The following is a 72089-nucleotide window of genomic DNA, read 5'->3' as shown; positions in this document are numbered from 1 at the left end:
ACCATATTCGCTGTTCTGCTGGGATCAGCACTGCTAAAAGTTCGTGAAACATTTTTAACATACCCCATTATAGCTGTTAAAGCCAACTACAGGAATTGAAAACTTTTTCCAGGTATCTGCAATGCTGACAGATCTCTTCATAAGCCTAAAAAGTTTTATCACATTAATTGCTTTGCAAAAGGCTCACTTTGACATTCCCCATTGGCTCCAAGTTTGTAGCTCACTGTCACATTAGGAAGTATATCCACTTCAGTGGTACCAGATATTTGTGGAATAAAGAAAAATATTTTAGTATCAAAGAAGTATTTAAGCCTTTAACAGGACGGATTACCAGCTCTGTCTCCAAAGAGGTGTACAGACACATATAAATATTGTGGCTAAACTGACACTGAAGAATTACTCCCACAATAGGCATATCTCAGAGAACAGGAAATTAATTAATTTGCTCACAGTGCAAATAATTTTGCTTTCTACTACAGACCTAATTTAAGGAGCACAGTAAGTTCTGAAGCTAATTTTTTACAGAAGATCTGCACAGTATGATTTAGCTTAACAGTATCTAATTTGCCAGTAGTTTTTTTTTTCCTATCTTCTGCAGAGCATTCCAACTTTTAAACAAAATCCTCAGCCAAAATTTTGTTTAGAGTAGAAAAATCATGAAAGAAACTTGAGTGTCCACATGATGAAATTGATTTTATAATAGCAAATACATTCCTAGGAGAATGAAACATTCATTGTAGCCTCTTAAACTCTGCTTTCTGAACTTCTAAGTATGAATTACTTCTAAAGACTGAATATCTCCCTAGCAGGCATTTTCATATTATATACGGATGGCTTGGTCTGTTCTGCTACACACAGAACATACTCCAGAATATGTTCACTTGGCATAGGGATTATACGTCCTTCCCCATGGCTGGTCTCTGAGCATTGCCTATACCCCAACTCCACGTTCATATGTACCTACCAGAGCACAGTGTTACCACATAATAGATTTGGAGTCATCCAAGCACACAGTGAAAAATATGACACAGTATAAAAACCAAGCTGGGATCAAGCCAGGTTTTCACCTGGCTTTTGGCCTCCTTTGTATTTGTCACTTGCTCTCTGGATACTTAATAAACCTTTTCCATCCTGTTCTGCTACCTCTCAATAAGGCTGACATTCTTCTCGTAAAAAGCTCAAACACTCTTTCCTCCCACAGGAGAGCTACAACTACCCTGTAAGTATTTGTTCTAAACAGACTGACATATTAGGGGCAACTTGAAAACGTGACAACCAGGGCATGCATGTAGTTTTAGTCTAACCACTTTCTTCAAAATTTTGCTCCAGTGCATGGACCTGTTCCATCTGGAAACAGATGATTTGAGTTTGGGAGGAATGGGTTGCTTCTGAGGGGTCAGCAGGTTCCTGGGTGGAAATGGGGGCATTTGGTGATTTGACAGAAGGAACTACTTTTATCTTCAGAGCAAAATGAGTTTTCAGTGTAGAGATATGAGGAGTAAATGTATCATTCATATCTGAACAGGTGTTAAAAATCTTATCCCTCCAGCAATGCAGTAAAGTAGCTGTACTGTTATGTCACTGTGCTCCCACAGCAGAGTCACATCTATGGACAGTATGTCTGAAACGTTGCTATCTCTATTTTAAAATAATCTAGCATAGAATCAGAGCAGGAGCTCCAGACGCTGTCACCAACAGTTTGTGATGTCTAGGTGGGTGAGTCAAAGATAATCCATATGGTGGTGATAATACAATATGGAACTTAAGCTTAAATCCTAACAAAACCTACAGTTATCTACTATAAGAATATTTTTTAAATCTGATTTTAGGTTCTTCAAGGAAACATGTTTAAATTATGGCGCACACCATTTATAATTAAATCAATAGAGAATCATCCTTGTTCATAATGTTCAGATATTCTGAATATCTGAATAATCTGAATACTTTTTGTTGGAAATTTCAAGGTTACTTTTCTCATAAAGTTTACATTCAATCTGACTAGACAAAGGCATGTAAATAACCCCAAAGTCATAGCACAGTGGCTTTCCCTATATAAAATATGTAAGTTGATTAAGTAATAACAGAGCCTCCAGATGTATCAAGATAATTACATGATATACCAACACTTCTCTGGTTGTCTTAGCCACTGCTCAGTAATTTTTAATATCAGCTTATCTTGTGCTTTGACTAGCTGTGAGCTGCCTGGACTAACAATAGTAGAGAGGATATTAATTTAGCACTGGAGATGCATGCTGTAGTTTGACCCAAATACATCCTATTGTTGAGGACTGCTTGGTGCAATTTTATGGCTTCTGTTACTTAGGAATTAAATTCAATGGAAATGTTCTGATGAATATTTGTCAGAAAATGTCAATGTGTGGAACACAAAATTTTATTTAAAATGTCTTGGACTTGACAACCTTTTGCCAAATGCTTGAGTGTTCTAGGCCTGAGTGTTTTAGGTCTTAGAGCCTATAGCAGAATCAAAATCCCTCCATAGTGTGCCTCTCCTCAGGACCTTCCCAAAGACAGGAGCACAGCTCTTTCAAGGTCCACATTTTCAGGGTTATCTTTTTATAAATAACCCAAGATCTGGTTCTGCAGTGGAGCTGGGAATCAAAACCCCTCCCTCTATCCAACACAAGCCCTGCCATTTTAAACCACTCCTCAGTGAATTCAGCACCTGGCCAATATGAATTGGACAAGGGTTAGAGGTTCACAGAACATCTCCAAAGTGTAGTAAACATTTTTAATATTGAAAAAAACACAAATATTTTAAAACAATTTACTTGGTAACTTTTGAAAACAAGGTGGTTCCAGTCCAGTTCTTATCTAAAAAAAAAACAAAAAACATCATATACTTACAGTGGGTAAGGACCCAGCCTTGATCAGTGACCTTGCTTACTAACAACATATTAATGGCTGCACCTCTGTACATGAGCAGGACATCTTGAAAAAGCATACATTTATGCCTACTTATGTGATTCTAGACCTGAGAGCTTTAAAGACAGATGTTCCCCACTAAACAGAGAAAAAGACTCTCCCTTGCTTCTGAGAAATGTTAAGGAAGTTCTTGCAAGTAGATAGAATAGAAGATTCTTTAGACTTTACAGCATGGATGTGGAATGGAAACATTGATGGTTCCCTTATGATTTCATTGACCTTTGTGTCAGTAAGAGAACTCTTAAGATGGAGATACTCTTTAGTGAATAAAACCTGATTAAATTATTTTCAAGCCAGCTTGAAAAAATGAAAGCAGAAGGCATCTGCAGCAACTTTTCTACCTCAGATAAGCACAGGATAATAGAATAAGTATATTGATGCACTGAAAATATTACTTAATCTGATTCATGTGTGGAAGTCAAATTGCAATTACTATGGTGATCCATCTGAGCAGTGACCTGTTTAAAATGTGCATTTAAAATATAAGTTTTGGATTTGAAATCTGGTAGTACCTGTCTCTAACACAGACTTTCTCATCAGTTTAAGCAAACTAGTTGATACATCAATACAATCCTGTGCAAAATGAGGAGAGACTTACAAAAGTCACAGGAGCTCAGGAAAATATCCATTGAGAACTGCATAGTGCCCAGGAAACTTAATAAATCAGCTTCTGAGGGTTTTTTTTTGTAAATATGGTGGGGTTTTAATGAAAACTATCCTCACAAAGTATAATATGTAAGCAGACTTACTGATCGTTCTTGCAGTTTTCATGTTTTCTGTACCTAGAAATAATGCATCAAATTCAAAGATATTAAAATGGTAGGAAAAAAATTCAGGATTAGAAAAGAAACATAATGGAAGTAGCAATCAAAACACATCACTTATGATTTTTACTTTTTCCCCAGTCTAACTGAGAATCTCTGAAGAATTACTATGTCTTATTTGAGGAATAAAAATGAAGCCTCTCTTCTGTGATTTATTTCTGTTGGGAATAGCATTAGAACTGATGTAATAGTTTAAACACACAAACTGTGTGCATAACAAACTGTGTGCGTACCTCTGAAAAGGAATACTTATATTCCATCTCCTCTAGAAGATCACAGTAATCACATGAGTTTTGCTTCAGCAAGCTCAATCCAACAAAAGTCTTCAATTCACTCTTCATCAAGACTACATGTGCCCCCTCTTTAACACCTGGATGTTCCCAGGTTAGATCCTCAGGCTCCCCTCCATCTTTCATCCTTCAAGGTGCTTTTTTTGCCTCACATCCTTCCATAACTCCTCTCTGAGACCCTTTCCTTGGGAACTGCTCTGGTATCTTCCTGCAACTGCCTTTTGCTGAGACATTTTTAACCAGAGAAAGGAAAATTATCTCAACCTTACCAGATGGGAGATAGTGATGGGATCAGGACACGGCCTCTCTGCAGTTTCCTACACTGACTGTCACTGTGGGAAGGTGGCTGCTACATCCTGAGGCTCTGAAGGCAAAATACCTCCAGGAAATACTATTATAGATATGTCAGATTTAAATAAGCAACAGAATATATCATTGACTTTCAGTCACAACATAAGGGCTGTCTGTAAATAAGTTAAACGTTTCTGACTCTGGACTGAGGAGCTCTTCCTACTCCTGTGCATTCAACCATCTTTCTCCTGCTCCTCCTGGAGGAACCTCTTTCCTCCTCCATAACCTTCTCTAGCTTGACTTTGCTAGCTACTTTACTTCTTTTTCTCTCTTTTTGTGTCTTGCCTTCTCACTGACATCCAAGGAACTGGTACTATCTTATCCTCTCAAATAAAATCCTTTTAACTCCAGTTTCTCTCTTCAGCCTTTGTTCCTACTATTATCAATGAATGTGACCCCTCTGCAAAAAGAATCAAACATACATTTGTGATTCCCGTTCAATTAAAACTCCTTTAAAACGGAAGTAAACCTCTACTACTCTCTTTTTTGTTGTTTTGGAACTTTTCTGGAATACATCAACCAGATATACAAGTTTGGTTGTGAAGAGCCATTACAGTTTATACAAAATCGCAGACGTTCCATTTGATGAGCACTTAGTGAACATGTGTAAATACCTAGATGCCTGTACAGAAAAAAGTTGTGCAATGAAAATATCCTCTTCACCAGAATATTAAGTGCAAGCTTATGCTTGGCAGATCTCCTTATATTTTTATAGATATTTTAAAAGAACTTTCAGGAGATCCTGGATGAAAAAGCATTAAAAACTAATTCCAGTTCACAGAATCACAGAATCACAGAATTAAAAAACAGATAAGGTTGGAAGGGGCCACTGGAAGTTATCCAGTGCAACCTCCCTGCTCAACCAGGGTCATTCTAAATTACATTAGTCAGGACTGTGGGCAAAACCTATCTGGACAACCTGTGCCAGTGCTCAGTCACCTTTAAAGGTGACTTTAAAGAAGCTCTTCCTTATATTCATGTGGAACTTCCTGTGCATCAGTTTGTGCCCACTGTCTCTTGTCCTTTTGTTTGGCACCTCTAAGCCTGCCTCCATCCTCTTGACACCCTCTCTTCAGATACTTATGATACAGTGATGAAGTCTCCTCTCAGTCGTCTCTTCCCAATGCTAAACACAGCCAGCTGCCTCAGCCTGTTCCTTAATCATCTTCATAGCCCTTCACTGCCTCTTAGACTCGCTCCAGGAGATCCATGTCCCTCTTGTACTGAGACCAGAGCTGGATACAGCATACCACATGAGGACTCACCAGGGCAGAGGCATCAAGACCTTATCAAGAGGGAGGATAGTAGCAGGCACAAACACTTTTAAGAAAACCTGCCACAGTCAAGGACATCAAATTTGCCTTGCTGAATGCTTCTCTTTATACCTGCTACCACAGCTCTATCCCAGAACTCCACAGCTGACAGAAAACTCAGCTGTCACACCCAAGGGAAAGGCAGCAGCACACCCCTTTCACAGCACAGGGCACCATTGCTTCTGCTGCAATCACCTCACAGGCCTGGAGAGCTTTGTCCAAAATGTGATGCTATCTAGAGCTGGATGGAACTGCTGCTTCCACCCTCTCAAATGAGCAAATTTAACCGTTCCTCTAGAAAACTTTTTCTATAGAAGATAGGACAGCCTGTGATATGACACTTGTTAAATTACGACTAGAAATTAAAGGAAACTAAATTAAGAAAAGTGTCAGATGAGACAGTAATCTACAGTTTGTTGAAAAAATGCTGGAAAGGATCCTCATTATCCCTGTAAGAATATGAAATAATATAATCTACTTAAGCCCCTGACACAGAGTTCCAGAATGCACAGTTCAGAAAACAAACAAAAGCTTGCTCTTTTTATTTTCTTTAATTATTATTTTTTTATTTTATTTTTTGTTTATTTTGGATAATTTTGGTTTTTGTCACACAGTTTGGTGGAACTACTGAAGCTCATTTTCTGCTCAACATTTGCCATTTTGTTTTGTTCAGTCCTAAACATTACCAGCCTTCTTTGCAAGTACACAGGGTCCTTTGTGACCACCAGGACATCCAGGAGGGCAGTCACTCTGTGAAGGCAAGTGTCCAGTGTGATATCATTCATTCTGCTGTAGGGTGTTTGTTTCTGGAATGTTGCCCAGTTACTTCTGACAAGCTGGTTATGTTGCAAGCCCAATAACGTGTTATGACACAACTAAAAATGAGGGGATTTTGCACTAATTTCTATTAATTTAAAAAGACTGATCCCAGTTGCTTCTTCTGTCCCCAAGAAAAGTGCATAATGAAGTCTACAGATTGTGCTGCTCAAACAGTAGGTTTTTCCTTTCATTTGGGCAAATAGCCAGGCAATGAAGAATTTCTTATCCAGAAGAACTAATGGCTGCCTCTGTCACCTTTTCCCTTCAATTATTTAGACTTCCTCCACACTTATGCTGGCTTCCTGCTGGCAGCAGTGTGGACTGTGTCTATTAATCATTAACTGTCATTGTGCTTTAAAAGAAGGAAGGTGAAAAGATTTTTTAAGAGCAGAAATAGACCTTTCTTTTTTTCTCGTGAAAAATAAATGACAGCTGTGTGCTACCTGGATTTACAGTATCTTCAAATATAGATTTATTTTTTTTCTTAAGGAATAATTAACACCTTAGACAAATGAGAAAATTAGCTGATCCGAGTAAATACATATTCCAGGGCTTCCTTTTTCCTGTCACATCAAGGTTGGTAGCCTCTGATAAAGTTTAAAATCATCCTCTGCCACCGGCTCCAGGCAAATGTTAGAACAGGACTACTTTCTCTATGTAGCACTGAAGGCTTAGACCATTAAATCAGTGGGAAGCTGTCTCTTCCCAAGAACCCCCTTCACTGTTTCCCAGGAACCCTCCCAAGAGCATGTGCTCTTTGGCTCCTGTAACAGACTTAAAAATCATAAATCTTAAACACTGTTAAGATCACTAGAGGACTTTGTCCACTGTAGCAAAGAGTTCAAAGAAGGAACTGCTCATCTTCATCACCAAATCCCACCCTCCCTGGGGTGTATGTACCCAGGATGCCTCCTGGATTTTGGGAAATTCGACAGTGAGTTAATTCACCTGTAGGGAACTTGAGATAAAACAAAGGTGGTTCTGTAGTCCAATTATCTCAGGTCTAAAAAGACATAAGCAAGGCTGGGGGAAGCTATAGCCCACAGACTCCTTTGCTGAGTCTGGGTTTCCACACTCATCCCCATGAACTGAGAGGGAGTAGGTGAGTTTTTGGGGTGATGGCAAAACCTCTAGTCTGCACAAAACAGAGGAAGTGAACATCTACCACCAGAGATTACAAGCTGAGATTTGGGCCAGATAGGAAGCATACCCTGCAGATGGTGCTTTTTATTGTGCCAATTGTCTTCTCTTATATAAACTAGCTTGGTTATAAAACTCCCCATAGCCCCAAGGGAAAATGACATTCACATGGGGCATTCACATGAGAGGCATGTGCCGTGTCTCAGAAGGGTGCACAAACCATCCAAGACCCCTGAAGTGACCCTCAGACACTGTTCTGAGGCCTCCCACCAGAGGACTGCACAATGCACAAATGTTACAACAGATCCAGTGCTGTAAAAGACAATGTAAATCTACCCCAGGGAACGTGCTTGGGCATTGCCACCTGTACCTGAACATATCCTAACTCATTGAGCTCTGAGTTTTGCGGGACCCCCACCACTGAGAAGACCAGAAGATGACCAATGAGACACTACTGGATCTACAGAAGTGGTGACTATCTTTCTACTTAATTTGTCTTTCTGTCACTCTCTTTCTCTCCCCCACTCTCTCTGTTCCCTATTTCTTTCTATCTCTCTCTACCTCATATTTACTGTTAAATAATCCCTATTGGCTTTGGCATATGGCCTTGTTTGCACCTTAATTCTGCCAAAGGCATCTCGTTTCTTTCTATCTCTCTGTACCTCATATTTACTGTTAAATAAATAATCCCTACTATTGGCTTTGGCATATGGCCTTGTTTGCACCTTAATTCTGCCAAAGGCATCTCTAATATTGGGTCAGAATACCTCCTGAGCTATCCTTCCCTGTGCTATCCTTCCCTGTGCTATCCTTCCCTTAAATAAATAATCCCTACTATTGGCTTTGGCATATGGCCTTGTTTGCACCTTAATTCTGCTAAAGGCTGGGTCAGAATACCTCCTGAGCTATCCTTCCCTGTGCTATCCTTCCCATAGACAGGATCCTCCCCTGCACGTCCTCCCAAGTGACCTTCTCACTGAGGAGTCCACAAGAACACTCCAGGTCCAGATGATCTTTCCCTGAGCTTGGATTCCCCACAGCTTGTTTTCCTAGCAGTTCTTCCTTCCTCAGTTGTGTGCTACTCTGGAAGCCACAGGCAGAGCTGAATGCTGGCCTGCACCAGGCCAGAGAGAACAAGAGCATTCCCCAAGCCTTGAGCTTTAAGAACACATATAGCTCATGCCATGTCTGCAAACAGGAAAGCAGTCCAACATCCACTTCAATACATACTCTCAATTTTGGTTCTTAGAGACTGAAAAGCCACTATAAGCAGAAAATCACATCAAACTGCTGCTATCCACTGCACACTGTTTTTCACTGTTTTGAAATACACTACTGCCACATACCTGACACAGTCAGTCCAATAAATAATTCATTGTATCTCTCACTCCAGTGCTCTCCTACAGGGTCCAAGAAAACAGGATTTCAGAGAAAATAACATGTCCATTGAAGAAATGGCCATTTGAGTGTACATAATGAAAATCCCCCTTGACTTGTAGCACATCCTGACAGAGATGGAAGTCAGCCCCAGTTGGAGAGGCAGAAGTGAGGACTGAAGAGAGCTGAACCTATATGGCAAAAAAAAAATGTTATCATTGATCATCTTAGTGTGTCCTGAAAACACAGCAAGACTCTGAAATGTAACAGCTATAAGGTGCCATCTGTTTCTATACTGTTTAAAAATGTCCCCAAAGCCCTTGAGAGTACAAAAGTAAGCAGCTTTATACGTTTCACTGTCATACATAATTGTTTGTGAGTAATGAGTTTATTAAATTTTGTGAGACTTTACTATTGCCAGACATTTTCAGTGCTGTTTTCCCTGAACAATCATGATAATACTGCACTCTGAACTGAAAACAGTTATTTGCTTAACAAATGATTCAGAAGTGTGTTTTTATCTTCCGAACAGCTCAGCTGCCCATCTCCTTTGGAGAGCAGCAAGCAACCTCTATGACACCTTCTCTATAAAGAATGAAACTTTAATTCATTCCTAAATACAAGTCACACCTATGTCAAGAAACCTCTGTGCTGCTGATGTCCCAAAATACTGCCAAACTGTAGCCACATTACTTGCCAAGCAGTGCTGCAGAGGTGGACAGAAACAGCAATGCAAATAGCACCAGCACCTGCTCTGAGCTGCTAATGTTTCACACCTCAAGTTTGGGTCTTCAAAAAGAAACATTCAGTCTTAAAAACTCAGTTTTGGTGTTATACCTTGAAACAAAAATTGAAAAAGGGACACAATACAAACACACCATTTCAGGATGCAGTGTTTGTGAAAAATTCAAAAGACACTGCTGCTCAAGGGAACCATGAAGTGGAAATCACCAAGGAGGTGCCATGGTAACTTGTAACACCTATCTGCTCTCAGTGATTCAATGCTATAAGTTGAATTTAGCAGAGAATGTGGATCAAAATGCTATTTTCCAGGTGATGAGTTAAATGACATCTTATGCAGTTGTGTTATGACAGCACCAAAAGTAATCCTCTCAAGACTAGCAGACTCAAGTCCATTGTCCTGGCCAAATTCTGATTTGGCAAATTAGATTATTTCATTTTTTTTTTAAATTCAAATCCTTCATCTTAAGCATCACAACTACTGAAATTTGTAATGGACATCCGGTGCAATCTGGAGGGTCCTATGCTTATATTTTTCTCATGATTTCTAATGCTTCCATCATTCCTGTAAGGCAAGGAGATACTACAGCTTGTATCTCAGCTCCCTCACAGCTTACTAATGAGGAAATGATGCATATAAACTTACTGCTAAACCTATTCAGTCATCAGCTGCAGCTTTGACTCTCTAGTTTCTACATATCCCTGGAAATAATTATTTTCTAAGGAAGGAGGCTCTCAGAAACCATAAGGCTGAATGACCTAAATTAGCAATTATGGAACTAAGGATTCAGCAGCAGCCAAAGATGCATCATGATCACCTGGAATTATATCCTTACATTTCTCAGATGAGCTAGTCCTAATTAACGTGTTTAGTCATTGCAAATGTTGACAGGCCTTGGAGTTAAATCCTGACACCTTGACCATACCTAATTCAGTAGAAAATTCCATCAGCAAATTGAAGAGAACACATAACACATATTTGAGGCCAAAAAAACTTAAAGGAAAACCATTTTACCTAACAGCATATTAAAATACACCACAACACATTTTTCAACACCCAGTAACAAACTGAAGCCTGCATACTTTGTCATGCATACAGCACTACAAAGACAAAAAATTACTGTAGGCATGAGAATTAGTGGGGTAAATACATTCAATGCCCTACCTGGCCTGGAGGGAATCATCTTCCTGACTCAGATTTAATAATTTGTTTAACTGTATGTGCTTCATCCCAGTTCTAGCTCTGCTCTGTCTCCTACTGAAATCACCAGTTGTGAGTACTCACATCCTCAAAGGAAGACACTTCTCCTCATCTTTTACATTTTTATGTGCTTTCATGAACAAATGAAATTGGGGGGGGGGGGTGATAAAATGCTTTCAATTGCTTAGAATTTTATTTTTTTTTAGTAGAGAAAAAGTAAAACCAGCCACCTCAACTGAGACTCGAGGAGAATTTGGGGTTGGGCTCCCCAAACATGAACTGTCCCTTTGCATCTTCAGGCCTCACTTCTGTCAATAGAAGGCAGCTACAAAAAAGCCAATAAAGCAATTTCACACACTCCTACTGGGAGAACAAGCTCTAATTCTGAAGAAGAGGGAATTTATTATTTTTAGATTTTTTGTGGGTAGTTGGACACCTTAAAGCAAAGCTTTTACATACTTGTTTTATAAAAGATTTAAAGCCATCCAACTGGTTTCAGTTGGCATCCAGACAAACAAGAGAAAACTGTGTCTCTTGGAAGAGCATCTGCCAACACTCTTACACAGGAAAACTAAAAAAGGAGTGATTGCACCCTTCAGGCAGCTCAACTGATAGGAAATATCAAATGGCATGTAAAGCACACTTACCTGCTCACAGAGAACTTGGCAAAGATTGAGTCAGAGGTTGGTGCCTGGAGTTAAGCAGCCACTGAGTGTCCAGGCACTTGTCTCTGCCTGGTGCCTGCTGCTGCTCCCAACCAGCCCTAGGCTAACAGGCAGATTTTCTTCCAAAAAAACAATGCAGAAAAGGTGCTGGTACATCATCTCACTCTAACAGCAACCTCAATGACTGTAGAGCTGGGAGCCCTGAAACATTTTTGTTGTTCCTCACAGGACAAAACATGTCCTGTGAGGAACAGCTGAGGGAGCTGGGTTTGTTTAGCCTGGAAGAGGCTCAGGGTGGACAGACCTCTGCTCTCCACAAGCACCTGAGAGGAGATTGTAGGGAGGTGGGGGCTGGTCTCTTCCAACATACCTACAGTGAGAGGAGTAGAGGAAATGACCTTAAGGTGAGATAGGGGAGATTCAGATTAGATATTAAAACAAAGGTTTCACTGCTAGGGTGTTCAGGCATTTGAATGGGTTGCCCATGAATGTGGTGGAGTCACATCCCTGGAGGTGTTGAAGACACATCTGGATCTGGGACTGGGTGATGTGGTTTAGGGATTACAGGGGCAGTGTTGGGTGGATGGCTGGACTTGATGACCTTAAAGGTCTCTTCCAACCCTGATGATTCCATAATTCTATTTTTGCATCTGCTGGTTTATACACACCTACACTGATGAAAGAAGAGACTGATGTAATTCCCTACAATAAGCAATGCATAGCTCATGGAAGAGAGTTACTGAATTATTTAAGTAGTTCAACAAATATGATTAACTGCCAAGAACAGACTAAACTATTCTTGCTTCTGTAAAAAAAAAATTAAAATCATTTTACTGAAGCAATTAATCAAATGACCAATTCTTTTTGTGGATAAAGATTTTGAATTAAAATTCACCCTTGGCACCCTTGGATGATGATAGCTGTCTTCATGATTCTTCAGCAAATGTTTTTACATTTTTGAGGCTGCCTAAGGGCCTTCAGAACACTTCAGAGCACAGCACTGTACAACTGTGACATGGCAATGATTGCAAAACATGTCTGTGAAGACATTTGGTAATAAGGTACTCTGTGCTCCATCAACTTACAGAAATCACTATTAGCAACAGTAGACTAGACACAGAAATCCACTGCACTACTTCTGTGCCAGAATAATCAGATTCATGCAAAGACACTCCCTTTTGTTCTCACTGCTAGCCTCCAAGATTAGGTATATTGTTCTGGACTTGGAAAGGTGGAAGTTTCCTTTTCCTCCAGCACAGCTGTAGTATCAATTAAGGATCCAGATGAAAAATGATGGCATATACTAAATAAGACTTTAAAAAGTGACAGATGCTTTTCCAGAACCCCTGCGGGTTAAACAAAGCTTAGCAAGTTTTTTTTTTTCTCTTTTTTTTCCTTTATTTTGTTCTTAGCACTAAGAAGACAAATTAATGTTGTTGTTATAATCCTACTCCCCCAGGTCTTCATATGTCTAAAATAAACTTGCAATGTCAATAAATCCCATAAAATCACATTAACAATGGAGTGTAAATGGCATCATTTTCTATTAGCACAAACACATCAGAAAGCAGTGACTTTATTCTGCATGTAATGTGCACAAATAAATAAATACATACACAGAAACACAAATGCAAAATCAAAATCAGATTGTTACATTTTATTCACCAGCAATCTTGCAACATGAATATTTTGACTTCTGCATCTAAAATTGACTTGCCACTTGGGCAGTAGGTAAATTTTACGTTCACTTAGAAGAAGAAAACACTCATGAAACCTGCACAGCAGATGGGCCTCTCTTAACTCAGCTGCAGACAGGCACATTCTCCCTAGGCTCAGCCTCTCCTAATTTCTGTTTCGGATATGATTCCAAGATTCCTTGCCACAACAATTTATGCAAAAGCAGTGACACAGAAACTTGGACAGGCTCTCAGAGAAACATCTCAGCCTTCTGTCCCTCCTCTTCCTTTACTTTCTGGTTTGTATTTGGATTGCATTTCCTCGGAGACAGTGCAATGTGTGTCTTATTTGCTGCCATAAGTAACTTCTAGACCCAGAAGCCTTTAGGTCCATCTCAAATGTCGTAATCATATGGGAGTTTACCATGCTTGCCACCACTACCAGTATATATTCCAGAAGACTAAGGCTCCTTTTCACTGTCCTAGGAGAAGTGTCTGTCAGGGGGGAGCAGGGGCCACCCCACTGCCCTTGCCGAAAGGGAAGAATGAAGTAAAATAGGGAACTGGGGAGAAGAGAAGCTCAAAACAGCTAAGGGAAGTCACAAGCCCCAGAAAGCACAGGGAGAGATGAAATAAAAGTAAGTGGTTGGCCAAAAAAATTAGGACAAGGCGGGGAAAGGAGGGAGAGGAACAACAAAGGGACACTCACATTGCACAAAAAGCGGACCCGTAGCTAGAAGAAGGGAAAAACAGGTGTTGGGCAATGGAAAGGGACAAACATATTGGACAGAATCTGGGAGATGTATGAAAGAGCTGGTTAAGACAAGCAGAATGGGGTAACGAAATGGGGAGTAGAGTAGGATAAAGTCCCTAGGGAAGCAGACCAAATATGTGAGAAGACTCCAAGGATGGGCTAAGGAGGGAAAGTGTGGCTTAATGAGTAAGTTAAAAGCACTTGGGAGCATATTTTGCCTATTTTATTGTAACTACCTTTAAGGATGATGCGGGACCATAAAATAAAGCAGATTGCAAATTTATTTTTAGCTGAGGTTAGGAATGGGACAAGGAATTAAAGGAAAGAACCACTTTTTTTTTCACAGCTAAGAAAGTGAACATTGCAGAGGGGGAGGGAATGACATTTTGTCCTGGCTCCTACCCCAGATTTCCTATGATGCTAATTAAGTAATTTAAATTGTCGGGGTGGTCATTAACTCTAGGTTCTTCATTTTCTGGGAACCTGACTTGGAAGACCTAAGGCTGATACACAAAAACACTGAACACTCTCAGCTATAACCAAAGCTGATAAAAAATCATGCCTTTTACTGAGTATCTAATAGCAGTTACTCTGAAAAAATGCAGTCCTTGCTGTCTCAGAGAGGACATCCAAAATTAATTGATCCTTTAGGTGTTAGTTTTCCTGTGCTTCAGAGGAACAAGTTTGCTTCAATAAAGAAACATGAAACTTCCTCTGGCTTGGGTGTTACTCAGCTCTTGGAAATGCTTATATACTTACTAACTCAGGAAATTACATGGGACCCTTCACAAGTTAAAAATCTGCTTCTAACAGGGTCTTCACAGTGACCTGCAAGCATGTCTCCAAACACACCCTGACAAAGAGCTGAAAACTGTTCATTAAATTAACACCCCTCTTTTCTGCACTGAGTTATGAAAAGGGATTGTAAAAGAGAGTGATGGGTCAGTTAATTACAGGTTGCTAAAACACTTATGTGCAACAAGGTAAAATTTAAAGGCATATGGGCAAATTTGAATTTATTACTGCATACTCCATGTGAATTTAGTTATCCATACATCCTTGTGTGTCTTTTGTATGTACATGTGTGTATGCACCTATGCTTGGTTAGTGTACATCTACATATGTGTGCAAGAGAACTCTAACTCTGCATGAATTAAATGGCTTCTTTTATTCTTCCAGTAGAAACTAACACACACCAAAAAAAAAAAAATCATGTTATTTTAGGTCTGAAGAACCTTTTTAATTAAGTGTGAGATTAGACAAAACTATATATGTGCTGTAGCCACTTAGAACATTAGAGAAAAGGCTATGTTTGCCTTGCTCAGTACCAAAGAAAACAGAAAATTTCTAAAGGAGATTTTAAAAAAATATCCACACCAAAAAAAACATAAACAAACAAACAAAAAAACCCCAAGGTGCAGACCTCTTCAATTTCCAGTCCATTGTAAAGCCAGGGTTCAAGGCAGATTCCCAGGTGGCAGAATTTAGACTAAAATAACTAAAACTTGGAAGTGGATATGAAGTACAGGTGTGCTTACAAAGGTACAAACCAAATCATGTATTAACCTCTCTCTTTGCCTTGAAATACAAAATAATCTGTGTATTTTACAGATGCATAATCACATTGCTTGACTGCTCCTGAAAGCCAGGATTGCTCTTATTCCTCCACATTTGTAAATCATATTCTAGGCTGGAGTCCTCTTCTTAGCATTTGTGAAAGTGATTTGACAACCTAACACATATCCCATTACTACATATTCAAAAGCAAAATAACAAAAGGGAAAATCTAAAAGAAAAAACTTTAGGAAATTGTGCAAAGAACACTGAGAAGTTAGCACAATTTTATTACAAGTTCAGCCACAAGAAAAATGTATTCCTGGATTAAAAATATGGAATCTCAAACTTGTCCTTGTTTTATGAAACCCAAGTTTAGCATCCTCTTTTGGATGAAGTAATGTAGGTGTTACAAAGTGTAAGAACATTCCAGTGGGCCAATGTGGGATAATCTGGCTCCCCTAAATCTCCTTTGGATGACACAGTGATTGACTAAAATTGCAAAGTCTAATGAAATGTAGTATGTTTTCCAAATTCTTATTACTTCTGATGAGACTAGATTGTCTGTTTTTTTGTAATCCATACACATTTCCTTTCTTTCTATTACAGACCTTGATGTGTGGTGAAGGCTGACCTAGCAATGCTTTCAGGGCATGCCTTTGGATGGCACGACAAACCAACTGAGAACCTAAAGCAAACCAATACAGTGTCACCTCAGTCCCTGCAGTCAGCTCACAAATCTCTGCTGCTCCAAGCAGCTCCTCTAAAAAGCAGTAGGGCAAAATGACTGTCATTCCTGACAGGTTCTCTGTTACAGCTTGTTAACCATGTGGTCAGAGGTACTGGTCTCCACCGAGTCTATTAGCAAAGCCTGATACAGCAACCTATTCACAGCATGGAAGAGACCCATCCCAAAAGTCCAGAGGTGTCAGAGCACAATCAGTGGAGCAAAGGATTTTTAGCACCCAAAACTGGATGGAAAATGGAAGCCTATATCAAGTAGTGTTAACTGAACCCTGAGATGGCAGTAAAAGGTCCAAATAGCAATCCAGTACCCATGTAAGATTTACTAAGACATGTCTTATTTCTTGCAATCAGTTTCTTGACATAAATATAAACTCAGTAAGTCTCAGCAGCTTGTCATTCCTAATTTGCAAGGCTAATAATAACAAGGGGATTTTTAGTGAAGCATGAATTTTGTGAGCTCTCTAGTCTCAGCACATCTGTCCCTGCTCTCCTGCCAATCTAACCATTTTGGCAAAAGCAATACAGCACTGTCAAGAAAAAGGAACAGAGGAGGAGCATATAAAGTTTAGTTTCTCCACTTTGTTGCAGCAGCAGCAAGTTGAAGCAGAGACAAGCACAAAGAGATGGGATGCTCAGACAGCCATGGCTCCTGTAGTAGGAGCTTGCTCAGTCTCAGCACATCAGCACCTTGAGGCGAACGGTGCCTGGGGAATGCACTTGAGTCCTCATTAAGCCGCCAAAAACAGGCACAGAGTCACAGGGTCTCGTTCTTGCTTAGAATGTGATTTTATTGCCTCCTTCTGTCTGTCGCTCTAGGCAACTGCCTTCATTGCCTGCTCGTAAAACTGGGCCAGCTTGCTAGGGAGCAGCAAAGTAACACTCAGCTTTGAGTTACTACTTCACCAGATGATGTAACTCTACACGGGAATCTTTTAATTTCCACATGAAAGATGAGATGCTGGTCAATTTGCAGATGCTTAAACCTTGATTTTTGACCTGATTTTAAAACTTTGCCTTCCCAACTCCTGCAAATAGTTACTGGTTTGGAATGAAGACAATAGCAAGGTTGTACATGGAGCCCCTAGCAGAACCAGGCTCTAAATATCTGAGGAGAACTGATGGGTATTTTAGGTATATACCACAGTGCCTGTATTTTAGTGCATGGCAAAACACTTTACTTGAAAGATATAAATAAAACCCTTCAACTATTGTGACCCTGTCACATACTTGGCATAGGATTTCCAAAGTGCCAGCTACAGGTATGCCTTCAAAAGAAGTATTGAGCCTGTCTCCACTGACAGCACTGAGACTGAAATTGAACTACTCCAAGTGCTTTTGTACACCCCACAATATATACTGAAATATTAGAACACATATGAACAAGAACATAAATTTAGCTTGCAGACAGAATAAGTGTTTCTCATAGTTAAGTTTGCATCACAACACCACCTGTAGCATATCACTCAGGTTACTTCCAAAGTTCTTCAACATAGTAGAACTGATCTGTAATGCTCATTTTCAAACAACTTGACTCAGAAAGTTTGCTTTAACTTGCAAACCCATATCATGCTGGGTTTAAGCCAAACAACTTCATGGATTTCTTGCTGACCATGATGGATGTGAATCAGGAGTACTGAACTGTTCTTCCTACCTTCAGTATCTTACCATTTCCTGTGGGACTACTCAAGAAATAAAGCACCACTCTATTTGAATTACAGCAGGATCAAACCATGAGGAATAACTAGACTTCATGTGTTTTACCATTCTGTAGCTCCATTTAAATGTAATTCAACTCAGAGCAAATAAGCACAGAAGGATAACCAGAAGAACGTTGTTGAAAGGGAAAATACACCAAGTGCATGTGTGCAAAGATTCCCTGCTACTATGCAGATTTATTGTTCTTCAGGATCAAGCCATGTTTATATGAAGTGATTGCAGAATTATAGATCTGTTTTTACTCCTGTTTGACACAAGGAGACTTCCTGCACTAACTTTAATGACAGCCACTGTAGATCTGCTGCAAGTACAACAAAGTCAGGGTGAAAGTTTGGGGATCATGCCTTCAGGCAATGCTCTACCATCATCCACAGGACAAGAACCTCTGCCCAGGTGGCTTCCACATAACTAGTGTGGGGACTCAAATACAGACACTGATTTTAACATATCACTTCTAAAAGAACAATTTAAAAACATGTTATTCAATATGAAACAGGATCATTTTGATGTACGTTTATAATGAACACAGAAGAACCCTAGACATGATTTTTATTTCGGTTTACATAATGTTTTTTTGATATTGCTTTATTTTTTTGAATTAACAAAATAATTATTTTTAATTTGAGAAAAGCTACTAACTAATCTCCCAACTGAGTTCACCCAGAGTGCTTTCATGCTGATAAAGTCGCAGGTACAGCAATAAATTAGTTTCTCTGTAGTCATCTCTTTATCCTCTCCATTTCAGGCTCACTGTACTTCATTCCCAGCATTTTATATTCACAGGTGCTAAAGCTTAGGACATTGAGCCCCAAACACAAACAGATTGAAGCCAGGCAGCAGAAGAGATTACCACTCTGAGGCATCTGTCCATTTCAGCTTTCACAGAGGTGGCAGCTACCGTGACAGGAAGCTGAGTCATGCATAAAGGCAATCCAGTGCACAGATCAAAATAGTAATATAGATCAGCACAGGTTCTGAGCTGCACAGTGGCAGCCTGCAAGCTGCACGGACTACCTGCTTCATATGCAACACAGCTATGCCTGCCACCAGCACAGCATCAGCCAGGCAACAAACAGACAGGGTGAACAGCTGGAAGTGATACGCCTGGTCCCATTTCATTCAGCCTGGGTTCATGAAACAACATGTTCAGTTAAAAGCTGATGTTGTTGTCAATGCTGTCAAAGACAAAATTTCAAAAGAATTCAAATTATGCAAACTCAAGTTTTCAATTTAGTAAAGATGACTGCCAAAAAGAGTATTAAAAAACCACTGCATTATGGCTGGCATGGTGAAGGGGTAGATCAATGAGCCTCATCTTCCAAATAAGCTGTCTGAGAAAATGATGATAACACTAAGGCAGCAGCAATATGAAGTGATAGTCTCTGCATCCTTACCAGGAGCTGCTTCCACAAGTAAATTCCTACCTAAGAACTCTCTAGTAGTTTATGCAGGAGTAGCAATGGAGATGGCCCAGCTGAGAGTTAGTCTCAGCAAAGTACATAAGACGTAACTCAGCCCACACTATAAATCATTTCCTTTGTGCACTCATTAACTGTCGGCAGCCTCAAGGAGCTGCTTTTCATCTCTGTATTAGAGAAATTACCTGTTCATGACACCAGCCAGAAAAAGGCACGCCTAAGCGTATTGGCTACACAAAGGCTAAGGGAAGTGCAGATAAGACCAACAGTCTTGTAGGCAGTGACATATATGAAGCCTCATTTCCTAGGGAATTGCATCTCATGACTGTCAGATTTTTAAACCGAATTACAGCAAAGCTTCAGGCTTGTCTTAAACAGAGCATCAGAGAATCCAGAGAGAAGATAAATATGCATGTCTACCATGACAGGCTTCAAGTGAGATTAGCTCCTTATTGGACACTGCTGAATCCTACAGGAATACATTTGGATTAAAAGTGGGATTTTTCCAGTTCCTGGACATTCAGTTCCCAACGGTCCCACAACCCTTCTGCCCAATGCTGACGTTTCAATATTAATGGTTGAAATATATCCTGCATATTTTTTCTTTTTGTACATAAGCACATTCTCCCATGCCCAGCTATGTTCACAGAATTTAGAGAAATGTTCTTTCTTTGAGAACTGATACCTCAAAATATACCTCTCTATTTCATTTGTTTGCAATCAGCCCAAAATTTATGGGGTGCAGAACTAACAAAGCAACAGCAAGCAAACAGCACCAAATTTACTCCTTGATACTCACATGCAAATACACACGGGATACAATTCTACATAAGCCATATTTCTTTAAGAAATCAGGATTTTTTTAAAACAAATCTGCTCATCAGTACTTAAGGAACCCATCTGGCTGTCACCTTCGTTTCTGAAGCAGAGCTGAGCAGTTTGCTTTCGCCTACTTTAGTAGCATTGCCTCTGCGAAAGCCAGCTCAGGCTCCCCTACTGCTGCCACAGCGGGCAACTCGTCCGGCTGGGACCACGGCAGCGCCGGGGGTAACGCAACCGAGCACAGGTCTTAAATGCTGCGTTTAAAACACAGTAAGACTGTTTCGTGTACATTGTACATACTGTATTGTATATCTGGAAATAGACAAATCAGCTTTGTACCAGTTACAGCACATGAAATGTATAAACACCACCCGCGTTAAAGACTTTTGTCACCAGCCTTTCAAACACGGACAAACACCTGCAGAGTGTTTGACAAATCCCTGTGTCTAAGTCTCCATCCTCCCCGCTAGAAAGGACTCCCAACAGACCCGCCAGGCTGTCTGCAGCCCCGTGCNNGCCCCCGCGCTCGGCGGAGCCGCGGCCCGACCCCGCCGCCCTCCTGAATATTTCATCGGCGCTGCCCGACGGGATGCCCCGCCACTGACTGCTGCAAAGGGACCGCATCCCGCCGGCGGCGCGTCTCGCTGCTTCCTGTCTCTTTCATTCTTCAAACCGCAGCTTTTCATTTATTCCGATAAATAAATAACTGATTAAAAACAAAGGAAAGAAAAAAGCGGCAAGAGCATCTCTCCTTTGTATCTGAGCAGGTGGGACTCCTGTGCAGGAGATTACGGAACGCAACACAAGAAGGGCTCTGAACTCTTCCGAGTCCAAAGGATGAGCCGGCAGCAGTTTTCCTATAAAAATCCGATCCCGGGGCTGTGACACACTCGGAGGAGCGAAGGCGCCGTCAGCCTCACCGGAGGCGTCCCCGCTTTGGACGCCGCAAGCCCTCGCTGGCGGAGGGCGAACCGGAGCGACTCGCCGGCCGGACCGCGCTCCCGGCGCGCAGCCTCGCTCAAGGGCCGGGACCGGCTCCTGGCCCTCTCCGCAGCGGACGGCCGGGGCCCCTCCGTCCCGGCCGGGTCAAGCCGGGGCGCCGGGCCGCGCCCGGGCGTGTGGGGAGCGGTGCGAGGCGGCAGCGGGCTTTGCCGGGTGTGGGTGTACGAGCTCGGAGCGGGGTTCGGAGGCACTGGTGTACGTCGCTCCTTAAGTTTTATGTCTGTAAATGACACGCCTGAAAGGCACCGGGGCGCGGGGCATCCTCTCGTTTTTGCGCTGTCGGAGCTGCAGGGCACTCGGGCATCTGGAGTCACGGAAACGGGGTGCCTTCTAGCGAAGGGGAGGCTTTTCAGGGGGGATGTTTTGAAGAGCTCTCCTGGGGGGTTTGGTTAATAAGAGTTTCCGGTATATTTTATAGCACAATGAATGCAGGTCTTAGCCGACTGAGGCTACAGCTAAGGTGATCCTTTGATCCCGCCTATACTCTACTTCCAAGGAAGCACGCCTTGAAACCTGCAGTTTAAGCTTAATAAAGTCGGGGTCGTATACCCAGTACCTGAATTAATTAGGCATCCTGCTGTTTAAAGCCTATTTTTAAAATTACCCTTTGATTCGAGGAATTTGCATACATTCAGGAGGTGTCATTCCCACATGTAAGATGGGAGTTGCTGAAGCATATTCCCACTTGAAGCACGGAAATAATAAATTAAGCATTCACACTTGTGACGTTACTTGTCTGTAAAAAAAGGAGCCCACTGTATTCACAATTATCTTTCACACCACCACCCACCACCTTCCCCCCAACACTTCTAATTCAACAATACTGTCACCTTTTATGCAAACATCAGAGTTCTGAAAATCATGCCTGAAACGACAAAATAGTTTGAACTTTGAAGTGAAAATTGTCTTGGCACAAGTACTTACAGGAGTATGAGAAATAGTGCTCACAAGCAAAAAAACTAGGCATAGTGCTGCTTTGAAGAACTCCCACACCTCCAGCACTTCTTACTTGCTTTCAACACAAGGAAACACTCTGGTCTCATATTCAACATCCCTGTTTGTTTAAAAAGATGACCTTCTTCAAGCAGGGCATGGAAATGTTTGCAGTTTATTGCTGCAATCCAAGCAGAGAGATATAAAAATAGTGATAATTGAAAAAAAAATCTATTTGGCTCTGAAAGAAAATTACTGTGGATTTTAGAAAAACTGAAACTCTGAAAGAAAATTACTGTGGATCATTAGAAATGGATTTATGCCAGCATTGCCTTAACGGGGAAGCTGCTGATGCCTGTGCATTTGATGTGAATGGCATTTAGGGTAGCTTGATATGTTAGCTGGTTATTTGCTAAAATAGAAAACCCACTTAACTCATTCTGAAAGTTGAGATTTAAAGCCATATATATATCAATTTCCAGGATTTTATCCTGGAACTGTAATTTGAAAATACCACCTTTGAAAAAAATCCCAACACTGAAAGAAAACAATTCAAACATTTTAGGATTGTTTACATTCTCTTTCTTGTAGTCTCACATGGTCACAATGATTAACACTCCTCATGTCAAATATTTTATCTGTGACATTGCTCCTGCTTTTAAAAATTATTTTAAGATTTAAAATTTTAAAATTTCAGAGTGGCTACGGGTTTTGTTTATGTACATTTAAGGACTCTTAATGATAGGAGCAACCATTACTAGTTATTCTTGGTAACTGTTGTTGAAATATTACTGACTAAATGTGACTTTTGAAAAAGGAAACATGGATAAACAAGAAATTAGCCTATAATGTGGTTTAGACATCATCTAGTAAAGTACTTTGAGATAGAACTGTTGTTGGTAAAACACTTGAAAAAGTTCACCATGCAGAAATTCTCGATGAAAATGTTGAAGTATTCCTACTCAGTAAACCTTTTAACACATTCAGGTACAATTTATATTTGCGTGACTAGGGCCTCTCTCATTAATTTTCAGCCTATCACTACAGTTTATACCCATTCTTCTTGATTCAGAGCATTCCTGAAAAGGGCAGTGAGCCCCCAGACTCACAGAGGTAGACTTGAACTGTGGTGTCAGAGAAGCATGTGGATTAATCCTGCTAGCAGTCACAAGAAAAATTTATCTACCACTGAAAGTGTACAAACCTAAAAGAAGTTTTCTTGAATTATATTTAGTAACTGTGTAGGGGAGAACTCTGATAATCAGTGTTTGGTCTGTTCTTTATAAACATACTTCAGTGTGACTGAAATACATTGTTTTTATTATGCAACTAGAAAATGGTTATTTGAAAAATTACTTAACTAGAAGTCCTTAAAAAGAACAACTGGAGACAGTGAGCATGAGTAGTAGGAGCGAGATTGCTTCATTTTGCAGTTTTGTTTTCTAGAGGAAATCTTGTAGATAAATGAAACTGTATTTACCCCTAGTAGTTAGCAACATTGTCTTGCTCAAGTTGTTGATATCAATTAATCCATCTTCACATGACTGAAAATGACCGGATCTTTAGAAACATGGAAGTTGTTCTATAAGTTGTTCTATTTGAATACAGATAAATCTGTTTTCACATTTCAGTAGATATTAGCAATCAGCAATATTTGAATATGCATTTAAATAGGCATTTTGGCTAAGAGGGGCTGAAGATTTTTATTGGTTTTGGTTTTCTCAAGATATTTTCATTATTTCAAAGTGATAAGTAAGTAATTTTTGCCTGATTGTAATGAGTGCTTTACTGTTCCATGTAGCAATCTATGCACTGTTAAGAGCAAGTCAGTTAATGACAGATTCTCTGCTACCCAGTAGTGCCAGTGTAGATGCCTGCCATGAACATACAGTTCATGTGAAAAACAGCAGGTATAAACTCCTATATGGTTCCATTACATGGAACTGTGTTGTCAGCCCTATATGGGTTCAGAACAGTCCAATGATTCTTGTCACTACTTCAAACATAAAACCATTTGATTTGCAAAGTTGGCTGTTTGGAGAAGTTACGTGGTGGTATAAGGAAATATTATGAGCTCTCATTGAAACTTGTTCCTAAAATTGAGTTAGGAATTTGTCTTGAGAATGAAATTCACTGAATTGAAACAAGCAGTCAAAACTCTGAACATTTTAAAATCCTATTGGCTCTTCTGAAAGTGAGGAAATCAGTCCTTTGCTAGTTTGACTTAAAGTCATGTTATTGTTTCAATTAGTTAAGACATGGACTTTTTTTTTACTCTGAGCACTTGGAGTTTAAGTTGTGAAGATGCCTCAGTAATCAGTAGAAACAAATGAATGCACTGACAAAGCATGTGTATAAAGCCAAATCCTAGACACAGGTGGTTCCACTGCAGACAGGATGATAATACCTTTATACAGAACCTGAGTGTGTCCTGACACAGGTGGTGTTAGCCAGCCTGATCTGGAAGTGTAAACAGGGTTGCATCTAGCACTTCACACACAAGGATGATCCTTTCCCAGCCACTCTTTCAGCTACATACTGCGCTCTCCTTTGAGCAGCATCCTTGCATACTTCCTGAGTTCCAGCACTAGATTGCTGGACAGTTAATAGTTTTTAGCCATTTTTAGCCTATTAATGCCCTCTGTTTTACAAACAAATAACTTTGATGAGATCATGAACAAGCTTTGTTTTGACAGCCCTTTTTAATCCTCATGGTTTCTGTGTCTCTAGTACCCATTTTTTAAAACCATTAAACCAACTACTAATTTGGACATGATTAACAATCTTAAGTATGAAGTCCTATGTATACATGCAGAAATATAAAATTAAGATCTTATTCTATTAGAAGATACTACTGATATTACCATCACTTTAATGATTCCACTGTACAAGCACAGTATAAAACCAACCTGTACAAATGGAACATCACCAGCTTCCCCATGATTTGACAGCATGATGTTTCCTTGTATTATGCTATTGAATGACTTTGAGTTTTCTTGATTTACTATTCAGTTTTTCACCTTAGTTCATTTCCATTGACATGCATCATCCAGAACATTGTATTAATTTGAAAAACGCTTCATTTTAGTGAAGTGTTCAATGCAAAATTTACTTTTATTCTCATGATATGTAAAGCAAAATTGCCACCAGCAGTTAGTTTTGTTAACTAGAGAAGAATTAAATAATGACTGGAGAAACAGGTGTTACCAGTGTTTTCATTTGGACCTGCTGTTATAGGCTGCTTTGCAGGAATTACATGTGTTTTTATCTGTTTATGTACATGTGAAAGGAAAAAAGATCATGTGAATTTATAGTTTAGAACTTGATGGTAGATAAAGCAGATGAAGAATTATGATTGCTTTATTTACAAAGTTATTGCAATATGATAAGAGAAAGGCATAATCTGACATTCTTAGCATGCTCCAGGTCTGTTATATTATTTTTACCTGAAATATTGTTTTCCTTAAGGAAAATATAATTGAGGAAATGTTAAAGTGGAAAGATATTGAAAAGCCAGAATAATGCTTGGTTAATGATGGTCCGTTGTGACCGGTCCCAAAATACCATATGGTGTCCCTACTTGGATACGTTACATGAAGATCTTTTTATAAAGACAATTTTATGTAATCTGAGTGGAATTTATTCCTTAGCGAAAGAAAACCACAGATGTTCAAGTGTATGAAATTGCAAAGGAGGTGTTGCGGAGATGTGGAGACAAATAACTCCAGGACTTTTTTTGTGCTAAGTGTTAGTTCTGGTTACCTAATTTTGTACCTATTTATGGTCTTGTGTGACGCACATCACTGTAGTGTTTAAGAGTCAAAAACCAAGCTACCTCTTCGGGGGGAAGGGGAAAGGAGTTCAGTAGTTTTAAAGTATCTCAGAGTCTGGGGAGAAAAATCATTAAAGTACCCAGGCTTGGTGAAAACCTTGACTTGAAATATGTCTTATTTCAGGAGGTCCAGAGGTTAGAGATACCAACAGTTTATTAAGTTGGAAAGCAACCTGCCATTTCCAGTACTTCTGCTCCTATGCATAATTTTCTCTTTTGTCTTGTGCTGTGAAACACCTCCATTGTTGGGGTGATTGAGCAAAAAGCAAGATCTGACTTTCCTTGAGACTGTATGACCAAGTTTTATGTAGACTTAAACTTTTTTTGCAAGGCAGCACGAGCCAGTACAAGATGGCTTTTTGCTAAGTAGATCCTCAAGCCTTTGTTGCTGTTATTCTGTCACACAGATAAACCTGAAAAACTGTAATAAGCTGACAATCTGTATGAAAAGAACTGCTCTTCATGTCCTCCTGTTCTTCGTGTGGGTTTTCTTCTTATGTAGCCTGTGGACTGGGCTAAGGATTTCCTCTAAATCTACTAAATATGCAAATGGAAACACTGAGAACTTTTGTTTAATTTTCCACAAAATTTTCATTCATGACTCACAAGGTAGGATGTGCATTTGGCAACAGTACTATAACCATGAGGTGTTGGGTGGGGGTATTTTAGTAAAAGAGCAAGCTATGTAACTTGTTGGGTTTGTGGCTTCTTCTTGCTATTTAGAAATAAGCAGTTACCTGAAACTCCTGGTCACTATCTACTTAAATTTTTTGACCACATGTCCATTATTTTTAATATTAAAAATATTAAAATTGTAATTTTATGTATCTAGAGTTGTCTGTACTCACATATGCACACGTACCTAAATTATGTAAAATACTCTAAACTGCATAGGATGGTATAAACGGATGTGTGACACTCAAATCACACTGTCATGGACTATATTCAAACTTGCTGCTAGTGCTCAGTTCTCTTGTGAGAACTGAGTATGTTCAAAGGGTATCACTCATGGTTGTATTTCTAGCAATACTGAAGAGCTGTCTAGATTCTGTTGAATGCTGTTGTAAAAGTGAAGGCTTTACAGAGGAGTATCACTGCTTTTCATAGCGTTGAAGAAATATTAAAACAAAGCAGAACCTACCTACAATTTTTTTTTTCTTTCCAACTTGGCAGATATTGCTTTATTTCTTCAGATGTATTTGCATGCTAGACTGTGCGTCATTCTTAGGGGCAGTGGCTTTCTTTCAGTGATGGAGGTGAGCTTCTGGACCCTTGACACAGTTTCTAAGTACAGTGAGGGAGAATTTAATGTGATATTAATTTCTCAAACAGTGTATTAGATGATGAGTAGCAGTGGTGTTGAATCAGGTCCTTATTGGGAATTGCTCCCTCAGCAAGGTATGAGACCTTTAAATGAGAGGCGGCACCAAGCAGGCTGCATCCCAGAGCTTTCCCCAGTCAAGAGAAGTGAGCTTCTTTTCTGCCTGCTCAAGGGCAGTGGGATGACCTCTCTGCCGGGCAAGTCTGCTGGGCAGCAAGCTGAAGAGGATTTCCAGGGCTGTGTTTCAAGGAGGCCACGTGTATTCTGTAGTGGGATTTGTGTAATCACATAAGAGCAGTGTAGTACAAGAGGTATATAACTGCATAACTTGGCATCCTATCTCTGAGCTTATGCACCAAAATAATTCCTCTTAGGAAACTTGCATACAATGACTGTGTGGGCATGTGTCCACAGATTTGTGAACACGCGAGAGAAAAACCTACATTAGACATCAAGTTTTGTTTGGACAATTTTAAAATATATGTCACAAAAAGAAAACTTAAAGGAATTACTAAACTTCTAACTCAAGACATGGGGGCAGTGCCGAAGTGGTAATTTTTTAATCTAAAACGAAATTTCTTTGAAGTTAGCAGCTGAAGTGGTGTTTTGCGGTGCGATATCCTTTCAGGCTGCAGTAATAATACATGAGTAGTATCTACCTACAGTAATTTCAGGTTTTAATATATTGAAGGTGGTAGATATAAATAGAATATCATAAATAGTCATGTGCATGGATTACAAAGAAATATAGGCAGCACTGTTCAAGAAAACTGCTTTAGCCCCTTAGTGGAATTTTAATTAAAGAAGGATAATAATAGATAGAATTAGAGAACACAATTTAATAATGGTTGTGTCAGTGCTCCTCTAAAATAAGGCCTGACACTAGTCTTATTAATATAGGGTTTGTATCAGAGAGAAGTTTTTACTTAGAAAATCTGTAGTCAGAAGGAGAGTAGGGCTAAATCACAGGTAGCTGAAAAACAAGCAGTGTAGCAGAGGTAATAGTATGAAGGCCCAATCAGTGCAGCATGCCATGTGCATGGTGCTGTCCTGGGTAAGGAGGACATGTGCCAAGTGTAACTTTTGTAAGCCACCTCACCATAATTAAATGGCTCCATCTGTCTTTAGCTCCCTCTATCACCACCTGTTACTGCCCTCTTGGAGATGGGACACTGGGCTGGACAGACCTTAGGCCTGAGCAGCTACTGTCATTCTTGTGCAGAATATGCATCTAGAGAAAAAAGTTGCCTTTAGAGACTAGATTTATCAGAGTGTTCAAAATACACTTCCTGGCAGAAACCGGAAAGACTAGAAAATGGCAGGACTTCCACACTGAATTTAATCCAGGGTCATGCTGTTGTATGTATCAATCATTGGGACTGATCAAATAGCTAAACAGTCAGAGCCCGTCAAATACTCTTGTTCAGCCTGCTCCTAACATTTCCTGGGGTGGCAGAGCTGCATTCTTCAGTACAGTAACTCTCCTCTGTGGTATGATTAAACCCTTGAAAATATTTATTAATAGAGCCCATTTCACCCTCCTAGAAATTGAGTACCTTCACAGTCTCATCTGGGCTTTATGAATCTCCAAACTGAAACAGGTGTTGAGATAGTCATTATAGTATATGCATGATACATAGCAATGTTATTTGTGAAATTCTTATTTAGTCTCTAACTAGTAAAGTTTTACAAAACATTAAGATGAAAAGAGAATTAATGACTAAGAGACCTATCTGGACAGCTTTAGTTTGAGAGTTTAAGTTAAGTTTAAAATACTAGATTAAGATTACCTCTAAATTATTGAGAACCAATGAGTAACCATGTGGGTTAAATATTTTTAGATGAGAGGAGTTATCCATAGTTAAAGAGTTATGCAAATCAGCTGTTACACACAAGATAAATGAGAAGCAAATGCAGTAAGGTCAGGCTTAGTGATTTAGACCAGGGGAACCCAATACTCATCTCTGACCCTGGAAATTTCAGATGCATGATGAAAGAATAGTAAATCATGACAGGGACAAAATTATGGTGATGTCTTTGTGCTTAATAACCTGTGAGATCCTTTGCTTCCATGAATTTGTCTAGTTGCTTCACTAATTAGTCAATAGTCTTGGTACTTGTAACAACCTTCCCAAATCTTGAGACGGATTATTGCCCAGTAAAATGCCTAGTCCTGCTAAGTTTAGTAGGAATTTTTTTATGAACAAGACTGGGTGCATTCACCCAAGGAAGAGATCTCAAACAGCAAACAGAGAGTATCTGTGGAGAAAGGGTACCTAGAAGCAGATCTTCCTAAAAGAGTAACTTTATCCAAAACCATGATTGTAGTGATCCATTTTTGTCTATCTATATATAGAAAGAGAGGTTAGCTGTGAAGGCCTAGGTATCCAAATGTCCTTATTCCTACAGAGTTATTAAAATGGAACTATAATAAGAGATAAATAAGGAAATGACAGCATTCAGCAATCTAAGGAGCATAAGGTATGAAGTCTGATCCAAAGAAGTGTTATGCAGGTCTCTAATCTAAGCGTTACTTTATTATCAAGAATTTTCCACACCTAATTATGCCAGCATGATACATCTAGAGGATCTCGCTTTACTGTCATAATTAAACATAAATCTTGTATGACCACCGTATAAGTGGTTTTTTGAAATTCAGGAGTTAATATTTTTATTTTTACATACCTACTGCTGTGTAATAAAAGCCCCACAAATTCTAGAAAAGGAGATCAAAAGAAAAATGTTTTCATCCTTGATAACAGTCCTGGTGGCTAGATTCACAGCCTGTACTCTTCTGGCAAGACAAAGTAGTAAGTTCTGAAGAAAATTTGTATTTTTCACTCTATAATATTTTTGATAGCTCAGATATCAGTGAACAGTAAGTGTTGATCTTTCTAGGAGTGGTTGCTAGAAAATACTAGGAAAATTATAGAATCATATTATCTGATAATGGTCTTGTTTTATCTATATATGTATTGTATTACATTTAAAAGTGATGAAGAATTATACAGTGCTCTTGAAACACATTACTGAAGCATTTCTGTTTGTGTGATCCCTAATTTGGTACATCACAACGCTAGCAAAATTTGGATCATGATTTACTTTGAAATGCAAGTAATTTTTGACATGGGGTTATAAAGAACTGAGCCATCTGTGATGAGCAGAGTTAGTGCCATTGAGTTCCGTGATGTGCCACCTAAAGCAGGGGTGTGTGGCTGTAACAGAGGTCCCAGGGACCTTACTCAGATATTTCATTAGTCATTTCTTGTTGTGCAAATCACAGACTACAGGGGCTACAAGGGACCTCTTGAGGCTTTCAGATCTGTCCTCGTGTCTGAAGCAGGAGCGAACGGACCTGTGCCATTCCTGGCAGATCACCTCACTCTTCATGAACTGTCTCCAATTAAGAAATCACCCAGGAAGGCAGACTTCAGAGCATGCTGCATTGGTGTGTCTTCGATAGCACTGTGGTTGTGCTTACGAGCAACATACAGGCACAAAGTAAGCTCATTAGTCACTAAAATTACCAAAAGTTAAAAAAAATTACTGAAAACTTCCTTATTTAGAATGAGTTTCAATAACTTTCAGTAACTGGTGTATGTAGTTATTCACAAATTTCTCAAATCCAGATTTTCTCTCCTCATCCTTTTACCATGTCTGAGCATCTGTACAAAAGACAAATACAAATCAATAAACTCCTGCAGTGGTCTGCTTGTTTCAGGTAAAGCTTTTTTGAAAATGAGGTATTTATGAAGTGTCTGTAATGTTACAGCTCATGTTACAGCTTTTGCTTTGGTGGTTTATTTATGACTGGGAGACTCATTTACAGGATTTCTCTTATTTACATGGAGATTTGTTGGTCTGATTTGTTTAATGTCAGTTAATGTGTTAAGGATACTTTTCAAAAGAGAACAGAAGACATGTAGAAAATACAGTTCATCATTTATTCCTACTTTTTTTTTTTAGAAAACGGAGATTAAAATGCAAATAATCTCTTTACACTCTACCTGTTTTAATTAAAAATGTTCTATTTTACACTTTCTATAATCAGCCATGTATAATATTATATAATTCTATTAAGCAATTCCACTGCTGGTTTATTGTTCCAATGTTAATGCCACAGTCAGCTCCTCACAGTCATTATGTAAATTCAAAATAGTTTCAAACAAAATCTCCAGTTATAGATTCAGTTGCCTTTAAGTGTGTGTAGGTGTGGCAGATAAAAGATTAATTTTTCTCTATTCTGTGGCCAAGGGACAATACCTTTGCAAGCACTGAGAAAGACTGATACTGTCTGGCAGTGCAAGAAATAGAAATAAAGTCAAGTCCACCCTTTCAGCCGGGTTCTACACTGCCACTAGACCACAGCAGCACAGGTCTTTATCCTCCTTTAAAGGTAATTATAACTCATTGGGTATTACAATCAGGGGAGGTAAGGATGGTTAAAGTAATTCTAAAGTGCTAATCTGGGAAACATTCTGTAGTTCAGTCACTGATTAAGCAAATTGGTACACCATTTGGAAGTTTTCTTAAATATTATTTTCTGTATCATACTTGTATAATGTATTTGTGAGAAATTAAACTTACTTGTTTCAGCTGCATCTGCTTCTCAAAGTGACTAAATCGTGTTGTCCTTTTTCAATTGCTAACTTCTCAAGATTGTTAAACTGCAAATTTACGGTTACTTTTACATATAATCATCAAAATGTGGTTGGCAAGCAAAAGAAACTAATAAAACCTAGAGCAAGAAAGCAATAGCTAGGAAAATCAAGGCATCAGAAGAATGATTGACTGATAAAAACAGGTACATTTTGGAATTTATTAAAAATGGCCTTTTCGACTGGATTATGTAATCTTCACTAAAAATAATGCTTAGATGAATCATTAGAATTGGAAGGGTAAGGAGAGCAAGGTCTGATAAATCACTCTTCCTTTACATGTCAGTCACTGTTTGCCTCTCAGACATTACATAATCCATCAAAACGAGCCAGCTTTGTAAATTATTTGGCCATGTTCAATAAGTTTCAGTGCAGGCCCTACTTGGAATTCTCAATTTAAAAATGGTTGTACTGCAGGGCCTGTAAGTGGGTGTTAATAGCTAGGTTGAAATTGTCTGCCACTAAGTGAAGTAGTCCTTTAAAATCACTTGAGATCCTCTTCTTCAGGCAAGCCATAGTGGAGTATCTGGCATCCCTCCCTCATGTAGTCCCGTTGTCCTGGGCTTAATGCCCTCTTGCAGCTGCTCTCCTTTGCTGGGGTTGTCATTTCATTTATTCATCTTTGATAACAGTTTCTACAACAGCCACGAGCTGTTCTGACTGTTCAGTGATGTTATTTAATCCTCTCCATTTAGCATCAAGGAAAAAAATCCATTGCAAAGAAAACTCCTACTGTATTGATGCAAACTTACTGCACTGATAGCAAGCAGCAACTCTTATTCTTATGTGGGTGCTTCTGCACACCCAAAAGTGTCAGGTTTGAGACTTTTTCATCTGCTGGCATAAAAGCCTTCACATCTTTCACTTGAAGCCCACACATTTCTCAGTCGTGCTTTTCCAGTTGGCCCAACAGACCTCTCCAGTTTTGTAGTCACCCAAATTGTGGCTGTATTGTACCAAATTTAAGGAAGAATGCAAGTTGGATTGGAACTCCATGACTTGTGCACTTAAAGCAGAAAACTTAGATAAAGGAAGGGCAACTTTACTGAGGAGCTAGCAGTGCTTGCAAAGCTCTTCCATTGTTTTGCAGTGCTGCCAGATGCAAAGTCACATAGGAGTGTTTATTGGAATTTCTTCAGAATGAGGTGTGTGTAATGGTCCTGTACCAGGCTGTACTGTGAAATAAGTGTGTGCTTTTATGAGACTGGCTTTCTTGTGGTTTTCGGTTTTCTTAGGGCTCTGCTGTGCTTTATGCTTTCTCAAAGCCTACAACGTACTACTTCATTCTCTTCCAGCACTTGAATCTGCAGTGAGGATGAAGAATGTCTGTGACATCCTTTTGCTTTATTGACTGCCACAGCCTCATTACCTTAGGTGCCATAGTAACACACCGTGATGTTTTTCTCTTTGGTTTAGTGAGGAGAGAAAAAAAGTAGCAAAGCTATTGCAGTGCACTTAATTGTTAAATACATTTTTCCAGCGTTGTAAGCCTTTTTTTCTGCTTTCTGGGAAATTCCATAATTTTTTTGAAGTGTGAGTTGACACCTCTCAATGAATCAATGGGATTTTTGCACATAACTTTTGTAGTGCGCTGTTCCTTATTTCTGTCATCTGTTATTCATTTTTCCACAACTCATTCAGAACTCCTCCTTTAGATTTCACAAGAATTTTTTCTTTCACATTAATTTTGATCATAGTAGCAAATTCTTGTCCTAACAGGCCTTGTTGTTTTCCAGTGCTTATTTTTCATAACCTTTGGTGTTCTGCAGAGATAATTATCAGACTTAATTTTGGTGTTTCTAATTGTGCTGTGTCTTCAGTTTCTCCTGTCACATCATTTAATTGTACCACAATAATGGTTTGCAAATTGTCATGTTTTCAGGAGCTTTTCCTGACTTGCTTTATTAAATGAAGGAATTAGACATTTTTGAATTCTTCCTCGTGCGCAGTTTGCAGAGTGCAAAAAGCTCTCCCCCTGCAGAGGTTCTGCCTGCAGCCTGGGGTGTCGCTGAGGCTCCTGCTGTTTGTGGCATTTGTGTGCAGACGCGTTTGCATCCCTGTGTGTGCCACGAATCACAGTCAGGGGACACCAGGACACCCTTGCACCCGAGCAGCGGTCTGGGGGAACGTGCAGGCTTGGGGAAGGATTCCAGGTCAACCTAACTCTTCTTGTATTATTTAAGAACATCTATCTATAAGGGTGCTCTGTTCCCAAGGGGTGATGTGAGGTTAGTTAATTAGGACACATTGTGAGATAAAATTCTGCTTCGGAGTTTTCATCCATGTCATCACCACTAGAGCAACACAAGAGTATGTACTGTTTATTTGCTGGTTGATTGATTTATTTATGGATTGAGAGATTTCATGCAGACTCTGGAAGTCAGTAAGGTATCAAAAGATACAGGCTTTCAATACTTGCCAAATGTAGAACTTCATTTAAAATCTGCTGGGATTGGCAGATCTTTCCACTAACTTCACCAACTTTTGCATCCAATTCCAAATTTGTTTTATTTAAGCATGCTGCACACAAAATAGAACTGTTAGAAACCAACATTTGTTTCAAATTGGGAAGACAATCATGTGAATAATGAAAATTTGAGTTTTGATATTTGGATATAGGAACCACTTTTTCCCTTCTATCAGTTTAATACTGATATTTCCCCTAAATTATGTATTTTCACATGGGTCTGGACCCCTCTGATTTTACTATCCAGCCTTTTTATTTTTATTTGTTTGGGTGTTATTGTTAAACCAATAGGTGGCACTGGTTAAGCATATTACCAGTCAAGATGCAGGGTATTTTATAAAATGACACTGTGAAATCTGGCCATTATAATTTTTAAAATGTAATTTAAAAAAATACATGCTTCATATGTTCAATTAATGTATATTTGGTTCTTATATTTGTCATCTTACTGAACTGACAACATGGAACATTTCAGACAAAACCATGTCTCATTTCAAATCAGGTATTGTTTGAATTGGGGCTAAAAAAGAAGAGGTTATTGCTACAACTAGAAGTTTTAGGCTTATAATTACACTCTACATTTTGAATCCTGCCTAGTTAGGTCTTTTGTTTTGAAAGTGTGTTTGTTTGAGTGTTCTGGTGTAGATCACAAATTTGTAATCACATCCTGTCATTTCTTCCCACTTGAGAGACACATTTCAGAATTACTTACCATCTTAATGCTATTTTTCATTATTTCTTCTGACTTTCATGACAAGCAGACATTCCTTTGGGCTGAAATGCTTAGTCCAGTCTTGTATTTATGTTTTTTTAAGAACTGAGAAGGTTGAGTCACACAGATTGTGCGCATCTCCTGAGAGCTGTGGCCATCAGGTGGAGTGAGGACACGCAGCTGTGTTACATCACATAATGTTGCAGTGTTTTGCTAATCAGGATTTATTTGGGTGGTTAGTTATTTTGGGGGGTTTAGTTGAATTAATGAGTGATCTTCAGTCTGTCCAGTTTCTTATTTGCCTTCCAGAGAGCTAGTAGAGACTTCAAGGTTGGCATTGTTGTATGGGGAAGGGACACTGGGAGAATTGACTCAGATCAACCTGTTCCCATTCCTGGTCTACCTAATCTTGGGAAGCTCTGGATGCCTATTCTAATACTCTCTCCTCACAGAAACTCCAAGGGAAAAAAATTACATCAGTGTCTATGGAGTTCATTTTCTAGGAAGACAAGGGTAGTAAGGAGCTCAAGTCTTTTTTCCTCTCTCTTGCCTGCTACATGATTCAAACTCACTGCAAAATGCTCTGAGATAAAAGGCACTATAGAAATGAAAATTATTTATTATTATGGTATTATTTTCAGAGACAAGTTTTCCATAATATTTAGGGACATGTTACCTCCTAGTATTCGAAGTTTGTAGTAGCATGGGTAATACCCAGTGCTGTTGTGCATTATCAGTGAAAAGGGCAGTTTGAAAGGAATAATTCATTTGAGCACTCATATGAGTCAAGAACGTACTAGCATTAAGAGGCTTGGCAGCCACTTCTTACTTGGCACTGCTGCTAAGTAATTTTTAACCTTAGATAATTAAATTGCAGAAATTCTCAACTGCAGTTAACAGACAATGGTTATAAAGTACCAACATTTTTTTAATATTGCAATGCATTGAAAAACATCCTATGGTAGGAATCTGTTCTACCCTTCTATCTAATCTAAGCATTTAGAAAACTTAGAGAAAGCATATAGCTGGGTGTCAGTGGACATGCATTCAGGACTAGATCAGAAGTTCACTCACTGCTCATCCAGGGTTCCATAGTTGCACAAGAGACTCCAGCATTATGTGGTAATAAATGTAATGGTGTGAACTATGGCAGCAGAGCAGTGGGCTGAAAGACATGAGGTGAAAACCTCCAGCAAGTGTCTGTCCTGACCCACGGCAAAGCACAAGAGACCAAGAATGGAGGAGGTGATACAGAAATTGTTTCTTCTGCGTGTACTGGGAGGAGCTGTTCTTTCTTGGATGACTGCCTGGAGATGACACCTGTAGACAGCTCTGTGACCCCATATGACATTCCTTTCTGTGGTGCCTTGAACAGCTGCAGGAGCAGCTTTTTTCCTTTTTTTCCCCCTTTTTTTTTTTCTGCCTGGGTTCTTCCAGGTTCAGCTGCCTGCCTCAGCTTATGTCAGTCAGCAGTTTTCCTGCTGGCTCTCTCAAGCTGGATATTGCCATGTTCCTCTGTCAGTCAGAGTGCCAGGGCAAACACCCTCCCTGCTTAGGATTTTCCTTTGCTTGAGGACCTTGCACCATGCATGAGTACTCACAGGTTACTTTTCCATGAACAGATTGTCCACTGGAATGTGCTGCTCCTTTGAGCATGGTGAGTGGGGTTCACTGTCCCCATGGTGGCACCTCCTTTGCAACACATGATAGGAGAATGGGGCTGAGCAATCTCCTTGTTCTGCTGCATCAAGCCTTGACTGAGTAGAATCATCTGTGACTGCAACCCACATACATCAAAACAGCCATACATATCCCTGTGGCTGAACTCAGACCAGTACAGCACGAGCAAGAAGATAAACTATTTGGTCTTAGGATGGAATATCTGGTGCTTGAAAATAGGCAATTTCCATCAGGCCCATGTTAACTCTTCACTTGCATATACATTTTGAAATTTTCTTCAACAGGGCTGTGTTCCATGACTTATTTTATCCCAGAGATGAATGTTTGGCAACTGTTTGTAAATACACATCATCTGTTTACTAATACAAAAGTGAAAAAAATGTACTTGCTCTATTAAAAAAAGTGACTTTAATAGCAGAACAGCTTGTGTTTGAAGGTCAGACTTTGGCATGGGAATAGTTCACGCTGAGAAGCAGCACCTTGGCGTACTCTAATGAAAACTGGCAGTGATTTGACTGAGCTACAAGCCTTCAGAAATCACACTGCACACAAACAGTTGTGTTTATTGGACAGGAGAAAGGATGTAGATGGATATGTGACTCATTCACTTCAGTCCTCAGGATTACCCCGGGAGCACGAGGAGAAGGAGGGTGGACTGACATTCTTTGTCAGTTCCAAGTGCAGGGGTGTGCAGGACAGTTGGGTATGGAATGGCTTAGGAGGCAGCCATCTGCAAGAGATGGCTCTTGTATAGAAGATGTGTGCTCAGAAAGTCACTGTCTCGTGGGTTTGGGTTTGTTTAAATACTGGAGACAAGTTTAGGGTTGGGGGGGGTTTAAGTTTTCTCTTATGTTTTTTCAGATGTAGGTTCATTCCCACAGTTTATTGTGAACTATTATTTGTATTTCTGAGTATCAGAATAACATTAAGAGGTGTAGCAAGCTCATCTCACAACTACTGTCTCATTTTCACTGCTAGAAGAATGTAATTTAGTTAATCTGTTCATCTCAGCAGCAGCCTGGAAGGTGGAATTTGCCTGTGTGACGTTGTTAGGAGCTGCCAGCTTCACAGATTTGCCGTCACTTTAAATCAAGTTTAGATTATATTTAATTAAACCAGCTTATCTGCCATCCATACTAATTACCAGAGTTCATCTTAACTATATACACTTCTGTTTCCTTAAAGTTTCAAAGCTGATTTCAAATACAGGAATTCTTTAAATTAATTAATATAAGCACCAGACTCAAATTCCAATTAGATAAGCACACTCCATTAGATATGAAAGTAGGAATAAAAATACAGAATGGGTGTGCCAAGTGTCTTACCCAGACCACAGTTCTAGTTGAAGGAATGTTTTATCTATTTCATTTCTAAGATATTACAAAGTAGCACTACTCCTGCAGTGTATTGCTTCATTTTCTGATCAAGACTCTGCATGTGTAAGCTGCAGGGAACAGCACCATGTTCTAAAACCAGAGCCAGTGGGGTTCTGCGGTATAACTCCTATGGGCATAAACAAAAAGTAGAAGAACATAGTTTTATCTGCTGTAAACCTCAGGCAAAATATTTCCTATTTATCATTTAAAATTCTGCTTTTTTTCGGTACTTCCTTTTTGTTGTTGTTGTTGTTCCTGCAACTTCACCTATTTTATATCCCGAGTAAGACCATTCTGTCTGCTGTCACATTTAAGTAATGGCAAACAATAACTGTGGATTGTTGCTTCCGTAATAACCAAGCTGTAGTCATGATTGATTTTCATTTAAAAATGCAAGAATCATTTTGGTTTATCCCAGTAACTGAGTAATAACTCGGTTTTCAGCAGAGTTTATTCTACTTGATCATGAAGATATGATGCTCTGTGTTTTCATAAACTTGCATGCCAAAATTAACCTGTGTTAAGGCAAAAAAAAAATAGAATACAAATTCTTCTATCACTGACTGATCTAAGTGTCTCAGTTACTGTGAAGGTAAAAAAATGAAGTATTTAAAATAAAGAACACTACACATTTAGCTTTTATCACAAGGTACAGCAACACCATTGCTTTGCAGCCAAAATAATATTGCTGTGTTGGCATCATGCAACCCTCTGACTAATTAGCCTTGTTAGCTGTGTACTACATTCTGCAAGGAAAGGATGACTTAGACACTGAAGTATGAGACAAAATTAATGACGGTGGATCCTAAGGAGGGAGCAACTCATCCATCCCTTTTATGTACTGACACAGGCAGCTCTAAGCTGAGAGTGCTGTTTTTTTCACTCCATTCCTAAATATTTGTAGGATGTGTCTGTATTCAGCCAGATCTGCAAGTGAAGTGAATCTCTTGATCATCACTATCTAATACACTTTGATTCACATCATAGAGGGGTCTTGGTGTGCATGGATTCCTTTTTGATAAAAAACAGGAAGATAACTCCGGGTTCTCACCAAATACATTCCAAATGTTTGTGAGGGTTGAGCTCAATGTAAAGTAAAATGCCCTGAAAAATATGTGGCATTGACATTGAGTCCTTGGGACCAGCTGCTTTACAGCTTTGCTCCCACTAGCCCAGACAGGAGCTGAAGTCTTCCCAGGCAGTGTCCAAGCAGCCTGGATAACTAAGCCAAACCTGCCAGTTCTCCTGAGGACTGCCACAGGTTGCTGCAAGGGGTGCTCAGGTCAGGTCACTAGGGCTAACCTCCCTCCTGAGGGGCTGTCAGCAGAAACTTGGTCAGCCATGAACTTGCCTAGTTGAGTCTTAAAGAGCTCCAAGGATGGAGGAGCTTATCCTGGTGCCCAACCTGAACTTCCAAGCTGTAGTATGTTATCATTGTCTTTGTTGTACTCTCTAGCATGAAGAGCTTGGCTCCATCAACTTTGTAAATGCCTTGGAAGTAATTGTAGGCTGCATTGCCTCCCTCTTACACTCTTCACTGGACTAAACATGCCCGGATCCCTCTATATCTCTGTGCAGGCCATGTGCTTTTGGCCTCTGTCTCAGAAGCCTCTCCAGTTTCCTCCCCATCCTCCTGATTTGGGGCGCCCAGAGCTGGGCACAGCACTCCTGGTGCAGCCAGGGAGTGTCAGGGAGAGGAGCGCAGTGACTACCCCAAAGAAACTAAGGCTACACCCATCCAAATGTAGCCCAGAGCAGGGTCTCTTATTAACAGTGGATTCAGATTGGATATGTAAGAGATCTACACTTCATTGAGAGTGAGATTTAGAATCTCACTTTGCATGGCATGTGGACAGTCAAATGGACAGTAGCAAAGACTTTAATGCTTCTTGGACCATTGTTAGAACACATAAGATAGTATATTTTAAAACATTAAAGCATAAATGCATTGTATTACATTATTCCACTTAGAGGGGATGTTTTCTGAAAGCATCTCTGACTTTTTTCCACATCAGAAGTTTGTGAAGGAAGAGCTGTGGTAATTCAGACAAATTGAATTAAACCTGACTGTACTTTTGAACCTTTTGTTATAGACTTTTTTACCTTGATGAAGATTTCAGGAGAAATAATTATCTGGATGTTTCTGGATTGCTTTCTGTTCATGAAAAAAGTGGTAATGACACCACACATTTGTGTAATATTTCAAAGATACGCTTAAACATTGAGAAGGATGTTACTCATTTGGTGTAATAAATTAAATTACAGATTTCACACTTTCCTAGATTTTTTAAATGAAAACTTTATAAGTCTGTGACCATGATTTTATGAACAGACATCTGACTTGCCCAGAGCAACTGTGGCTCTAAAGCCTTGTTAGATTTTCATATATGTCTCTTCTTTGCAACAATATGGGAAGCGTCAAATCAGTTGTAATCTGTTGTTTTGTTTCAGGGCAGTTACACAAATAATGCAATACCTGCAGTAGACGTTCCCTATCATTTATAAGTTAACACTTCATTTTTCATCACATGGCACTCAGAGCTAGTGGTTTACAACAGCTTTTTTCTGTTTTTGAAAATAACTTAGCAACAGTGTGTGGTCTCAACTTGGTTGCAAAATGTAGCAAAATCCATCACATATCATAGTCTTGTGAAAGAGAATAAAATTTATTATCTGTACAAAATTTCACTACTAACCGAGTTTATTTCATATTTGATCAGATGTGCAAGTGGCATGTTTTATAGAAATGTGTTAATATTTACTTGGACATACTGAACTTAATAATAATTTTGGTGTCATTGCCGTATTGTACTTCATAATCAAAACATGTCATTTTGCATGGTAAGAATTACATGCTATCAGAACTGGGTATTTGGTATTATAGGAGGGATCACCTGGGCAAAAGATAAATAATGCTAATAATGATGAATAATGGTTTTAAGATACTATTAGATTAAAGATGATGAAGAAAGTGATACATTTGAGACAATCTTGGTAGTTTATGTTATTGATTTGTTTCTAAGTGTTGAGATCTCTTTCATCTTAGGTGTATCTCTTTTTTCCATGGTGTTTCTTATTTGTAAAATTCAGCTTTCTGGAAACGAAATAGAAGACAAAACATTAAAGAAATTGTGACTGCTGAATTGCAAAATGAATTCAGCTCTACTGAATTGTAATATGCTGCAACATTAAAATGTGTATGAAGCATATTTTTGACACATACAAACACATTTATGTGATTTTACATATATTTACATGTGCTAGCACTTCCCTGTGTTTGTACAACATACAATTTGGGGATTAGATCCCAGCACTTGATTTTCATTAGCTCTCTGTGTGTGTTAAGGGTTCATTTTTAAGTGAAAAATCTGTATCCCTGACTAAAAGAAGAGTTTATATAAATATTGTTAATAGCATATTTTTCCACAACACAGATACAATAGCAGAAAGGAGAGCCTTAAGAGAACATGTGTATCCTAAGCTGAGAGAATTCTGCAGAGAAAACTATGGTCTGGAATTTCAGGTAGGTTTTGTTGTGTTGAATCTTGTATTAATTTGTATTGAAATTAACTCTATTTAGAACAGATAACATTTTAAATATAACTGGTAAAATAGAAAATTACAAAAACTTTATTTTGCACAATCACACGCAATATTGTTGGGGTTGGAAGGGACACTGGAGGTCGTCTAGTCCATTCCCCCTGCTAAAACAGGTTCACCTGGAGCAAGTTGCATAGGATTGCCTCCAAATAGGTTTTGAGTACCTCCAGAGAAGAGACTCCACACCCTCTCTGGCGGGTCTCTTCCAGCGCATTGTAAAGAAGTTACAGTTACTCCTCACAGTAAAGAAGTTCTTCCTCATATTTAGGTTGAGCTTGCTGTGCACCAGTTTCTGCCCACTGCCTCTTGTCCTATTACTTGGTGCTACCAAGAAGAGCCTGGCTACTTCCTCTTGACACCCACCTTTAGGTTATTTGTATTCTTGGATAACCCCCTCTCATTTGTATCTTCTCCAGGCTAAACAGGCCTAGCTCTCTCAGCCTTTGATGTACTTAAATTATTTTACAAGCAGATTTGAGGTAAATTCTGAATAGATGAAAAAGCACCACCTTTCTTTCAGGTATTCAGAGTATATAAGAAGAAATAATGTTACATCTGAATTACTGTGTTGTGTTTCTAGAAACCATATTTAAGTTCCACTGTAATGTGGAAAATAATTTAACCAGGTGAATGCCAAAACTGATTACCAAAATGAATTGAACTAGGTGCATTTTTATTGTGATTATATACTATGGAACTTGCTTTCTTTAATTTCAACTGTAGCATTCCCATTGCTTCAGTCAGTTTATGTTTTCGTCTCTTCCTATGAGAGACATAGACCCATACACGTCTTTGGCAAGAGCCAGCTGGTAATCCAAAGAGTCGTATTTGATTTAAAACAGGTGTGTTTGGCATCACTGTTAAAGTCACTGCTACTTTAAATCAGATTTGTCCTAATTCACAGTCCTTTATATGTCAGCAGGCCTGGAACCATTTCTCTGCTAAGAGAAACAAATTCAGCTTGTGATGTTGCAAAAATGTTGTTCAGTCTTCCAAAAATTCTGGCTCTCCATTCACAAGTTTTCCTTGCATACTTAGTGACCCCAAAAATTCATCTCTCCAGAGTGTAGCTTGGAAACAGCTAATGCCTTTTATGCAACATCCTGTTCCTCCCAGCGTATTATTCTTGATGCACATGCAGCTGGTTTTTAATCAAAATAACAAGTTCTTAAATTAGGATATTTGGTTTTAATTCCCTGAGTCACAGTGGAGTTGCTGAATCTGCATGATGGTAAATTCCAATGATTTTTGATTATGGCTATAAAAGAATTTCATCTGAAGGTCCTAGCTCATCAGCTGATTGGGAAGTCCCAGCTGCAGTGGTACATGAAAAGAATAGCAAAAGATATTTAAATAATGTTTTTGTTGTATTACTACCATGTGATATTCATCAAAAATATCAACCCCTTATTTCTGTTATTTTTGAGGAGACTTCTTGGTGAAGGAAATGTTTCTTCCAAGTAGATTCACTGAATTCTTTGTGAGAGGACACATGTCTTTCTTCAAACAGATTGTAATGTAGTCTTTAGGGGAGGAACAGTTCACTTTACTCTAGTTGATATTTATGGTAGCAAATTATTTTATCATATAGTTTCAACACCAGCATCTTTATGTGATATGATGTCTGAAAGACAGCTCTATTGACACAGTTCAGAAAACTGCTAGAAAGCTATCACATTTCTGGGGAAGCATAGTAGGAAGATGTACAAAAATAACCAAGGAAAAGTAGCAAAGCCTTTCGAAAGAGACTCTGAGGTAGACTTTAGTAAGACCTTTTTTTTTCTTATTCCAATCCTAATACACTACATTTCTTAGGTTAGCATGAAAAATCAAGACTACATTATTTCATGCAGTGTTAAAATATTATGTAATTTTCAGATACAGGGGTAAATTTATATTTCTCTGTACTGAGTAGAGCACATAACTTTTCATCCTGGTATGTAATCTTCTACTGACCAAACAAGAGCTACCTCGCATGTGACTACCACAAATGCACTACTCAGGACACCCTCTACTTAATAAATCATGACCCAAATGAAAAGCATTTGAGTCCATAGATTAATCCCAGGTTTCACTGAGTCACCTGGCTGCACTCAAAACTGTTTCAGTTGTTGCAAAAGCATGAGATCTGTGAGGCGTCATCGATCTGGTGGGAGCTCTTACTGAACATAATCACCATTTGAAGTGGAAGCAGAACTGATTATCTTCAATCACACTATGAATTTGTTGGTTTGATGCCCTTTTTTTCATTGCAACAGAAAATATTTCAGAAGAAGACACACTTATTGGCTAAGAAGGCATATAAGCTGAGAAAAAACTGCCAGAGCTCATGGTGGTTTTGACCTGAAATACAGTACTTTTACAAGAGATGATGGAGAGGTTAAAGAAAGTAGTTGTAACTGAAAATTTTGGGAGGCTAACCAAACATAGTTAATTAGCAACATACACTTCTTCAAAACAATGAACTGTTTCAAATAATTTTCAACAGGATATATATGCTAGAAGGAAAGTAGAATTTTACATTAATGGAATTTTTTGTTCCTTTTTAAGCTCATGAAAGTGATTTTTAAAAAAATTTGTCTCCAAAGCAAAGTCTGTGAAACTGTAAGATTGGTAGGACAAAAGCTAAAGTAAGCAAAAGGAAACACTGAGTAATGAAAGGAAAATCTCTTGTTAGGTGATTAGTGTGGAATTGAACTAGAGCAGTGTCAATCCACTGTGGGTAAGTAACTCTTGCAGAGGGCACTACTTGTTATATGACCTTGGCAGCCTTGCTGAAAGTTTGAGTGTTTGTCACACAGTTTTCCAAGTATAAGTAAACACATGCTTCAAAATCAGATATAATTGTCTCTTTGTTCTATTTCTTTAATTTTGTAAACCCTGTTTATTTTAGTTGGCCTAATCATCAACTGATGAGACCTTTTCTTTGAAATTTAGGAGTCTTTAGGGGTTTGTTCGGTAAAATATTTACTCTTGCAGGACCAAATTGTATCATGTTAAGATACTATGCACCAAAACTGTTACCCTATAAAATAACAAGCAGCCACTGAGCCCCTGCAATTATCTGGTACTCCAGGGAGTTTCTTCTTCACATTTTCAGAATTAATGTGATTTTTGAACAGTTAATTAAAATAGAAATTACTTTCACATTTCAGAGGAACCTCAGCAGCACAATAAATTCATTCAACAAGTAATTAAAACATTTTTTTACTGTATGCTAAGATTGGTATCTAAAGGATTTTATAATGAGAATATTTAAGTCTTATCATACATCATGCAAGTAATCACAGATTAATACAATATGAAGTTCGATAATAAAGTTGTATTAATAAATAACTGAAAGTAGAGAGGAAGAGGGCAACACTTTTTTTCTTAATGAGACTAAAAACAAAGAAAAGAAATCTGTGCAAGTGAGAGAAATAGGAAGGTTATTTGAAATGCAGTTTTGTAGAGCAGAAAATGCATGTTCCTGCAAAATTTTTCAACAGAGTTTCTGTAAAAAGTAAAGATATTGAGTGTATTTTCTTGGCAGTGTAAGCTACATTTACACTGCCAAGAAAATACTCTCAATATCTTTTTTTTACACTTAATGCGTTCCATACCTGGTTTTTTTCACTCATCATGAGTCACAGAGGACACTACCTGCCATGTTTAGTAACAATGTGCCTGCTGCAGCAGACACTGATGTGAGTCACAAACTTTTAAGGCAGAAATTATCAATGATACTATTGGTAGTGCAATTACACATGGGCATAAATAGCTCTAGGATTTGTTCATAAACTTTGGTATTGGTAAGAGAAATTTCCCAAGAGTAACCCAGATGTAATCTGCTGAAATTTAGTTTCAAATCAACTCATTATTAGTTCTTATATTTTGGACAACAGCTAATTTTATGATTCTATTTCTTGCAGAGTGCTTCCACAGAAAAAAAAATTAAAATAAACTGTAATTTTGTAATATATTCATGTGTTAACACACTTTTGATTGGTTTTTTAAACTATCCTTTTAGACTTTTTTTTTGGTTAAAGTTACATACCAGATGTTAAGAATCAGTAGTAAATGAGAGAGTAGTAGCCTGTACCATGAGTTTTGTTCCAAAAGTAATTCACACATATGATCACTATCCTTCTAAATTTGATTTCCCACTGTAAGAATTCAGCCTTTTAGTTAAAATGTGTAGTGAAATCACAGGTCATCATTTAATTTGTTCAAATAAGTATAACATGAATAGTTTCTTCCAGGAGCTTGTTTGCAACTAATTAACATCATGAAACTGAGTCTGTAGCTAAATATGAAAGTCTGGACAGCAAGCTGTCTGCCACTGCACATCTCTACAATCTCTGCTTCCAAAGTACAAGGATCAGCTAACAAAGGAAGTGTGATAAAGTAAAACCATTGCTATTCTTTCTTTTGAGCCATGTGCACAGGATGAGTTTGTATCCTGTGGATGCAAGTGACGCTGGGTGTGAAGTCATGGTCTTGACTGTGATCCACAGTGAGATTCCCATTAATTTTCATGGAGCCAGGATCTTTTTTCTATTCTTTTGTCATTATTCTTACCTACCCATTATATGCAATCTAGTAGAAAATAAAAGACTGCATCAAATCAAGGTCTTGTCATGCTAATCCCTATATGACTATGAAATGAGAGAATGTCCCAGGAGGGACTATCTGGGAGGGAAGGTAAGAGGTTGGAATTCTCATTTGTATGAGGAAACCCTGCCAGTCTGTGCAAGGACCAGATGTAGAACTCATTGTGTTTTACCGCACTGAAGAGCAAAGCTTAGTGCAGAGGATGTTGGCAAAGCTAATTTTCAATTTGATTGGTAGAAAGGGCATATGATAAGTAACTGTTGCTTACTGTTTTCTAGGTTATAGATCTATACTGGGGAGTTGAAGCAGATGAATGGGACAGTCCTGAGCTGCAGAAGACTCGCATGAAGCTGCTTGAAGATTGCTTGAAAAGTTCTGCAGGTCCATGCTTTGTTGTGGGTATAAAAATAATGTTTTATTTTACAAGAAAAAAATGTAATGTTATCTATCCTAACATGCATGATTCAGTAACAAATGCGGGATTTTCTTCTTTCTAAAATACTTCATGCTCATTGCTGTGCATTTGCTATGCAAATATTTCCCTATGCAGCTCTGTAGATTAACAGTGATTACTCAGTATTAGTGGAGAGGAAAGAAGGATCTTTAATGATCAGTCCTCATAGCAAGATGGGTATGACTGTACCACTATCACAACAGAATTATTGACAACTTGTTTAAGGAGGCCACAGTTAATTAACTCTTGGTACTTCTCACACATGCATTGTCAGCTGGCCCGGAAAGACTTACAAAAAAGCAGCAGCAGCAGCAAAGAACTACCTGGTCTGATCAGCATTTGCTGTTTCGTGTCACAAACCCAGGACAGTTTAGTATGGCAGGTATTAGAGATTGAAGACTGGAGGTCAGTGACAGCCTTAGGAGGCTCTGATTCTGTGATATCACAGAATCACTAGGTTGGAAGAGACATTCAAGGTCATTGAGTCCAACCCATCCCCTAACAGCTGAACTAAACCATGGCACCGAGTGCTCCATCCATTCTCTGTTTAAACACATCCATGGATGGTGACTCCCCTACCTCCCCAGGCAGACCATTCCAGAACACTATCACTCTTCCCATAAAAACATTTTTCCTAACGTCCAACCTATATTTCCCTTGGTGAAGCTTAGGACACAGCAGAATATGGCTGTGTCCTCTGGTTCTGTCACTTGTTGCCTGGAGAAAGAGACCAACCCCCACCTGAATACAACCACCTTTCAGGAAGTTGTAGAGAGTGATAAGGTCACCTCTGATATACTGATAAGCAACTGATTGTTCTCTCCATGGGCACTTGCTAGACTTCAATACAAAATAGTCTTAAGACCATGCTTTCACTATCCCAAATTTTCTTTTCTGTACTATATTTGCCAAAAAAATACTTTACAAAAGGCACACATTTTTTTCTCATTTGTGTCCAAACGTAGCTAAGTCAACTCTAAATCTCAGTCTTGTCATAATAAGGCAGAGAAAAGACTGCAAGTCCTTGATTATTTTTTAAGAGAAGAATGTTAAAGATTTTGTGAAGTGAATCCAGTGAGAAGGAAAGGATACAAAACACTGCCTGCTGTGAAGGCTGGAGATCACGTCTCTCCATGCCAAAGATCAGACAAGGAACAGACTGTAGCATGTGTCATTCTGTACTTCTATCACACCCTTACAACCATCTCTCTGGCTCTTATTCATTCACCTGTTTGCCCCACTTCCTTCTTTAGCTTCAGAACCCTGGAGAACAAAGGCTTCCATAAGAACCCAGCATTTGGAGTACAGAGTCTGGGCTGGGTTTGGTGCTGTCATGTTTTTCACAAGCACACACTGGCCCAGATCTCTAGAGAATTTGGGTAGCTTTCATCTTGTGTGACTATATTTAGTTTTCAGGGTTTATTTTTCTACTTTCTATCTTCCCTTTGATGTAAAAACTGGATTTGGAACAGAAAGGCATGGAGGTTTTCATGTAGCAACACCCAGTGTCCTTAGACATGATTTGTAAAATCTCTGATAGTGAAGGAAACCTTGTCACATACTATTGCTGCATATTTTAGCAGCTCAGAGTCTTGAAGCTTTTAAAAACTGCCTGCCTGATATTGTTACTAAAGAAATCAAGCTGAATCAGAATTTTTAAACAGAATGAAACAGTTAGCAAAGAGGTTGCAGTGAGCCAGTGACTTCAATGTTTTATTTCAGGTTTTCCAAGTATGGGCCAAAGTAGTTGCTCTCCCAGTGACTAGACTGGCAAAACCACAGAAATCTGTTTGTGCACGTTTGTTTTTCTCTCTGTTGTACCATAGTGAGATGAAGTTTATTTCATTTACAACAAAAATTGAAGATGATTCTACTCCAACAAGCATAATTATTTTTAATTTATAGTAATATTATGAAAAATTGACTTTGGCACTGCAGGCTTTGGGCAACTTGCCATTTCTTGAGAAAGTTCTATGAAATGTGCCACTTCTTTTCAGCTGGTGGTGGTTTTTTGGGGTTTTTTTGTTGGTTTGGTTTTCAATTGGTTTTCAATTGGTTTTTATACCTTGATTTTTGAATTGAGACCTGGGATTAAATGGAACTATTCAGAATTAGCTACTTGATATATACTGATTTTAGAAAGTGTTTTTAATGGCATGTTTGCCTGCATTGTAATATTGGATTGAGAGAAAATGAAATTCAGTCCTTAAATTAGTGCAGTGAATAAGTTGGAAGTCCCAAGCTTTTCTCCAAATACGAAACAATATAATCAAAATTAACACGTACTCATAAGGACAAGGAGGAGCACAGTTCTGAAAAAAATGCAAAACTCATTTCCTGTGAACACTGACTTTGGAAATGTACAGTTCTTCTCTTAACTGCTGCCTGACCTCTACTAATACGGGAGAGGGAAGTTGTTTGGATTTTGGTTAGGCTGGGGTTGTTTGTTAGGTTATGGCTTTTGTTTGGGGATTTTTCTGCTGTATAAAATCAGTGCCTATTATATTATGGTTTAAATAATTTAAATACTCATAGCTTTTACTGTAGGTAAAATACATACCATGCTATTTTTGATCTATAGAATAATTTATGAAGACTCATTTATGAGGGAAAAATACTTTTCATACAAATTTTATGCTGATATCTGGACTTTGGAATCTACATGGGAAGATTGAAATGCAGTATATTGTGAACTGCTTAAACTCTACATTGCACAACAATGCCAAAGAAAAAATGGATTTGGTGCATCACTGGCACCTTTGTATTTACGTACATCCTGCAAATTATAACACATAGGTGCTTTTCCATCTGCATAGCACCACACAGTCTCTGCCTGAACTGCTGTCCTTGCATGACTATGTCCTGAAAGATTGTAAAATGAAAAAGAGAAATGGAAATTAAATGTCAGTCTGTTACCTGTAAAGGTTTGCTCAGTTAATGCTTGGGACTGTGCAAACCTTAAAGGTTATCTCTACCTATAATTTAAAACATCTGGGCCAAAGAATATTAAAAACATTCTCAAAATACTCTGAAAAACAACTGGAATTTACATTAGCCCTCTCAAATTACCAGCAGCTTGTTCATAATCTGAACCTGTTAACATCATCCATAACCAGTTCTCTTCCTTATTTGCTGATGGAGAGCAGATGACCACTCAGAGATATGGGATTCACCTAACATTTTGAACTGGGTCTCACCACGTCCTCAAGAGTTGCCACATCTAAACAAATGTAACCTGAGATCTTGCATCAGGTTTTGTGTTTTCACTGGTCTGCTGAGGTACCCATAAAGTATTTCTGAAGCTCCTCTTTCCACAGACCTATTTGGGATGTGTAAAAGCTCTTTTCTTCACTTTCAGTCCAAGGAGGAAGCAACTGACAGGTCTGAATCCAGGAGCAACACGTGAATCCCTTCCTGAACAATTTCTAGGGAAGCATAACACTCTTTCAACTTCCATAGACGTAAAGGACCTAGCATTATAAATTTGGAATTCCAAAATCCAAAGTAGGATTTTAAAAGAATATTAGCAATTTACAATATTTGGCGTGTCCTTAAATCACACAGAAATTGCAGAGGAAGTATGGTAAAATATGGAATGGAATGTTTCTACTGTTTGTGTCTTTGTGTTCTTCAGTATAAAGCATGCTTTAATTGTTCCATGAAACATATTGCCGCAGTCTCTCTTCTTAGTACAAGTGGTTGATAATTAATTTTGAGTGCATTCCAGCTCAGAGAAAATTCCAAATTATGTTATTACTGCTCTGCTGGATCTCCTCAACTCCAGTTTCAGTTCTGATGTTACTTTTAAGGTTTATTCCTAATGTAAAAACTAAATATACACAAGGTCTGGAATGCCTAAGTTATATTTTGCTTTTGCTTTTGCTTTCCTGGGAAATTCTCCAAACACTTTAAGTTAGGGAGGCAAAAGTCAGTCAAATGTATCTATGCTAAAACATACAGTTCAGGAGGAATGCTAAGGACCCAGTGCTTTTGGGGAATTCAGCAGGAGTTATCTGTGCTTGGGCATTTCAGTATTTAATTTTCCCGAAGGACACAGCTCTATTTATTTTTATATATTTGTTTTTAAGTGAATGAAGATAAAATATGTGGAGCCAGACATGGCAGAACAGTCCACCTCTTCCAGTAAAGTAAATTCCAATAAAGAAATACCAAATTACTACTTTTCTTCTCATTCTGCATCTGATTTTAAAACCATCCAAACAAAAATTCCCTCTAATATAAGTGGGTTTGGGGTCATATCAGAAATGGTTCCATAGGACTATTTGGCATTGAATCTGGAGTAAAGTACATGTCTGCAGATATTAATCCTATTTTAGATTGACTTGGCCAACAGGAAAGATTCTTCTGTAAATAATCAAAGTAGAGCTTTGTGTATTTTGAAACCCTTCGAAATAGACAGTGATCAATTTTAAAGACAAAATACGCAACTTCCCCCCAGCAAACTTTGCTCTTCTTTCACAGCCTCCACACTAAAAGGCAAAGGATGTCTATCCCTTTCCCTATAGTTTGGCTCAGAACAATACATATACACAGAAAGTGAAATCAAGCATGAGGTGATATTACATGATTAAGGTATTGTAAGTGAATTCTTTCATCTGCTTTAGGGATGGGAATGTATTTTCCTGTGAATCATCTCTGATTCTCTAGATCTTAAATACTTACCCATTTTTTGTACTTAGCCCATTGGAAACAGGTACAAGATTGATCAGACAGCTTTTCCATGTAACACAGAAGCTGCATGGGTTTTTTTATGTAGTCTAAAAATAACTTGCATTTTCAGTCAGAAGACTGCACATATTTTCTGCTAAGCCACTGTACTTCTTTTTCTTGACATAAATACAATTTCTGGTGCTGCGTTCCAGAAAGGTTAAGTATTATATTTAATATGAATGACCATATTAGCAAGAATATGATTAACTTGAAGTCATATTTCCATCATTCTATGTAATGTGTAGAGGAAGAAATAGGCTGCATGAGATTTATGCAATTTATTTTCTCATGACCCTCAAGAACTTTACCAAACCATCTTCTGAGGTAGTACTATAATCAGATAAACGTAATGATCTGCCCTACAAATGAATCTGTAGGTCAAAAATCCAGCATCAGCTCTTCTGCAGAAATGAGAGAGATGGAGGGGATTCTAAATCTTGCAATGCTATTTCTGTGTAAAAAAACAGCATACTTTACAATATTTATCAGGCAGCTGGTAAGTTCAAAGAGAGAAATTAACAGTGCTGCTTGCAACTAGCATATATACTTTCCCTTTTCTCAAATATGGACATCCAGTTCAGAGATTCTTTGGTTCTCCAATAACAGACCCAGAAAGAAATACCTACCCCAAAAATAACTAGTTCACTTTTCAGACTGATTATTGTTAAATCCAGCTAGCAGTAGCTGGGTCTTTTTTTTTCTTTTTTTTTTCAATAATCAGCATGTATAATTTCACAGGATCCCTCTTTCTTCAATGAACGATGCTAATTTACAAAGTAAAATAGGAAAAAGGATCGGTGTGATACATAGTGATACTGTTATGCATCCCTAAGTTGTTGCCTCTTCTCTCTTAAAATATTTGCATTCAGTGCAATGTGCTTTCTTGGACTTTGTGTCCTGTTAATATGCAGTGTAATAAGTTTCTTTGTTTCATAACTGGAGAACCTCACAGAGTAACTTTTTATTTCATTATACCTTGAAAAAATGAAGCATAGAATATTTGCTTAGAAAACTAGGGAGACTGCAATTATTATGAGTAAATTGCATGTTCTTTTCTTGTTAACTCTTTTGCATAGTACAGAAATTACTTTGTACTTTGAAACTGTTTTAAAACACTTTGGTATACCAGTGCTGCTCCTGGCTGGAAACACAGTTCACCAGCTGGCCACGTGCTTTGGCAGGCTATCCTCTGCCTCTCAGTCATAAAATGCATGGCACAGGCATGACAGTGTTTTCATTCAGGTGACTGGGATATATTCGTGCTTTGGCAGGCTGTATCCTCTGCCTCTCAGTCATACAATGCATGGCACAGGCATGACAGTGTTTTCATTCAGGTGAGTGGGATATATATATATATTTGCTATGTTTTTTCATTTCCATGGACATTTGCTGCAGAATTTTTGGACTTTTGGCTAATGATCTGACCCGTTACCTGCAGGCAGTACTTAACAGTCACTGTTTGTATGCTTACCATTAATTGTGAGTCAGATAACGTATTATGTAAAAATTAGTGTTAGAAAAGTCATGAAGATATCCCAATAGAAAGGCACTATTTCATTTTTAGCTTGATCTATGCCCTTTGCCTCACCGTTTAACACATAAACACCATCCCAAAATGAGAATGCAGAAACTAAGCTGCCTTTCTGATAAATACAAGAGCATATTTCATAGAAAATAAAGATACGGCCCCTACCTGCATACAGAGTATAACAAAGAGGGCAGTAAAAATGTGGAGGAGTGCCAGCTTTTGACTCCAATGTTTGGGGTCCAGAAGCCTGTCCTCCCAGGGACTACACTGATAGGCTCAGAGTACTTTCCTCGTTTCTGACTGCATGATACCTGTGTCCCTGGGTACTCAGGAAAGCACATTAAACAGCAGAAGGAGGAGAAGCTTTTTCCCATTAGCCACTCTTTGCCTGTGAGATGCAAGACAGGGTTTCAAATCACAATTCTTTCTGGCTTGTATGAGTGTTGTGATTATTTTACCAAGCAGGGAAGGTTACACCACCATGCCTTCCTCTAAAAGACAATATTGATCTCATTGCTGTTTCCAGCAAAGGTGCATGCCCCATTCTCTGTAAGAAGGGCAGTGATTTCACAGACAAGGTTATTGACTTCAGTCTGGGCTATTTGCAACAGTCTTTTAGTAAACCTAACCCTTTTGATTTGTTTTTCTACCCAGTTCCACTCTTGTCAAGTGTTACAGGACCTGTCAGAGTTGACAGAAATCTGGACTGCAGTAGGAATTACCTGCAAGGTCCTGAGCTTTATGTGAAAGGAAAAATATACATGCCTGTCAAGAAATCTCCCATGCAATTTCAAAAATAGAGCAAAGTGAGAATAACACATTTGTTTAGAGGAGAATCAGAGTGAGCACCTCAGATCTTTAGGCAGAGGTAGGCAAAAATCTCCAGTTCTTCCTCTATGCTATCTTTATTCACTGACCTCTTCCCTAAATATAATCTTTTTGACTGATTTTTCTCACCTGCATCTATGCTCAGGCTGATCAAAGACCCAGCAATAATAAGCAGTGAAGGAAAAAGCAACAGAATGAATTTGGTGCTGCATGATCCTGTAGAAGACAGGGAGATTTTTGAGGAAGACCATTGAACTTTTCTCAGCCAGGAGAGAGTTCTGAAGAAGCAAACTGTATCAAGGAAGTAGGTCATGAATTTCTTCTGAGGAAGTACGTTCACTCTGTATGACAGACTGGTAGCTCCTACACACTATGTCCTGAGAAATTACTCATCCTTATTTCATATCTCCCTACCACTTGGGAAAAGCTTTGAGATTTAAAATACTGCACTGTGGGTGAAGTTAGTTCAGAGTTGAGGGAATTGGTTCATTTACAGCCAGGTTTGACTGCTCTCTTTAATTGTCTGAAAGACAGGTCAAGCATCAAGAACCTTCGCCATCTCTTTTTTTATTACACCCTTTATGTCAGGAACTGTACTCACAAGCAAAACACTTCAGCACTTGCACTTCATGCTTCCAGTCCCAAATGCAGTCAGTTTTCTTACAAGGTAGTTCAACAGTCCTTTTTGTTTCTCATGAAATTGAAACCGAGATCTTTCTCAAGTTTCTGAAACTCATATAGTCTCCCCAGGGTGCTCCTGCGGCGCCTCCAGGGAAAAAGGGAAAACAGAAATTAGGGCATGGTTCTGTGAAACAACACACTGCAATATTTCTCAAGCCAGGGAACATAAATATGTATCCGGGCAGGTGGGAAAACAATTCTCAGTGTAAAAATGTCTTTATTATGCCTTCAGTTTCCTATTTGCTTCAGCAACTTCAATTAAAAATTGTATTTCTTGTGTTTTCTACAGTCAGCTGAAGTTCTAAATTTAATTCTATTTATTCACAGCTTCAACATATCTCCATAGGTTGAAGCAAATGGAATGAAAAAGCAAATGAAAATGTTTGATACTGCCTGTGGTATCATTGACAAACAGTGTAAAATAACAGTTCCATCGCTGCTGGTACACAAATACACATCCTTTGCATATCAAAATAGAAATACTCAAAATAAAAGGCTTATTTTGCAAGCTATCATTAGCCTCGTCTTATGGAGAGGCAGTCTGAATCAGTGGCAAAAGTATCAGGAACTTACAAGTTTCCATACTGAGATGTAGTAAAAGTAGGAAAGAGAATTTAGGAGATCAACAGCAGCTCTACTGTTCTGTCTGATAAGCTGCACTGCCTTACAGCTCTTGGCAGATAAGAAAAATGCTGCTCTAAAGGACAGTTTGACCTGTACATCTCAGAAATCACAGATTATGACATTTTTGTGGTTTTTTTCATATTTTTAATTTCTAGTGGTAGTATTTTTGGGAGACTTAATACCAGTGCAACATAACTTTTCTCCTTCGATAGGCAAGAAAAGCCATCAAATGTATTTATTTGGAGGACATTCTCCCTGTGTTTCTATTGTGAGGTCCTTACACTGTACCTCATTGCAGCTAGAAGTACAATAAAAAGGAGTAGAGGTAGTTATTTTCAGGACATTTCCTGGGCACCATCTACTCTGGAACTCCAGCTTCCTAAAACTCAGCTTAGTTTAAGCATAGTATTACAGCTTTCTTAACCTTGGTTTTGGTTTCTGGTACAGCAGCTTGGAGTTTGTCCTAACAAGCAATTAACGTGTATATTCCATTGAGATAAATTGAAGTGAACATACTTTTCTGGCTTTAGATCTGATGATTCACTATTGTTTAGCCATTATAATTTCTGCTTTGAATTTGAAATGAGTTGGCTATTGTTCCCTTAAGTTATAAAAAATAATAAAATAGGACATTCTTTTTTGTTTGTTTTTTTGGTAGTAAATTCTTGGTTTCAAGGCCTGGCAGGCAGGGACCCAGCTAATCCTGTTATTTTAGTTTTGGGTTTTTTTTCCCAAAAAATATGTCTGGCTGAACCTGCACATTTGATATCACATAAGTGATTTCTACAGCATATTGTTAGAACAGAGTTACCATATACCTGCAAGAAACCAGAAAGAGCTATAGTTGTACTAAATTTCTTAGGATGGGATGTTAAATAAAAGGCACTTAAAAGCTGGTATACTGACTATTTGTTTCAGATTTTCAAAATGTGGTTTACTGTATATTTGGTTATATCAGCTAAGCCCACATTTCTGCAGACAAGGATGCCAACATGTTACAATTTTGTGTGTCTTCCTCAACTTGAATTGCTTCCTAGGCAGGTTTGCACGTGCAAATGTGCTGTCTCACCACCTCCAAATGCAATATGAAAGACAAGACATAGAATGTAGTCAGCATGCATGTAAAAAGTAAGATTTGAAAACAATGGAGCATTTCTTGCAGTGATGCTGAAGTGATTCTGTCTCCATACATACAAATATAGCAACTGAAAGAAATTGAAGGGTATTGGAAACTGGTTACAGTAAGTATGCTTTGTAGAAAAAAATATTTGGATTAAATCTGAGGTCTTTTAAGACTGGTCCTAAATATAAATGTCAATATTTCCCTTACTTTTTTTTCTTTATGTGTCTCTTTTGCCTAAAGAAGTCTTATCCACTGCATAGTAACATACATTTTATCACTTAATGCATGTGTGAACATCCCAGTAAGCAGTAGAGGAAAAAAACTTATTTGTCTGAGAAAAAATGGCTGTTTGACTGAAAGATAGGGCTTTAAAGAGGAAAAGAGGTTTTATTTCATAAGAAGGATTTTACTACAAAAGGGAGGAAGCCTAAAAGCAAAGGCTGAGGGTGCCAGGAGTTAGGTCTCTAGCCCCAGGATAAACGGAAGGCAATGAATAGTAAGTGACCTTTGGGGAGAGAAGGATCCAAAGGACTTTGTAGCCCTTGTTCGTCATGCAAACCGTGGAAAGATAACATTCATGTTTCTATTGCAATTAATATTCAGTTGCTAATATTCAGTGCTATGAGATTGCTTGCACAGAAAGGAGCTGCAGTAGCAGGGCATTGGATGTGTGACTGTGACCCCTGATGAGTGGGGTTTATACCTGGTCACCACAGACTTGTCCTTCTTCCAGTTCAGGAGAGGTTTTGAAACTGGGCTTTTGCACCGTGGGTGTGCTTTGTTATTACATGCTTTGCTCCAGGTGATTGCCCACAAGCTACACCAGATTTCTGTGTGAGGCCTCCTGCTGAGGCATGGCATGATCTGGACTGCAATCCACAGTCCACAGCTCTTCTGGGAATGGGTAGAAGGACACCTCTGGGACATCAGTAAGACCAGCCTTTCCTAACCCCTGACAACAGGTGAACTTAGTACCCCACTGTGTTTTAAAAACACTTAAATCCCTCCAGTTTTCAGCCCACAGTGTGAAGCACTGAGCACCTCTTCAATAATGTGAAAAACTCATTCTCCTAATGGAGCTGTTCTACTTTGAAAAGTGATCATAGTCTAAGCTTATATTAATTTAGCAGGCTGAAATGTGAGTCACTCAGGATGTCATCACAAGGGGTCAAGGCTTTCCTCCTTCAGCAGTGAGCAGTTTCTGTAAGAATGACAGAGCTGAGAATTAGGAAATCTGCTTCCACTATGTGGTTATGACTAACCATTGCATACCTGTCCCAGCCCAGGCTTAATTCCCTGCAATTAATTCCTGTGTTGCATGGGGACAATAATACTTCTAATTTCTCATGGATCTTGCAAAACCAAATTGTTTAAGGAGTGCTTAGTCCTGTACACAAGGAAGTATATTGTTAAAAAATTATCTGTGGTTAGATTTCATTCCTTCAAAAATAACTTGTTGAATGCTTATTCTTCAAAAAGCTGGCAGTCCAGGACTCCTCTGAGAACAGACAGAGAGGCCATATGTATGCACTTCAGTGTCACATGTCTTTGCAAAGACCAAGACACAGGACTGATTCCAAGTAACTCAGCAAAAGATCGTTGGATCAGATCTCTGTTGGCAAAACGGCAAAAAAATTGTTGCTCTTAAGATGGCAAGTACCTGAAACCACTCCATAAATCATTACAAATCTGACTTGTCAAATGTCTTCATTTGCAGATGTCAATATATAATTTCGTAAAAAAAGATTAATTAAAGCAGTCAGTAATTAATATAATTTGCTGTTATTTGACAGCTGTTTTTTATTAAAATTGCCACCATATATCTTAGCTGGAATTAAATATATCTAAAATTTCAGCTTGTTCTCCTTTAAGATAATGTATGGCATCAGAATTCATGAATATTTTAGTGATAATGTCTGAGCTAATCATACAACATGCCATGTGAATCCCTCATATATCAAGATTAAATCTAAATCTTCTTTGTGTCTTCCTTTTGATCATGATTGTGACTGCACCTATAATTTTAACGTCCTTTCACACCAAGAATATTAGAATGAAAAATACTTCCCATCGTACAGACAGTAGTTTTTAACCTTTATTTAATAGTGATTTCAGCCTCAACAAAGCACTCCTGATGAAACAACAATGGATGCAACTCTGAGCAGCCTTGTCTGTAGGAAGGTGTCCCTGCCCAAGGCTGGGGACTTGGAAGTAGATCATCTTTGCGGTCGCTCCCAACCTAACCCATTCTGTGATTCTGTGAAAGCTAACAAGGCTACTGCTGAGGCTGCTCTGTGTTAGTTCTGTGAAGTTTAGTTAGACACAAATGGTTGCTGAGGGTTTTATACATTTATCAGCCTGGTCGTCTTATACAGTTCAATCACCTTCAATCTAATGAGTTTTTAATTTGTTTTTTTACTATTAGAGGAAAATGACTCATCAGGTGGGAGGTTTTGGTTCACGAGCCTGCATATAAAACTGTCTATTGATAGTGAACACAGTGTAAACATTACTGTTCCCTTTAAAAATAATTCCCTATAATAATCATCAAAATGCTACAATGTTGTTATCACAAATTGAAGTTTTGGGTTCTTACTGTTCAGTACTATAATATATTTCAAAAGGATCTGAAAATGGTAATTCTTGTTTACAGACTAAGTATGAAACAACATGCAGATTGTGAGAAATTCTGTTTACTTTCAATCCTGTTGCTTCATTTTTCTTTATTTTTCTAAGAAGAAATCTGCATTTACTTGAATGCATAGGGAAATGGAGATGGGGCAAATATTTCCAGAGACTGGTGCAAGCCTCTGACACAGATGGAGTTTAGACGCTGAAGCTCCTGAAGGAAAAGTGAAGTTCAGAGATTCTTATTGAGGCCTCTAAGGTTTGGGTGGTTTTGTGGTACCCTGATAGATTACATTTATACAGATAGATAGGAATTTAACCAGAATGACACTAAAAGAATGAAGTGAAGGAGGTACTTCCAATCCTCACCTCTAACATGGGAAGATGCAGTTTTCACAGCCTGGGCCTGCTAATGGACCCATCCTAAGTCTGTCATGCAGCCTTAGAAACAAACAGTGGATTAAAATTCCAGCAAATACATATAGTCTGTTTATACCCCTTAGTCTTTTTTTAAATTTGCGAGTGCCACTGCTAATGGAAAACATGCAGTGCATCTAGAGGAGATGCATTTGGGTGAAGAACTGTTCCCCAGGAGCCTGGTGTGTTTATGTGGTGTAACCCAGTATTTCAGCATTAATTTCTCAGTAGAAAACAGCTGCACTTAGCATGCCTCCTGCTCCCAGCCTGGGCTGTGATACCACAGTCCTTCAGAAAACTACTCCAGTAAATGAAGAGTACTCTCCAGTAAAATGAAGAGGTTTGTTTCAGTGCCTCCATTAAAGGGCCAGTAAAACTGGGCTGTAGGTGAGGCTGGTCTGAAGTTACCAGAAAGCAAAGGAGTGACTCCATTAAGAGTTTTCTACCTCATAAAATTTTCTACCAGAATATTCTTCAAATGGTTACATTGAGTCAGGAATTAATACCAAAACCTCAGGTAACTTCTGTGGAACACAGCTGCAGTGCAGTGCCTGGGATGACCCTGCTCTAAATGATACACCTGCTCAGCACTGTATTCAGGGTTTGCTGGATCATGTCAAAGTTCTTTTTTATTGTGTTTTGCTCAAGTAGTCAGGAGGATAATCCCTAATACAAGATTGTTTACATAAAGTCTTTTGCAATGACAGATGAGAGGTATAAAAAAAGTCATGTCATTTCATTTTGAAGTGAAACCAGTCATTATTCAACTATAGTACAGTGAAGAGAGAACAGCATAACCTGTACCAGAAAGGCAGAAAAGTACACAGAATAATTCTAAAACAAATTTAGTTGATTAAATGCAATACATTAAAATCAGACATAATAATGTTGACATTTTAGTATTGTTAATGAAGGGCCCAGTTATTGATCTTTGCTGAGGGAACTGTCTATTGAATCCACTGGACTTACGTTTAGAAAAAGTGGAGCCTAATAAATTCTAAGTAATAATTTCTATACAAGGTAAAAGCTCCTCTGAGAGAAATTTATGCGATTTCTATGTCAACCTGAATGTGAAGAAGCTTTCCAATTCAGCATGATATAAGTTATTAACCTCATTTAAATGAAGAAGGAAAATAATACTATATTTTGTTTAACCTCTGTAGCTTCAGAATTCCAAAATTACAGGGCTCTATGAGTAGATCAGAACAGTAAAAGCTTCGAAATTTTCCCCAGCTACCTCATTATGTGAAGCAACACAACCCTCTCTGAGGGGAGCTACTAGCTGGAATGATCACAAATCAAAAATAAATTTAGATTATAGAAAGACTGGGTCATTTTATTTCATTTCATTTCATTATTATTATATGATTCTGGTTGCTGAACACATACATTCCATCCTCATGACTCCTTGATGTGTGCCCTGAATGGACCTATGGTGGGATCTGAATGGGCATCCAGGAAAACTCAAGTTTCCCCTACAGCCTCTCTGCTGGAGAAGCTTCTTGAAGGACCTGGATGCTGTAACTTGTCAGAAACTGGGTCCTGGGCTGTATGAACTATCACAATTCCTACGTTCCTTCGCTTCTCCTGAGCAGGGGGCAGACACTGACTTGTTCCTGTCCAGTAGCTCCTTGTCAGTGCTGCTCTGTGGAGGGTGGCAACTGCTTGCCATAGAGCCAGCATGGTAGTTCATGAGTTCTCCCTAGTGTGCTCCAGGCAAAAATCAGCCAGGTTAGTTGACACAGTGTCAGGTGTGGTCTGAGCTAACTGGTTTTCCCTGGAAGGATTAGGAAGTGTTGGTGCACTGCTCTGATGTCTGCTCTGGGGCTGCAGCATCTGGCATGGTGAGCCACTGGAGTGCTGTGTGCCAGCATAGCTGGGTTCAGCAAAGTGTCCTGCTGCTTCCTGCCTTTATAATCAGTGAAGCAGGCTTCATCATCATCATCAGTTATTGATTTTCAGGGTGTTCTGCTGGAACAGTTTAAAACAGCTTCTCATTATGACAAGTGGTTTAAAAAGAATGCATATTTAGATCTTATTTACAAACATGCTCATTTACATTTTTAGGGCACTGCTATATTTGCATTCGCATTACTTTACCAAGAAACCTTTCTGATTCAAATCAGGATTCTGATACTGTTGGTTCCTCTCCACATTAAGTACTCCTTCTCATTAACACAAGATCTTTGCTGAATACATTTTAAATGAGGAAAGAATTTTTAAAAATTGCATTTTAAATTCAGTAAGAATTCTCACTGACTTCCGTGGACCAAGTGCAGAATTGATCTGATGGTCACAAATTTGAAAAAATTGTCAAAAGATTGCAGTAATTTCCTATAACACTATTGTCTATGAAGTTGTAGGACATTACAGTCACATTTTTACAAAATGTTTACAGACAGTAAACTGCAGAATAAATTTATTTTTAAAATCTACATTTAGGCCACCACCACCAGTATTTTAATCCTCATTTTTTAAGGGAAATGTCTCCTGTGCCCCAGTTTAAGAACTGACTTCCACAAACCTTTACTTTTATGCAGTAGTATGAAAATTGGGTTTGATCAATTTCTGCTTAGTATTTGCTTGCTCCTTGTCCCACTGTTCATTCAGTGGCATGCTACTGGGGCAAAGACAACAAGAATAGAAGACACAAGCAAAGCAGCTTGTGGTTCTGCAACACTGATCCTTGCTGGTATAAGCCACAATGTCAATTTGCTTTTGCATGTGAGGATAATCTCAGCCTGTGACTAATGGAACTCAATAATACATGAGTCAATACCATGCTAAGTATATTGGCTATTTTTTTCATTCTTTTGAATGCTTTTTGTTTAACTACTAGTTAGTACTATGAGAGACAATGCATCTACTTGAAATTTTCTAAGTTGCCATAGTAAAACACAGCTCAGTACAGTACCCTTAACAGTAATTCCTGTCACACAGTATCTGTTTCCCTTCCTAGTGATTTCAAAGTCATTACACTACTACCAGACCTACTTTTAGGAAATTCAGATCCTGAGAATGCTTTTTGCATAATAAAAAAGAAAAATTTAATCCCTACTTTTCTGTAACTACATAGGGCCTATTGGGAGAGAAGTATGGGAACATCCGAATACCGGGGGAGGTTGAGTCAGCAGAATTTGAAATGATCCTGGATGCTGCTATAGAGGCCAAGCTAGAGACAAGGATTTTAGAAGAGTGGTACTGCAGGGATGAGAACGCAGTGCCGCCAGCATATTACCTCAGACCAAAGTCAGAAATGCTGAAGAACTACCAGAACACGGTAAGTCACAGTCTCCTGCTCACAAAATGTTCTCTAGCCATTGCAGTGGCAGGCAGTACTCAAGGCCAGGCACTTGCTGCTGGCTTTGACTTAGGTTCTACACCCCTGTCCACAGCTGAACAGCTGCTGCTGTGGTGCCCCTTTCCTGTACACGGTGAAGGAGCAGCCACAGAACACCAAGGAGCATGAGTCCTGCATTGATGTGCTCTCTGATAGCTAGAGCAAGTGAACTTGGGCCATCTGTGCCCTGTTAGGGCTACTGGGACAGTTGTACAGATTTCCCTTCCCTGATGTTGTAATATGGAAGATGTATGTAATATGGAAGAACTCAGGCTCTTCTGCTTTTTACTGTGCATTTGCTAGATTTCAATGAACAGGACTTGCAGAGGAAATACACATTTTCCCTTCTATCCCTATAGAAGAAAACCTGTCAAACAAGTGCTTAGCACTGTCCTGAGTCAGATATCATACTTTTAACTTATTAACTATAACAGAAGATTTTTCAACAATGTTAATTATAATTTTTAAAGCATGCATTTGTCTTTAATTGATGATGATAAAAACTGTATCTATTTCTCAGGGCGCAGTTCTACCTCTTACACATTCAATATATACGTAAGGACATACTTTAGTGTACAAAAAATGAAGTCCTTAAAAGTTTTCACTTCATTTTGAGTGTATATTATATTATTGGGGGTTTTTGTTCTTAAATCTTTGAATTTTTCCTGAAGCTACTGACTGATATGTTACTAAATAAAAATATGTTCATTACTTAAATGACTTAATATTCATAACTTAACTTAAAAGTGATGTTCATAACTTAAACCTGTTACATAGATGTTGCAACTTAAAGGTGTAACACAGAGATACAGCTCATAAACTTACAGAAAGTAATAAAAGATAGTCAGCTCTGTCAACAAAGAGTTGCTAGGGAATTTGTCCTGGAGATTCCACACTCCAAAGAAACTGGAGACCCCTGAAATATTTCACCAGCAGTAAATGAAACCTAGCTGCTTTACAGAAAGCACCAGCATGGCATTTGCAAGATACCATCTGAAAGTATTAGTGAATTTGTATTAGAGTTCTTCTCTGATGAACAGTTGAGATTAGTGTTACTATAGCAATGAATGAATGATCGTAATGTCACATGTAATCCTGCATTTTTAAAATATGGTCACTAATAGAAGGCACTTAATTACAGGTACCCGGAACCCCAGTTTCAGTTTTGAGATGCAAGTTTAAATTATTATCATTATTACGTTTCATTAAAGGAGCAATAATTTTAGCAGTATTGCTGCTGCTTTATTATTATTTCAGGCTTGAGTTTCAAAACCCTCTTTCTATAAAGGTGTTATTGGCCTTGTTCTTGAAAAATATTGCATTAGCTGCCTACACTAGGGATTTAGAAAAAACTCCAAGGAGCTAACTCTTAAAATTCTAAAATGGAATACAATATCATCATCTGCAGTATAAAACATTTATCTTTTATTGATTTTTGTTAGTGTTTGTGTTTCTCTGTTACCATGTTATTTTTTGCCTTGAATATTAGACTTCTTTCTGAAGTTGTATATGTATGTATTACACCTACTTTTTAACTATGGATATTTTTAAAAGATGGAATCTTCTTCAAATTCCATGAATGAGAACAAATGGCAAGATATATCAGAAGAGATTAAGAAGATTTTTAAGACTGCTGTGAAATTGCTGTATGAGAAAGGAAAAATGAAACACAGCCAAGCAAAGAGATATCTTTCCTCTGGTAAGGTTCACACTAACAATTTCTATGTATTCATTTATTGTCTGTTCTGTCAACCTTTCCACAAACATAAAAATATATTTCTGTTGGCATTTCTCGTATGATTGAAGGGGGAAAAAAAGGTTTGTTATGCTGCTTAAGACTAAAACCCATACAAAAGCACTAAGCAAATTCTCTGTGTTTGTTTTTTCTGTTTCTACAGAGAACAAATGCAATCGAGTCTGCCTGTTGGGGGTAGGGCATGTTCTTGAGCTGTTTATAAAGAAAAGTTGACAGAGACTCTGTGTTCTCTTTTCATCCTCAGCTATTGAAGATGAACTTGATTTTGCCTTGGGTAAACAAACACCAGCTTTCCTAAAGAAGTGTGTTTGCTACATCCGGAAAATTGCCAACATTGAGCGTTTTGTTAAAATTCCAGAGATGGGAAAATACATGGACGTGGTACATAAAGCTGGGAAATTTCTACGAGATCCTGAAGCCCATGAGAAACTGATCAAGCTCAGGGATGAATTCATTCCTACCATTGTCGCATCGTCCAATCTGAGAGTGTACACATCCGTGACCCACTGTGACATGAAACTGGGTTACTCCCAAGAAGTGGAGAGCCATTACATTGAAGGACTTGGTAAACAGTTCTATGAAGACATGATTGACATAATCCAAGCTACAGTGCAGCAGAATTTTGACACGGAGACAGACATGCTGTACGATGAAGTTCTTCAACACTCATCGCTATGTAAAACGTACTCCACTTTTTATGAATACAGATGTGAGGCATTAAACATTGTTCACAAATATGTTTTACCTAGAAAAATAGGACACATTAACCCTCTTATCATATATGGAGGACCATGCACAGGGAAGACTCTTCTGTTAGCTGAAGCAGCAAAGAAGGTAAATAAGTGTCTTATATACTAAAGTCATGTTGAGAGCATTACTGTGTGTAAAGGCAAACTTAGTTTAATTCTTTCTTTTCTCAACAGATCTATCAGCCCTCCATACATAAAATAAAAATAATAGCATGTATATTTGGCATATTATTGTACACGTGCAGAAAAATATTACCTTTCAATAATGTATCTGTATCATGTGCTTAGCCAAAACAAATGTAGTCATGTCCCCTTTGATGTGAGCCTTTTTGAGCTAAACAAAGATGATACATTATTTGAATTTCATTCAGTGCACCTGCCTTGGATTCTGCCAGTGAAAGGATTTCTATTCAACCAGTAATATTTTCAAATGTTTATTCATATATAGACTATCACTATTAATAAACTCTGTTACTATGCTTCATTGAGATATACACTAAATTATGCTCTATATTCTAGGCCTATTCCTGGTTGCAAGAAGAGATGGGACCAGATTCTGACCCTGTGGTAGTTATAAGATTTTTGGGATCCACTGAAACAAGTACAGATCTGAAGAATATACTTCAAAGCATTTGTGAACAACTAGCAGTCAACTATCGCTGCCTCGTACAAAGTTACCCAAAAAAGATTCATGACCTTCGGGACTTGTTCATAAATCTCTTGAATGAGTCTTCATTTCACAGGCCACTGGTGATTATATTTGATGCTTTAGAGCAACTAACAGATAGTGATGATGGTAGAAAGCTCTGGTGGCTTCCCATTCACCTTCCACGTTCAGTACGGATAATTTTGTCAACACTGCCAAACAAGCATGGGATCCTGCAAAAACTGAGGTGCCTTATTCATGAAGAAAGTAACTATATTGAGTTGACTGCAAGGGACAGAAAGATGTGTAGTCAAGTACTGAAACATCAGCTGCTGCGAGTTAAAAGGAAAGTAACATCAGGGCAACAAATCTATGTCAACGAGGCATTCTCCAAGTGCACACTGCCTATGTTTGTGAACTTAACCTTCAGAGAGGTCAGGCACTGGAGATCTCACAAGGATGTGGATGAGTCCTCCCTCTGTGTTACTGTCCACGAAAGCATAGAGCAGTTGTTTTGGTCACTGGAAAACAAGTGTGGGTCAAGACTATTGTCAAGAGCACTTGGCTACATCACTATGTCCAAATCTGGCCTGAGTGAAATGGAACTGGAGGATATTTTAGCCCTTGACAACAGTGTTATGTATGAACTGAATGAGAGAGTCAGAGAGAGTAACCCACTGAGAATTCCATATATATACATTGCAAGACTTAAGGAGGGCTTACAGGGGTACTTAATAGAGCGACAGGTGAAAAATGTAACGCTGCTTCTTTGGGCAAATAGGCACTTGCAACTAATTGCCCAGAAATTGTACCTGCACAATGAAGAAGACTTGCGTGAAATGCACACAATCATGGCAGAGTATTTCCTTGGTGTTTGGTCAGGTGGACGAAGAAAACCTTTTCACAGCAATGACCAATATCTGAGTGGTTGTCCTGACCGTGCCAGTAGAGGCATGAACGAGGATGAAAAGCACTGCATGGATCAGGTGGCTTTTGACAGGCAGGCTCCAGATCAGCCTTGGGTCTTTCAGTGTAACCCATTGGAACCTGATATCTTTTTTATTAATCACAGAAAAATGACAGAGCTCATTCATCACTTAACAAGATGTGGAAGAACTGATGATCTTCTGTATGGAGTCATCATGAACTTCAGCTGGCTGTACACCATGATTAGAATAGGGCAGTTTGATAAAGCACTTTCTGACATAGAACTAGCTTACACTTACTCTCAAGAAAAGGAGCTGAAATTTCTGGCCAGTACCCTCCGCAGTATAAAGTTCAAAGTAGTAAAATACCCAGGTTCACTCTCCGCTGAATTGCAGCAGAGACTTCTCCCAGTAGTAAGTTCATTGCCCAAACTCAGACATCTCCTCCTAGAATGTGACAAGGATGGACCCAAGTACTGCTCTATTGTCCCTTTGCATTCCTCCATGGATGTGACTTACAGCCCCGAACGCCTGCCGCTGTCATCCAGCTGCATGCATGTCACTGAGATTTTGCCTACATTTAATCCCAGCACAATTATTGCTGCTTTAGAAAATGGCTCCATTAGCACTTGGGATGTAGAAACCCGCCAGTTACTAAGGCAAATTACAACTGCTCCATCTGTTATCTTAGGGATGAAGCTTAGTAGTGATGAAAAGTATCTTGTAGTAGCTACGACAAACAACACTCTTTTGGTGTATGATAACATAAATTCCTGTCTTCTTTCTGAGGTGGAAATTAAGGGGTCAAAACACTGTGGAATTGCAGGGGACGCCAGTTTTATAAATGGATTTACATTATCAGTCAACCATGCGCTTGCTTGGCTGGAGGCCAGTAAAGATGTTACTGTAATAGATCTGCTTTATGGTTGGCCTCTCTATCACTTCCACTGCTGGTACGAAGTGACCTGTGTGCAGTGCTCTCCAGATGGAGTTTATGCATTCTGCGGGCAGTATTTGAACACCGCAACCATTTTCCACTTGGGCAGTGGAGAGAAGCTGACCACTGTGACCTCTGAATTTTCAAGTGGATTTGTGAAATTCCTTCTCATTTTAGACACAGCCCAAGAAATGGTGATGGTGGACAGTGAGGGTAGCCTCTCTGTTTGGAATACAGAGGAAATTGCAAAACCCCAGCTTACGGATGACTTTGACTGCAGAAGAGAAGACAGCGAAGTTGTCAGCATAGAGCTTTCTGAAGACCAAAGTGCAATTTTAATTTGTAAGGCTCTCAGCATTGAACTTCTTGACACTCGTGTGTGGAAGGTGGCTGAAAAGTTTAGAGCTAAACACAATGAGCGCTTTATATCTGCCGTGTTGTCCAAAAATGGCAACTGTATAATTGCTTCAATGGAAAATACCTCAGCCATTTTTGTTTGGAGAAGAGATACTGGACAGTGTATGGCAAGCTTACAGGAAATCTCAGGAACTATAGTCAGGCTAATTAAATCAAATCATCATAACATGCTGCTATCCTTATCCACCAGTGGTGTCCTTTCTATCTGGGATATAGACATCATAACTGCTATGTCCAATATTGACAAGTCTGGCAAACCCATCCAAAGACTGGTGTTGCCAGCCAGAGGTGAATTAATATACACATTGGATGGATCAGATTCTGTCCATAAGTGGAACTTCAGCACTGGATTTATTGAAGCTGTGTTCAAGCATGAAGGTATTGTTGAAAACTGTGTGCTGACCTCTTCTGGAGAGATAATGGTTACATCAGATGATAAATGCAGCCAGTATGTATGGCACACGGTTAGCGGTGAAAATATCTTTCGCATTAATGGGCAAAAAATCTCAGAGCTAATGATTACTCATAATGACCAGTTTGTAGTCTCTCTCTGTGAGCAAAACGCATCCAGAGTCTGGAGACTGGCTACAGGACATAGGGTTTGCAATATTTTAGTTGCCTTACAGAATGCATTTATAACAACTGCAAATACATTTGTAGTTGGAATGGCAAAGAACAAAGTTTTGGCAGTGAGTCTCTGGACAGGCAGTATAACAAAGAAGTTTTGCTGTGATGATGGTGCAAGCATTGTGGACATTAAGTTGATACCAGACTGCCCAGATATTATAGTATTTATAACATCTACTGAAAGTGTGAACATCTGGAGCCTAACAGAGGAAGTCATCTGCAGACGTGTACAATTGCCTACCAATTTCTTAAAAAAATTGGAAGACTTTGAAATATCTCCAAATGGGAAGCTAGGAATTATAACCCGTGGTGATGAGAACATCAATGTGCTTGATCTACACAGCGGAAAACTTCGTGTGGTTCACGCTCCAGGTGTCATCTGGCGGCAGAGGCTGTCTCGCGATGGCCGCTACCTGGTGTACATTTGTTGCCGTGGGGAAGAAGATGATGACAATGGTGCAGTCTCTAGTTTAATTGTAATGAGGCTAGCAGATGGCAAAAACATCGGTGCCTGTTCTCTTTATAAAACTCCCACTTTTCTTGCACTCTCACAGAGACATTTAAACATTATTATTGGATTTGATGATGGAAGTATAGGTACTTACACTGTAGTGGATCGAGTTGATGCTGCACTGAAAATCAAAATTGCTACTTCAAACAGCCGTCAGATTTTCAACAACGCAACACAAGTGATTAGGCCAAAGTGTCACAATTATAGTTTCAAAGTGACTGCAGACTGCATTTGGAGGGAGTCAACAGAAGTATTTGCAAGGGATAGCCCCATTACAGTTACAGAAGCTGAGGTGAGTGAAGCAACACCAACCAAAAGACACAGCTACTGCTATGAGAAAGTGTGCTCAGCCATAGATTGCAGACACAGTTTTGCATCTGACAACTGAGTAACCATCGGGGTGAGCTTATCTGAGTAGTACACTTGCTTAGGTATGTCTTCTGAATTAATGTAAAAATCAGTGCGTTTCTTGGAAGACAGATAGAAACAGCAGAGGGCAGACCAGCTGTTTTTTTCCTGTCTTACATTTCTGTAAACATAAAAGCAAACATAAAGCAAAGGGGCTGCAGGGTTTTTTTTTTTTAATTTCGGAATACAAGGTTTAGTCCAGAATTTCACCAGGGCCTTGATTAAAAATTTCTAGCAATACTATCAAAATTGTTATGCTATTACAGAAGTTAGGTGATAATATCTGTGGTTGACAGACTGTTTTAAATAGAGCTAAAGCTCTAAGTGATTGGTGAGAAGTCAGACCACTATTTTATATTCCAAGTCACCTAGATGGGTCTATAGCTAACAGTCAACTTTATACCCACTTGCAAAAATGTGCTTTTCTGCTTGATGGTGCAATGACAAGATGTCACCTGCCAACCTGGAACACTTGATACATTCCATCATCATTTTAAAAATATCTACTTTTATTTTTCTTTTTAATTGGGTTTAATCTTTGGGCTGAAAGGAGTAGGTGCCAGTCAGTTGCTAACATGTCAGCATGTGAGGCAACAAGTATTTGTTCACCTCAATGAACAGAATGAAAGCTTTTTTGTTTAAATTGCATGCAGGGATTTCAGGTTTCTGTATTGTGATAAAAATTATAAGAGTCCTAAGTTCTAAAGGAAGTATAGGGATTGGGGTTTTATTTTTGGTTTAGGGAAATGTTTCGTCTTCATAGTGTGTATTAGTACAGGTCGTAATGAAAATTTTTCAAAGAGAAGGATGTTACTGATGAACACTTAAAGACATTAATTTCTTTATGTTAAAAGGTTACTGTCCATTTTGTTGTAAGAAAGTCTGAAGTATCTCCTATGTCTCCAAAGTAATCCTGGTAGTTTTCAGACATGCCATGTATTAGTCCATATAACATTTGCCTTAGTATTGTTTCTCTTCTTTCCCATGATAAATACAGATCAAATGACCAAACACTCTGAGACTGTTTGTGTACCTGCTGAAATATTCCACTAAATGTAAAGGCTGTCAACAGGTCCCTTCTTAGTCCAGTTTGTAATAGGTTTTTCTTACTCTCACATGCATACAACCTTCACTTTCTGCTTTAGAAACTGTTCTGAGCCTTTTGTACAGTTTTACCAGTTTCAAGGCAGAAATTGTGAAATAATGACAAATGCTGTAAAAAAAACCACTACATTTTCCTAAGTAAAAAAAATATACTGGACAACATCTGAAAGCGTAAGAAAAATTTCCCCTACTTACATATCTTAAAGATGACGCACCCTATTTCAAATTATTTAAACAGAATAATCTTATTTTTTAAATCAGAATTCCATATCACAAATTTCCAAGAAATGAATGCTAAGCTAGAACTTAATGTAGTGTGTGAATGTTCAGTGTACAAGCCAATATAGTATATTAAGTGACTTGAATGATTTTTCCTAACTGGTTTGCAACTAATAGATCATATTGAATGTTTTTATGTAAACTTTGTATTGTTGGGAGAACCTACCCAATCAGAGATTTATATTTTCATAAATGTCAAATTTAGTTAAATTTTGTTACAGAGTTGTTAAATTAGAAATCTATTGCAGTCTTCAAACAAATATACAGTCTTGTGTATGCATTGTTTGTACTAATAAACTGTGGAAGCAGACTTCTGTGTGTCTCTTAATTTCATGGAAATTCCACTCTGGCAGAGGAGCATGTGGCCTTTGCAGCTTCCTTCGGTCTGTACACAAATAATTTTTAAGGACAGTATTGATAAGGAAAAATTCCAGTATTCCAGTTTCTCCCATTGCAGCTAACTAAATCAAGCATTCAAAATACAATAAGATTTGCCAAAAAAACCCCACCCTTCTTAGATGATTTTTATTATGTTTATGACTAGATTGCATACTGACAGTATGCAAATCAACAGACATGAAGGCTTTTGTGACCAACACAAAAGTAAAAAGCACAAGAAAAGGGACCTGAAACCCCACTCCAGTTCAGACCTGTTAAGCTATGGGAAGAGGCACCACAGTTCCCAGGATCCTGTCCCAAAAGTAGGCAACTTCCACCTTCTTTCAAACATGGTGCAAGACTTGTGCATTTTGGTCCTGAACTCCCTGTCCATAACCTGTGTAATACTGGAAAGTTAGATCTTTCATTATTTTGGAAGGGTAAAATACATCTTCTGTCTGCCAGGAGAGTG

At 38.7% G+C, this 72089-nt stretch overlaps 1 protein-coding gene across 1 annotated transcript; it reads left to right on the top strand.

Moving 5' to 3' along the window:
- Nucleotides 1-30791: 30791 nt before the first annotated feature.
- NWD2 (NACHT and WD repeat domain containing 2) lies at nucleotides 30792-71543 on the top strand. Its single transcript, XM_039699077.1, has 7 exons — nucleotides 30792-30940; nucleotides 41767-41855; nucleotides 46804-46920; nucleotides 62616-62819; nucleotides 64434-64578; nucleotides 64880-65469; nucleotides 65904-71543. The coding sequence occupies exons 1-7, from the start codon at nucleotides 30877-30879 to the stop codon at nucleotides 69834-69836; spliced, it is 5142 nt and encodes a 1713-aa protein (XP_039555011.1). The 5' UTR covers nucleotides 30792-30876; the 3' UTR covers nucleotides 69837-71543.
- Nucleotides 71544-72089: the final 546 nt, after the last annotated feature.

The sequence above is a fragment of the Passer montanus genome, unplaced genomic scaffold (genome assembly GCF_014805655.1).
Source record: "Passer montanus isolate IOZ18808 unplaced genomic scaffold, ASM1480565v1 scaffold13, whole genome shotgun sequence".
In the NCBI taxonomy this organism is placed as follows: Eukaryota; Metazoa; Chordata; class Aves; order Passeriformes; family Passeridae; genus Passer; species Passer montanus.
The sequence above is the reverse complement of the archived record's forward strand: the minus strand, read 5'-3'. Positions and strand labels throughout refer to the sequence as shown.

Bases quoted from the DNA above. Each gene is read 5' to 3' on its own strand.
- NWD2 (XM_039699077.1), top strand. From the start codon at position 30,877: ATGCTGCATTGGTGTGTCTTCGATAGCACTGTGGTTGTGCTTACGAGC. The intron at 30,941-41,766 runs GTAAGCTCATTA...TCCACAACACAG, and splicing joins GAGCAACATACAGGCACAAA to ATACAATAGCAGAAAGGAGA. The intron at 65,470-65,903 runs GTAAATAAGTGT...TCTATATTCTAG, and splicing joins TAGCTGAAGCAGCAAAGAAG to GCCTATTCCTGGTTGCAAGA.